Source organism: Lactuca serriola, chromosome 6, assembly GCF_051521515.1.
Source record: "Lactuca serriola cultivar US96UC23 chromosome 6, Lser_US96UC23_V15, whole genome shotgun sequence".
Taxonomy (NCBI): Eukaryota; Viridiplantae; Streptophyta; class Magnoliopsida; order Asterales; family Asteraceae; genus Lactuca; species Lactuca serriola.
Window position 1 is genome coordinate 55,922,690 of NC_136413.1, and position 72,089 is coordinate 55,994,778.

At 37.6% G+C, this 72,089-nt stretch overlaps 3 protein-coding genes and 1 pseudogene across 3 annotated transcripts; 1 reads left to right on the forward strand and 3 right to left on the reverse strand.

Moving 5' to 3' along the window:
- The first annotated feature begins 5,245 nt into the window (after nt 1–5,245).
- On the forward strand, nt 5,246–8,916 carry LOC145058495 (poly ADP-ribose polymerase 3). Its single transcript, XM_079006392.1, has 12 exons — nt 5,246–5,609; nt 5,699–5,894; nt 5,980–6,093; nt 6,188–6,315; nt 6,386–6,560; nt 6,643–7,219; nt 7,293–7,456; nt 7,553–7,762; nt 7,842–7,944; nt 8,038–8,120; nt 8,203–8,529; nt 8,623–8,916. Exons 1-12 carry the CDS (start codon nt 5,302–5,304, stop codon nt 8,716–8,718), a joined length of 2,481 nt encoding a protein of 826 aa, XP_078862518.1. The 5' UTR covers nt 5,246–5,301; the 3' UTR covers nt 8,719–8,916.
- A 94-nt stretch (nt 8,917–9,010) lies between these two features.
- Nucleotides 9,011–10,254, reverse strand: LOC145058496 (beta-1,6-galactosyltransferase GALT29A pseudogene; annotated as a pseudogene).
- Nucleotides 10,255–26,788: 16,534 nt separating this feature from the next.
- Nucleotides 26,789–29,159, reverse strand: LOC145058807 (S-adenosyl-L-methionine-dependent methyltransferases superfamily protein). Its single transcript, XM_079006697.1, has 5 exons — nt 28,830–29,159; nt 28,628–28,734; nt 28,071–28,521; nt 27,791–27,912; nt 26,789–27,306 (listed from the first exon to the last, which is right to left on the reverse strand). Exons 1-5 carry the CDS (start codon nt 29,070–29,072, stop codon nt 27,108–27,110), a joined length of 1,122 nt encoding a protein of 373 aa, XP_078862823.1. The 5' UTR covers nt 29,073–29,159; the 3' UTR covers nt 26,789–27,107.
- Nucleotides 29,160–31,941: 2,782 nt separating this feature from the next.
- On the reverse strand, nt 31,942–34,897 carry LOC145058498 (Tetratricopeptide repeat (TPR)-like superfamily protein). Its single transcript, XM_079006394.1, has one exon. The coding sequence runs from the start codon at nt 34,776–34,778 to the stop codon at nt 32,169–32,171; it is 2,610 nt and encodes an 869-aa protein (XP_078862520.1). The 5' UTR covers nt 34,779–34,897; the 3' UTR covers nt 31,942–32,168.
- Between the last annotated feature and the right edge of the window lie 37,192 nt (nt 34,898–72,089).

The window sequence follows — 72,089 nt, forward strand, 5'->3', positions numbered from 1 at the left end:
TGCGATTTTCCTTCAGCCGCCATTGATGAAGAAGTGCTCGCCGTCACCTGCTTGGTTGAGCCAGGCCGCCGCAGCATCTTAGCCCACCGATGTCGCCGACCCAAGACAATCGTCGACATTTCAGCCGAAGTAGGACCGTCGAAGACCGAGAACGGAGTGTTGTCGTCGTATCCGCCATTCCCAGCGACGACGGTGGCCCTTGTGCCGTCAGTGAAGATGAACGGACACTCTCCTTCGTAGTTGCGCTGCTGATTCCTCCTCATCCTTCATTTCAGCGCTAGACCTTAGTCATGTCCCGCCGTCCGCCGCCGTCACGTCGATTGTTGCCTCCGACCAGCGCCTATCGCTGAGATGGTGGTTTTCGGTTGCGCCACTATTTCAGAATGGTTCATTTCGTGAGTTGTGGGTGTCTTTCAGTGTGTATGTGCGTTGTTCGAGTGGGGAACAAGAGGACCGCTGCCACCATCGTGAGGCGGTGGCTGTTATCGCGAAAGTCGCCGCTGTGCTGCCTTTTTAGTGTGGCTGCCGCCTTGTACCACCGCCGACCACCACTAGGGTGGTTGTGTGTGTGTTAGTTAGTTAGTGTGTGTGTATAAAGCATTGTAATTGTAATTTCCAAAAGATTAATGAAAAGATATGGAAAACCACCACCTTAGGGTGGTGGCCAACGCCGTGTGTCGCCATTTACCACCACTACCCGAGGTGGTAGTGGGTGGTGCCCCACAAGCAAAACCCTAATGGGCTTAGAGGTTAATTTTGGGCCTATTGGGCCACGTTTGGGTGAGGAACCCTAATTAGGGTTTAGAAAACACTAATTGTGAGTAATTGGGCCCACTTGTGGGCCATTGGGATTGGATTGTGAATTAAGCCCAAACTATTCTAGGCCATTTATCTAGTAGAGTAAAGGACTTAATGGACTAAGTCCTTAATGGGCTAATTAAGAAAATCCTAATATTTGAGAAATTATTAGGACACACACGAGAATTATTTAATAAGTGAATATTAAATAATAATCATTGGCAGAAATTAATCTAAGCAATAATGGACTTAATGGATTAAGTCTCTAGTGTGTTAGTGGGTTAAGTAAGAAACACTTAACCCTAGTTATCATTTGATGTGAAACCCTAATTTCACTTGGGCTTTGTGTTGGGCCATCCGAGAATAATCAAATGGACTAGAGTAATTAGTTGGGCTTTAGGGTGAGGCCCATATAAAGGATTGGGCCCAATTTGGAAAATTGGGCCATAGATGGACCATAGTTGGGGTTTAGATGGTTGTATGATGTTGGGCCCTAGAATGATACATGTTAGACTGGACTGATCAATTGGGCCTTAAGGGAAGTCCATGTAGAGGTTTGGGCCCAATTTGGAAAATTGAGCCATATGTTGGGCTTTGATCCCTAGTTGACTTTGGGCCTATGGATTGGGCCTTGGGCTTGGGTAAGCCAAGCTAGGGGTAATGTAGTAATTATCCAAAGCATGTATATTTAGTTATGTGTTAGAACCCAATTATGAATTGGGTGTTATTTGGTGTTGACAGTTCGGGAATCTATCAGCCAACAGCTGGGGTGGAGTCTGTGGGACTTCAGCAGTGTGGGATTGTGTCTACGGGACTTCAGCAGTGTGAGGTGAGTTTCCTTCCAGTAGGAACAGGTCTACGGCCACAATGTTGGCCCGTTTAGTTAGCAGTAGTTCCGGACTTCGGTCCGACACAGTAGTTCAGTGTGCTTTGTGTCTCTGTGATTCAAGCATGTTTATGTGTTATATGTTCCGGACTTCAGTCCGATGCAGTATGCAGTATATGTGTTTATACTTGTTGATGTGTTAGAACCCAATTATGAATTGGGTGTTATTTGGTGTTGACAGTTCGGGAATCTGTCAGCCAACAGCTGGGGTGGAGTCTGTGGGACTTCAGCAGTGTGGGATTGTGTCTACGGGACTTCAGCAGTGTGAGGTGAGTTTCCTTCCAGTAGGAACAGGTCTACGGCCACAATGTCGGCCCGTTTAGTTAGCAGTAGTTCCGGATTTCGGTCCGACGCAGTAGTTTAGTGTGCTTTGTGTCTTTGTGATTCAAGCATGTTTATGTGTTATATGTTCCGGACTTCAGTCCGATGCAGTATGCAGTATATGTGTTTATACTTGTTGATATGTGTTTATGTTATGCTATGATCAGTCAGTTCCGGACCTCGGTCCGATGCAGGGGACAAGGTCCCAGTTAGTCCCGGCTTCGGCCCGATGCAGTTTCCAGACCTCGATCCGATGCAGGGGAAAAGGTCCCAGTTAGTCCGGGCTTCGGCCCGATGCAGTTTCCGGACTTTGGTCCGATGCAGGGGACATGGTCCCAGTTAGTCCGGGCTTCGGCCCGATGTATTTTCCGGACCTCGGTCCGATGCAGGGGACAAGGTCCCAGTTAGTCCGGGCTTCGGCCCGATGCAGTTTCCGGACTTTGGTCCGATGCAGGGGACATGGTCCCAGTTAGTCCGGGCTTCGGCCCTATGCAGTTTCCGGACTTTGGTCTGATGCAGGGGACATGGTCCCAGTTAGTCCGGGCTTCGGCCCGATGCATTTTCCGGACCTCGGTCCGATGCAGGGGACAAGGTCCCAGTTAGTCAGGGCTTCGGCCCGATGCAGTTTCCGGACTTGGGTCTGATGCAGTGTGTAAGGCCCAGTATGTGTTTACATGTTATTGTATGGTATGTGGTAGTTTGGGGGAGCTCACTAAGCTTCGTGCTTACGGTTTTCAGTTTTTGGTTTCAGGTACTCAGTTTTCAAAAGAGGAGTTCGGGAAGATTGCAGTGCACACACCATTTGTTCAGCCTGGGATGTTTATACTCTGATATACTTGACAGTTGTTATGATATTTTGAGATACATTGCTTATCATTTTTATATGAGGTTTATCGACTATGGTTTTTATTATTAAATTAAACGAAATTTTCAGACTGCGTTTTTGGGATGTTTCATATCAATTAACATGCATATCAACTAATGTCAATACAAAAGGAACATATATAATGTTAATTTCTTGAACTTAGACAATAACTGATAGCACTATAATCTTGGGGTTTTTTGCTATGTATACATGTAAATTGTAAAACCTTAAAAACAGGGGAGATTACATCAACTGGGAGAGAAGATCAATTTTAGTATTTCAGTATTAATTTCGGTTTCACATTGGAGTTTGACATTATGAATTCAGGTAACGGCCGTTTTCAACTACATAGGATTTTGATTTAGATCATATGATTAACATTAGTTTCTTCATATGATGCAGTTCAGCACACGCAAACATTTAAGGAAGCTACAAATAATTAGACATACATGCATTAAATAAGGTTTTTGATCTACTTTTGTTTGGTGTGTTCTTTATTTACTTGTATTATAAGTTTTTGATTCTTTTTTTTTCTTTTAACTAAGCAATTATAATATTGCAATTTGACTTTTTTTTTTTTTTTTAAACTTACACATTGTAGCCTTGTATTATGGTTTTTTTTTAACTAACCAATAATAATATTGCATGAGCAGTAAGGGACTAATCTTGCTAATTTAGATTGAAATATGATAGTTTATATATAACTATGTTTCTAAATTTTTTAAAATTATTTTATTACGCTTATATATAACTCCTTAAAATTATAAGCATAAAAATATAAAACTTCATATCATTCAGTTCAATGGTTCAGATATAATGTAAATTAGAGGTTGCATACGCATCGAACTTTTTATGTACAGTAAGAAAGAAATAATTATAATAGGATTATGGTGATTATAAAAAAGTAAAAAAGCTTTTGGAAAAAATGAATCAAAAAGAAAATAATAATAATACAAGTTGCATCATAGACTTAAAAATACATCCATGCAAATTATATTATAAATTAGAAAATATTCGTATCTCACTTAATATATTTTTTTTTTATTTTTTAATCTCTTTTAAAGGTTTTTTAAGATGATGGCATTTTCTTTTTCATAATTAGTAAAAGAACACTTTATAAAATTTACAGTAATTTCTTGGTTTTATAATTAAATAAGTCCATCTATTTAACCATTTTCATCTTTTTTTACATGTCCATCAATTTTGAAATTACATTGTAATTTCATTACTTCAAGAGAGGATGCTTAAATCAACAAAACCGAGTAAATCATCTATAATAAGTTTTATTTGAGCAATTTGAGAGTTTAGACCATTTTTTTCATAAAAAGTTTGCTACTCTTTTTGAGGTTACAATAGGATGCTTAAGGTCACGGTGCATTTTGCATTAAACCTTTTTTTTTATCTATATTCAATAAATAACAATGTAAAAAAAATTAATTATGTATTATTGCATTTTTGTGTAAATTGTTGGAAAAAGATAATTTACTTCATCTTTTCTTATTACAGCAATGTATTGTTTAATATACTCAATTATAACATCATACTTGTGTCTCTACAAATGCCTTTTAATGCTCTGGGGTTGTTGTGATGATTACTTCCTAATTTCCTGTCAATTTCATTGTTAAAGTGTTGGTTGGTACTATGTATTTAACAGTTGGTTCCTAAAGTGTGTTGCATCGTTTTAGAAGTTTTAGATTCTCAAGTTATTCATTCATGACTTCCTTAAAACTCAAATTGAATCATATTTTTTTTCTCATTAAAAGACATTATATAATTGACAAGAAATGTCAACGTATTTTGTTGATTTATTGATCATAGCATCGCGCTTTTATTTCTTCCTGATGTAACATTGTATTTTAAAAATTACTAAATTATAACATGTCATCCAAATAGATTTGAATATTGTTGCTTTTTTTTTTATTGCAAACCACTTGTTATGCATTAATTTTTTCATTTTAATTTGTCAATCCGTATATCATATAGGTTTTAGCCTAATAAAATCTTTATAAACTTAAGTTACAAGTTTCTAAGGAAACGAAAACAATCGGTGAAAAACAATTAAAATAAAAAAATAAAAAAATTACATGAAAATTAAAGGATATATATATCCTCTTGCAATATTCGATGATGTCGAGAAGGAGTAATGGCAATAACGTCGACTAGAGACTTCGCTTTAATTACCCTCGCTAATGGATTTACCCAAAAACTCAATATCCACTTTTAATAGTAAAAAACAAAACAAAGAGAGAGTAAAAACGGCGGAGACGTGTCACTACAGAAATACAGATGTCAACACAGGGAGAAGGCACATACAGCCTACGTGTCATCACCTCTTTTCTCCACCTCCAAAAAGAACACAATAAATTTAACCCCGCCATTGTTGCTTCAAATCTTATGTTCTTCAAGGAAATCACCATACTCACACACTACCATGAAGGTTGATACAAGATCACAGAATCATCCTCCAGGAGACGAAGAGAAAATCATGACCAGAAAGCAGAAAGCGGAGAAGCAAGAACACGAGCAATCACCAAACAAGAAACCAAAATCAGAGGATAACAACAACAACAACAACAATGGAAATAAGTCGAATAACAAATCTCTAACAGACATTGTCGCTGAGTTTGATAACTTCTGCAAAACCACAAGTCAACATCTCTCGATTAAGCAGATGCGTGAGATCCTCGAAGCTAACAACGCCAATAGTTCAGGCTCAGATGATGCTGTTGTGCCTAGATGGTAAGTTCTAATTTCTCATAGGCATAAACACAAACACTTGGCATGCATTGAGATTTTCATTGTGTATTTGTGTATCTTCACCTCTTCAGTCAAGATATGATGTTCTACGGAGTGTTAAAGGAGTGTCCTATCTGCGGTGGAACACTGCATCACGATGGTCATAATTACATCTGCGAAGGATCATACAGTGAGTGGTCGACATGTACGTATAGCACCAATGACCCTCCCAGAATCGAAGAGCCTATCAAATACCCTGATTTTGTGCAGGATTCCCCCATTTCTGATGTAATTCTCTCTATCTCAGGTTCCTTGATTCTGTTTATGTGTTTTTTTGCTATGAGATCCAAACGATTACATTATTTTTGTATAGTTACTGATGGAGCATCGAGACCCAAAGGGGAAACTGAAGAGGGATATACAGTCAAAAGATAAGCCTTTTGCAGGAATGATCATATCTCTCTCTGGTCGACTCTCTCGCACACATGTATGTAATACATTCTTCTAGTTCTCGCCATTATTGTTCTTCGAGTTTTACAACTTCTACATCCTTTTCTCACTGTTTTCATCGTCTTCTGAAGCAATATTGGAAGACTAAGATCGAAAAACATGGAGGAAAAGTCGCAAATCATGTCATCGGAGTGACGTGTGTAGTCGTGTCATCTTCTGAACGAGATCGAGGAGGATCGTCGAAAGTTGCAGAAGCATTGTTAGTGTGTCTTATCTTATTTCTTTCTCCCTCTCTCATCGGATCTAAAATATTCGAATAAATGAAACAGAGAACGAGGTATAGCAGTGGTACGTGAAGCATGGCTGAACGATAGCATCGAGAAAGACGAACCACAGCCACTGGACGCTTACGACGTCGTTAGCGATCTCGCAGTTGACGGAAAAGAGATCCAATGGGACATGCAGGATCGAAGTCAAGAAGCTCTAGAATCTCTAAACGCCGAAGTAAACGATTCTGATTCTTCATCTTCTTTCCATAACTTCCGTTACCTAGCTTCAATCATCTCTGTTATCCAACTTCTCGCAGATCAAGATGTATGGAAAGAGAGGCGTACACAAGGATAGCAGATTAGACAAAGATGGAGGTGTGATCTTCGAGAAAGACGGAATCATATACAACTGTGCGCTTTCTGTAAGCGATAGAGGAAGAAGAATCAACGAGATCTGCGTGATGCAACTGATAATGGTCCCGGAGAATCGGATCCATTTGTATTACAGAAGAGGGAAAGTCGGAGCAGATCCAAGAGCAGATGAAAGAGTAGAAGAGAAGAAGAACGTCGATGAAGCAATCAAAGAGTTTGCTGAAATTTTCGAGGAGTTAACTGGTAATGAATTTGAGCCATGGGAACGAGAGAAGAAGATTCAGAAAAAGCCGCGAAAGTTTTACCCGATTGACATCGACGATGGTTATGACGTCAGATATGGAGGTCTAGGGTTGCGTCAACTTGGAGCAGCTGCAGCTCACTGCAAGCTTGATCCGTTTGTCGCTAATTTCATGAAAGTGCTTTGTGGTCAAGAGATTTACAGGTATGCGTTAATGGAGATGGGAATTGATGCACCTGATCTTCCTGTCGCCATGCTCACTGATTTCCATATAAAAAAATGTAAGTTTTCACTTTTTCAATTTTAAGTTTTCAATTACTATTCATATTCTGTTAAATAACTCCCTTTTTTCAGGTGAAGAAACTTTACTTGAATTTGTTGAGAAGCTATTCAAGACTATAGAAGGGGAAGAAGACAAACCTAGCGCTGTGTGGTCAGACTTCAGTCAACGATGGTTTACACTGTTGCACTCTACACGACCTTTTATCTTTAGAGATCATCAAGATCTTGCAGACCATGTAAGCAAAATTTAAAATTAAAAAATCCGTCGTTATTTATAGATTCATTCAGTTCTTAATCTGTAAAGTTATGGACTTATTATGGTTATTGTGTAGGGTGCATCTGTGCTTGAAACTGTGAGGGATATAAATGTGGCTTCACGAATTATAGAAGATATGAGTGGATCCACCATTGATGACCCTTTGTTTGATCGATACAAGAAACTCGGTTGCTCAATTTCACCTTTGGAAAAGGAATCAGATGACTACAATATGATTCTTAAATACGTTGAAAAAACCTACGAGCCAGTGAAAGTTGGGGAGATTGTAAGATCCCATTTTCTATATATTCTCTAATGATTGATCCAACGGTTGTAAATTTGTAATCTAATCTAGTAATTTTCAGAGCTATGGGATATCTGTTGAGAATGTGTTTCAAGTGGAAGTAGGTGCAGGACCTTCTTATGATGATATCAAAAAACTCCCAAATAAAGTTCTTCTATGGTGTGGTAAGCAAGAGACTTTCAAATTTCAAATCATTAAAGGGTATTATCGTAATTCTTTAAAGTTATGATCATGATCTTATGGTGTGGTAACTTTAGGGACACGAAGTTCGAATCTATTGAGGCACTTGCATAAAGGATTCTTGCCAGCTGTATGCACACTCCCGGTTTCTGGATACATGGTACGGAACTATACTATTCTGTTTTTTGTTTTGTACTATGTTGTTTTTGTTTGGTACCATGTTGATGTCCTATGGTGTACAGTTTGGTAGGGCGATTGTGTGTTCTGATGCGGCTGCAGAAGCTGCAAGGTATGGGTATACAGCTGTGGATAGGCCAGAAGGGTTTCTAGTTTTGGCTGTGGCTTCTTTGGGGAAGGAAATTACAGAAATAACCTCGGTGCCTGAAGATACGGAGTCTTTAGAGAAGAAAAAAGCAGGAGTGAAGGGTTTAGGAAGGAAGAAAACCAATGAAAAAGAGCATTTTGTTTGGAAGGATGATATCATGGTGCCATGTGGCAGTTTAGTTGAATCCGAGTATAAAGATAGTCCTCTCGAGTATAATGAGTATGCTGTTTATGATCCTAAACAGGTAATAAACTAATAACTGATGACTGGGTTTTAATAGTATGTAATTTTCATCAAGGGTAAAATGGTCATTTGTTCTTTGGTTTTGGGTTTGCAGGTGATGATAAGGTTTTTGGTTGGAGTGAAGTTTGAAGAACAAGATGTTGTGTATGAAGAAGTTGATCCAGCTGATGCTGATGCTCCTGTTGAGTAAAGATGGTTGATGTGGGTAAAGGGGTTTTTTGGTCTTTTCTAGAAGTATAGGAACTTTAGGGGTAGTATGGTCTATTTTGATGTAAAAATCATTGATGTCATTTTGCAATATGTTTGGGCATCATGTAGTAGTACTATACTATCGGCTATATATGTGTTATGTACTTGGTTCTATGAATATATATCTACTCATTGTATATATTTTGGTTTTTACTTCATTTCAATGACTAGAAGTAATTTAATGTCTACATATGTTTATCTCTCTAACAATTAAAATGCTTCATATAGAAATCTAAGAAAAGAAGAGTGGGAATTGGGAATTGAGTAACGTGTGTAAAAGAAGCTCCAATGAGTCGATGACAATGTGTCATCTGTGAATAGTTACAGGAGGGAACTTGAACTTATCTGAAACGAAAGGGATGGCTACAGGGTTGTTGACTAGATCTTCATACAGATCATATTCTGCTTCGTAATCGTGTAAACTAAGTTCTTTTTTCTGATTTGTATGATAATGATGTTTGGCTGAATCTGATTTACCGAATCCGTAGATACTAACTTTGTCGCAGATCCCCAAAGCAAGCATGATGGCTTGCATACCGGAGGAATAATGGAACTCGGATCCTCCATGAACGGAGCTCCATGTCTCCAATGGCTTCCCGATTTGTTTCAAGTACCTTTTGATTGAATAATACTTGATGATTCTTGCACATAGAACGTCAAGCTTTGGATCTGTGATTATCAATGGCGATTTGTGAGATGAATTACAAAGAGCGTAATCGAGAAAATGGACTGGCTGCGACATGTACATCATTATAGGAACTTTCTCGCCGTATGGATGACAAAAACAACCTCCTCTACGTGAACATAAATGGAGAATGTTGCTGTTCATGAATGAGAGACTGGTTTTTGAGCCAACAAATCGTTCATAGCCACCGATTCTAGCATTGTTCAATCGGATCACAAACTCATGGCTATCGATTTCTCCGCCTAGATTACGCTTGAGCAAAATCCCACTGTTACCGACCACCGCGCACGTCCTGTACTTCCGCCTGGATCCCAAACCTCCGGTCATGTTTACAGTCTTCAACACATTGACTATCTCGAACATGACATCAGGATCAAACCGACGGTGGCGCCACCAATCCCGCAAATACCGTCGGAATTTCAACCACAGAGTGTAGAACTCCGGCGACCTGAGATCCATAGGGCCACGCCTAACGGACCTAGAACCAGTATCCAACCGATACCTACCCGCCGACAGAAACGATCGCTGGCGATTGAAGTTATCGCTTCGGAAATCCATGTCCACCAGCTGCTCGACGTTTTGTCTGAGTGACTTCTCAGCTAAATCAACCGCAGCAAACGACAACAAAGCTGAATTAAACACTGAGGGAGCCTTCTCTGTAGCTTCGGTATCGCTAATACTAAGAATGTCTCCAAAAGCGCCGGATACAATGATCCGAAAACACAGAGTTGCAGCGGCGGCAGCAAAGACGAGCAGAACGCTGAACAATGGACGCACTGATCGCTTCATCATCGTTACCTTTATGTAGGTGTGGTCAAAGGCGTTCGTAAACAGATCGAGATCGGAAGAATCTAATCGCCGGCGTCATAGCTTGTAGAGAATGGATTTCAAGTAGATTAAACTTCGTCGATTCTTCTTCATTGATCTTCAATAGGCTTGATGAATTGAGTGATGTTGAAATGCGGATGGGATGTTGAAGGTACGTTATCGGTTGAATCTAGTTGGCATGTGAGTGTATGTGTTTGTGATTGAGATGGGTGATTATTAAATTTCAATCTTTCTTTGGGGAGGTGGATTTCCAAAGAGAAAGTGGGTTAGATATCATGGGAAGGTCCGCTTCCATTTGAATGGTATTATACTATGTTTAGATAGTTTATTAATTTTAAACAAAACTACAAAAATAGTTATTGTGATATTATTATTTTTTGGATTTTGTTTTAAATCTTAGATTCCTGGTTTTAAAAACACTAAATTACGCATCTATATTTTTTTAATGTTTTTTTCTATTCATGTTAATTTTTTACTAATAATAAATCTCTCTCTCTCTTATGAAAATACGCACATTCACCCGTATAGATGCGTACGACCAAAGATTTATCGAGAAATATCACACCTCATCTTTGGAGATTTCAATGAAATACACACAACCCAAGTTTAATTATGTATCAAATTAATATTACCACAATTAACAAAGATGATAGCCATTATGCTATTGTGGGTTTTCTGTTTCTAAGAGAGACTGTCCCTTCACAACCATTGATTGAAGCATTGAAACTTAATCTCATTCAAAATTTGGTACTTGAAGTTGATGCTAAAACCCATATGACTTAAAACTCATCCATCTTCTTCATCTGGATTAATTCATTTAATAGAAAATCCTCATCGATTTATTATAAATAATAAACATGAAATCTAAATTTAAGGAAGGTGGCGATTCGAATGACCCTCTTGAAATCGAGATTCACAACCCCGAACTTTTATATGTACGAGCAAGGGAGCTTTCCCTGTCTACGTCTCATGAGGAGTTTTAGCAACCTTATTTGTTGGAACAAAAATCACGATACGAGCGGTTGTCTCTAAGGCATACCCTGAAGTTCGACTCATCATGGAACGAACAATATCTAATAAGGTTTGATTACGCATTTCAGCCACACCATTGAGTTGTGGTGTTCTGGGAGGAGTCAATTGTGAAACAATTCTGCATTCATAAACATAGTCGTAGAACTTAATACTAAGATACTCACCATCTTTGTCAGATTTGAGCGTCTTTATCTTCCTGTCCACTTGATTCTCGACTTAGTGTTTAAACTTTTTGAACTTTTCAAATGTTTCTGATTTATGTTTGAATAATTAGATATAATCATATCTGTTATAATCATCTGTAAATGTCACATAATATTGATTAGTATCCCTTGTAACAAATATGAATGTCTACATACATCCATATTGATGAGGTCTAGTAATTCCTCACCTCTTTCACATATTTCAGTGAAAGGTGATTTTATCATCTTGCCCAACAGAAATATTCGCATTCATCATATGTTCTTAGATCAAATGATTCCAACACTTCATCCTTTTAGAGTTAGGCGATGTGTTTCTTGTTTATGTGTCCAAGACGACAATGCCACAAACATTCCTTGTCCACACCATTAGACGAATCAATATGAAACACACTATTGCTTAGGTTATTAACACAAGTCACAGTTTCATACACATCATTACAAGGTAAAGCTTTAAACATAAAAAACACCATTATGATAAGCAAAAATGGATCCAATATCATTATCAATGAATATCTAAAACATTGTCTGAACAAAGCATGAAATGAAATAATGTTTTGTGTCATATCTAACATATTACATTAATTCAACAAATTAACCTAACAACACTATCGGGCATAAGTTCATAAGTCCAATCTTGGTAACAGGTGAAAATCACTTATTCCCCATGACTAGGTTCAAGTTTTCATGCTCAATTTCCTCACTTTCTCTTAGCCCTTATAAATCAGAACAAATGTGGAAACCACATTTTGTGTCAAGGACCCAAGAATAAGAAAGTTGTGTGTTATTAACTTGAATAGTGTAAATACCTGAAGATGATGCCTTGATCTTTCTATCTTTCAAGTCTTGCAAGTATTTGGGGAAACTTCTTCTCCAATGACCCTTTTCGTCACAATGGAAGCAAGTGGTCTCCTTAGGATCACTTATCACATGGACATCAAAGTTAGGCTTCGTCTTGGACCCATGATTGGACCCTCCAGCATGGGCCTTCCCTTTCCAGTTGGATTGGGAATGAGACTTCCTCTTTTTCCCTTTACCAGATCCTATGGTCAGGACAGGAGCACTTTTTGCAGAAGAAGCATGCTTTTTCTTCATCCCTGACTCAGTTGTTTGCAACAAGTTGTTCAAATGATAAGTTAGAACTATATGCCATGAATTGGTCATCTCAGAAATCAATAAGATTGATGCATACCTTTAAGGACTAGCTCCCCATGTTAAGAGAGAGGTGCGTGTATATCAACCCAACACCTACGAGGAAGCCAAATATTTAACCTTCATCCTCAAGGAGACTTTAATCCAAAACTCAAAAAGGATCAAGAAGAAGTCCAAAGAACTCAAAAACAAATGGGAAGGAACCATTAATGAAAAATCTAGTCAGCCCTTGTGGAAGGAAAGAGAGGAAAGGAATCCTGGAGAAAGAACACCCACTCCACCAAGGGGATACATGTGAAGACTCCCCTTGTGCAATAGTTGTGGACTTCATCATCTATGCAATTTTGCGGAATTTAGGTGTAACAATTTTCAGTAGACTAAGACACATTGTGAGTGCTTGTAGGAGTCAACCATGGCAGTAAAAGGAAATACCAGAAGTGAGGAAGTTAGAATAAGAAGTTTAGGGAAAAAGTCCCATAAGAAATCTATTGATGTAATGCTTAAAAAAGGATTGGAAACCCTTCAAAATTATATATATATATATATACACGTATATATATATATACACACACACACATATATATATATATATACATATATATATACATATATATACATATATATATATATATATATATACATATATATTTATACTCTCCACAATTGTCGAGACAACTTCTATTCTCAACGCTCTTGGCCTTTTTCTCTCAACATTGACTTTTCGACTAAAAGCATCAGCAACAACATTAGCTTTACCGGGATGGTAAAGTATCTCACAGTTGTAGTCCTTGAGTAACTCTAGCCAGCGTCGTTGCCTCATATTTAACTCTTTCTGATTAAAGAGATATTGGAGACTCTTATGATCAGTGAAAAGTTTACACTTCGTGCCATAGAGGTAATGCCTCCATATTTTCAGAGCGAAAACTACGGCTGCCAACTCCAAATCGTGAGTAGGGTAGTTCTTTTCATGCTCCTTCAACTGTCGAGACGCATATGCGATCACCTTTTCTCTTTGGGTCAAGACACAACCTAATCCAACACCAGACACATCGCTATAGACAGTGAAGTCTTCAACTCCATCGGGTAGAGATAAAATCGGTGCCTCGCATAGCTTCTTCTTTAGCTTCTCGAATGCTTCTTTATGCTTATCACTCCAAGCATAAGTAGCTCCTTTGTGGGTCAAAGTTGTTAATGGGCTAGCGATCGAAGAAAAACCTTGGATAAACCTCCGGTAATATCCGGCTAATCCTAAAAAGCTTCGGATCTCCGTGGGACTTTTTGGTTGTTCCCACTTCATTACAACCTCAATCTTTGTTGGATCGACCATTATCCCTTCCTGGTTGACCACGTGACCCAAGAATTGGACTTCACGAATCCAAAAATCACATTTGGAGAACTTTGCATACAACTTCTCCTTCTTCAAGACTTCTAACACTTCTCGCAAGTGTCTTCCATGCTCCTCTTGGCTTTTCGAGTAAATCAGAATGTCATCTATGAACACTATCACAGATTTATCAAGGAACGGATTACAAACCCTATTCATCAAATCCATGAACGTTGCTGGAGCATTGGTTAGTCCAAATGACATAACCAAGAACTCGTAGTGTCCATATCTAGTTCTAAATGCAGTCTTCTCGATATCTTGCTCTCTTACTTTTAGCTGATGATATCCTGACCTTAGATTGATCTTCGAGAAATAGATCGAACCTTGCAATTGATCAAATAGGTCATCAATCCTCGACAATGGGTATCTATTCTTTATTGTTGCCTTGTTCAGCTTTCTGTAATCGATGCACATTCTCATACTTCCATCTTTCTTCTTCACGAATAACATCGGAGCTCCCCAGGGTGATGAACTAGGTCTAATGAAACCTTTGTCCAATAACTCTTGAAGTTGCATCATCAGCTCCTTCATCTCCGTCGGTGCTAATCGGTACGGTGCTTTTGCAATTGGCGTGGTTCCTGGTAACAAGTCAATACGGAATTCTACTTGTCGATCAGGCGGTAATCCAGGAAGATCTTCGGGAAATACTTCCAGATAATCACACATCACTGGAATACTTTGCATCACCTTTTTTCCTTCTTAGCATCGATCACGAATGCTAAATATGATGTACATCCCTTGGTCAAACACTTTCTGGCTTTCATTAGAGAAATGATTCCAGAATTTACTCTGCGTTTGTCCGCATACACCATAAACTAATCTTTCCCAGGCGGGTTTATTTTAACTATCTTCTTCTTGCATAAAATTTCGGCATCATTGGCGCTAAGCCAATCCATTCCCAGAACGATGTCGAAACCATTAAGTTCGATAGGCAATAATTCCTCGTGAAACTTATTCCCATTAAGGTCGATTAAGATGTTTTTCATACGATGGCTAACAGGTACAAACTTGCCACTAGCAACTTCGACTAATAAGGATTATCTAGTCTATCAATAGGCAAAGCTAGTTTTCTACCAAACTCATGCGAAATAAAGGAGTAGTTGGCTCCAGAATCAAACAAAATTTGTGCAGGTAATTCGTTTACGAGAAAGGTACCTGAAGCGACATCAGTTTCATCTTTCGCAGCCTCAAGTGTCATCTAGAAGGCTCTCGCCTCCGACTTTGGTGGAATGTTGGGCTTAGCTGCCTCCTTCTTCTTCGGACAGTCTTTAAAAATTTGCCCCTCTTCATTACAACCAAAACACATCCTTTTGTTGTTCGGACACTCATTGGCAAAATGCCCAATTTTTCCGCACTTGTAGCAGGTTACATCCTCACTACATTTTCCAAAGTGCTTTTTCTTACACTTATCACACCACTTCGCTTCGCCTCCTTTTCCTCCACCAAAGTTTTTCGAATCAGATTTCGAAAATTTGCTTTTCTTATCGGAACCAGATGTTCCCTCAAACTTTCTCTTCTCACCAACCTCAACCTTGTCGGTGGTTCTCCCCTTAATCATGTTCTCAACAGACTTGGTAGCCCAGATAGCTTCCTCTAGAGTATGTGCCTGACGTACCGGCACCTCGTACGATTCTGTTGAAGCAAACGTCTCCTTTCATCCATCTGACGATACAACATCGTCTGAATCATCAATTGTACATCAGCCATTGTTATCGGCTCAGGTGATGCTGCTACGAGAGGTATTTGCTCAATCACTGGTGGTTGATTCCTGTTTTCATCAGCATTTCCAACTCCACTTCTTGTTCTCACCATTTTTTATCTACACACCGAATAAGGTGAAATTAGATCCTCATTCACGATAGATATTCAAATCATCCTTATCACTCCGAAACGTTTACATGTTAGTTCTAATATCGTAGATGTACGCTTAGAATCCTATACACATAAGGTTTCCAGATCCGGTCGGCAACAGACCATAGATCCGAACAAATAATATCATATATGGCAAAATATAACATTTAGCACATAAAAGCATTTTAGGCAATTTTCCTAAAATAAACTAGTGTTCGTGTCTAAAACATAATAGACACACATCTCAAAATTTCACTTAGCATTTTAAGTTTAAGTCTAGAAATCCTACAAATTCCTAGTTCGCTTAAACTAATGCTCTGATACCAACTGTGACATCCCCAAAATCTCGGCCAGAAAAGACCGGTTTCATTTATGCTTTTTAAACATTTTCAGAGTAAATCCTTTTGATTTGAAAGAGTTGCGGAATTTGTTCCCAAAAACAAAATATGATAAAATAATATCTACCAAAGCATTTCATAAAGAAATGTATTTTCATTATGTAATCAAAACTCGGGATGTCATGTTCCGATACAGACCATAAAGCATAAACGATAACATTACAAGTCATTCAACAAATATATACATATACAGACTTGTAAACAAAATAACTTGATGGTTCATCCATCCTATGCCCTTGCGCCACTACCTGTCATACAAATAAATTGAGTGGGTCAGGCTTGAGAGCCTGGTGAGCATATAGGGTTTTCAACCCACAATAAATAATTATATTTAATTTCCACCAACCAACAATAACCCAATTACTCATTCCCGTTATTCTCACTTTACGTCCCTAAGACAACTAACATAAGGGACCTAGTCTAAGAATATTTCATCGGGGCGACAACACATGCTTCGGGGGTTCCTCAGCAATATAAGTCAAATAAGGCAACCATGAGGGGGATGGAGTACAGCAAATGAACACCCAGGTTCATTAACACCTACAGGTGGCGAACCTGCTAGCGTTCCACATGACTGTCTAGAAAAGTCTGTGGCCGTCATCTAAACTCCGCTAGATGACTGAATCAAAAACAACATCGAGGCCCCTCATCTGTTTATCACACAACTATCTACCCATGTTCTACCCGACATATTAGTAAATAAAAATATATATTTTTATACATAGTTTAAAACCTGTATAGCATTCTCATTCAATACATATTCCACATAACAGATGAGGCACACCCACATAACACGTATTTCATAGAGAATAAATCAGATCTATGAGATAGAAGAAAGTGAATATACATTCACACATATAACAACAAAATATACACATAACACGTATTTTATATAAAATACTTCATAATTATGCGTTATAAGAAGGTAACTACACACTCACTTGATCAGAAGATGATCAGACAGCACTACGGCTTGTAGAAGTAGTATTCTTCGGCAGATCTGGAAGATCTCCACAAAAATCGAACTCCTCGTGGGCAGAGCTTCGGCTCGGGAATCGCACTTCTCGGGATCTCGGGAGCGTAAAACTTCCTTCTTAACTTGGATATGAGATCCGGGGTGTCGGGATGGCTTCGGGGGTTTACACGCAGAGCTTCGGCACGAAAAAGAGAAGAAATGAGCAAGAATGCCCGGAACCCTCGCATCCTATTTATAGGAGGCTGAGGCCTCGCAGTACACTGGGCGTACAGCCTTACGCGGGGCGTACGCCTCCGAAATCGTCACTGCATGCGTCATCCGAAGAACTCGAGTGCGAGGTGTGTCATGCTTCGCTGTACGCTGGGCGTACTTCGGATAAGTCCGGTGACTCCTCTTCGGATAATATCGGACATAATAAATAAATTTAAATATTAATTATTTAATAAACTTTGAAAATTCATATCTTCGTCATACGAACTCCGTTTTCGACGTTCATTATATCCACGCGTAGGTGAGACTACGCTCTACAACTTTCGTTTAGACTCCGTCGGCTAATTTTTGACTTTATTTTTTTTATTATTTATTTTTAGTAGTCCCGGACAGGAAAACTTTGTTATAAATTCATAACTTCTTCGTCCGACGTCCGTTCTCGCCTAACTTTTCATCGTTTCGCTACTAACAACGAGATCTTCGATTCTCGTTTAGATTGTTTCGGCTATAAACCGATCGATCTCAAATCGAGTATTTCGGGCTGCATACCGCTAAGTCGAAACTTCAGAAATTCATAACTTCTATATATATTCGGAAACCTCGTTTCGGCCACTACAACTTTATGCAAAGATATCAGGCTTATCTCATACTTTAATTTTGACACTTAATTTATTCTTAATTCATTAAATTATAATAATTAAGTAAATAAACACATAATTCACATCATTCACATAATACTCAAATATTTCATCATTAATACTTCAAAAGAGTTACAAGGGTTAACCTAAACTATTACATCAACGAAAATGTCTAGCCTGGAAACGCGGGCGTTACATTATATGGCCTCCACTCCAACCTTCATCACCTCCAAACCCTGTTTACGAAACCCTAATCGACTTTTGAGTGCTCTTGAGCTATTTTGTGCCATTTTGTGATTTGAAGCTTGGAGAATGAAGGAAAGGCTTGGAGATTCAAGAAAAAGACAGTAGATCCAAAGCTTGGGTTGCATTTCCAGCTTGTTTGAGGTATAAAGCTTAAACCTTGGCTTTCCATCACGTAGATCTTCTTTAGAGCTTGTATATTGTCATTTTTGGGCCATTTCCAAGTCACTTTCGAGATTTGAGTGCATATTATAGTGATGACTTCAGGGAACATTTGAGCTCAGAAAGCTTGAAGTTGCCACCTATATTAATCTATGGCCTTATCCCATGCATTATAACTCCTTTATGGCTTAGTTTGGTTCTAGCTTCATAACGCCCATGCATGCACACAAAGTTTGTAACTTTATGTGTTATATCGACCTTAGGAGGTCAGATCTATGCTTTGGATGCAATAAGCCTGACTGAAATCGTCTGGATAGAATTGGACTTTGGGGGACTCGATGAGTCTTTCTTAGGACTCGGTGATTCAGGTCAGGTTTCCCCAACCTTTTCTGTTTCTGAATAATCTGGCTGAGTCTAGAAGAGGACTCAACAATATGGATGTAATTATGGACTTGAAGATCAAAGAAATCGATGAGTTCAAGGATGAACTCGGCGAGTTGAAAGCAAATGTCCTGACTGTTATGAAGAAGAACTCGGTGAGTCAAGAGCTAAACGTCCCAACTGATATGAAGCAGGAACCGACGAGTTCAAGGAGGAACTCGGCGAGTCATGAGGAAAAGGTCCTGATTCTGTATGAAGGAGAACTCGGCGAGTTAGGAGAAAAAGTCCCGACTATGTGGGAGGGAATTCAACGAGTTCTTGAATGACTCGATGAGTAGGATCGAAGTTCCAGAATTTTGTGGAATATCGAACTCGACGATTTGGTAGACCAACTCGGCGAGTTGAGTCAGCCAGATGTTGACTTTGACCAGGGTGTTGACCTTGAATTTGACTTTGACCTGAGTTGACCCTTGAAAGGGTTATGAGTATAAAAGGGTAATTAAGGAAGATTGTTATGTGTAGGAGCTTGAGAGGAGTTGATCCTAGCACCGAGGACAGTTCAGCTACTACACGATATAGAGGTGACTTACCTTCCAGTAGAAGTAAGTATAAGGCCATAATGTTGGCCCACTAGTAGGAGTGATTGTGGATGATTGTCTTCGTTATAATTGTCTGGTTTGCCACTATCTGTATGTTTTATGTGTTAGTATGATATGATGTTATATGATAGTGGTAGTAAGGGGAATAGTCCCCATATCCGGTCGATAGGGCCAAGAGGTAGGTCACGCACCCCAGTATGCCTCACAGTATGATTATGTTATGTTTTTATGTGGTAGTAGTAGGGGTGAAATAGTCCCCGTAACCGGTTTGAGATAAACCGGAGGGGTAGGTCGGACACCCCGGTATGTCTGACAAGGGTAGGTTAGGCACCCCGGTATGCCTAACAAGGGTAGTTTGAGCACCCCGGTATGCTCAGCAGAGTAGGTCAGACACCCAGATATGCCTGACAGTATGTTTATATTATGATATGTGGTATGATGGGGAACTCACTAAGCTTTGTGCTTATAATTTTCAGTTTTGTTTTCAGGTACCTCTTCATCGAAGGGGAAGAAGCCGACATGGTAGCAGCGCATCACAAACACACATGATTTCCGCATTATGAGATTCTTGGGATTGTACTCTGACATTATTACTATTGTATAATATGGTTGAGACATGTGATCTATGGTTTTTATGAAATGAGATAACTTGATGATGTTTTTCTGTAAATTGTTTTATGAATCGTTATATCAAAAATGGAATTTTTGGTCTTGAAAAATGGGATGTTAAAATATATATATATATACTTTTGAGTACAAGTAAGAATAGTCAGATAAACATAGAAATCCTTCTAGAAATTCATGTCAATATTAAAGTAAAAGGTTTAGGTTTCCTAATGGTGTAAAATAAGGATAAATCAAACAGACTATTAAAAGACTAATATTGGATTTTAAAGTTAAAGAATTAGAAGTAGAAAACACACAAAGGAAAGATGATTAGGAACGAGAGATCACAAAAATAAGAAATTAGTCTCCCCTAATAAGAACACCCTAAGGGCTTAATTTCTGGATGAAATTCCTAAAACAGGGGGAGAATGTGACAACTAGGAAATTTTTGTCAACAACCATCACTAGAGATTAACATCGATAAATAATAACAATAGATTTTTTCATATTTCGTAAAAATATAATCAGATATGTTATGATTTATAAGTAAGAAAAAGGTTAATAAGGTCGAAAATGAGTGACCAATGTGTTATATCGCTAATAATAATGGTCAGTGTATTTGGATGGTACACAACAAAGTTACCCCAAAGATGTAAACGTTGTGAAACTCTGAATCCGATTGGCTCGGAGTTATGATTTTGTAAAAAGTAAAAATCAATCACGTTATTAATGTAATCAACGTCAAAATAATATAAAGAAATCAGTTGTGTTTTGGCTAACGTGATTAAAAGGAAAATTGTAGTATTCCGAGAGGTAAGAACTTAGAAAAGAAAAAGGTCAAGAAAGGAGTCCGTCTAAAGAAGATACAATTTTTGGAAAAATATAAAATACAAGTTGAAAGTAAATGTTAAAATTTTACAATGCAACCTTAAGAAAAGTTGTAGTACTAGTAGACAGTTATACAAAGATATAAAGAGGGTAAGAAACAAGATTCATATAAGGATAATATGATTTTTTATAGAAAATTAAGTGTTGCATGCCAAGTGCACGTCATGCCCGACGCGCACGTTTGACACCCGGATTCGTCAAGATTGGAGAGATGTGTACCATCATAAGAGTGACATGTGGCAAGCCTTGGATGGAGCCACGAGTCAAGTGCACGACACACATAAAGTGCGTCGGGCACATATGTGCTATAATTAGAGATGCTCATCTTCTGAATTCTCCACACCCAAAAATCTCTCTCTTTCTCTTGATCTATCTTAAAAATCCTTTCAATGGCGCAAAGGAAATACTCTCCCAAAAATCTCTCTTTCTGAAATCTCTCTCTTTCTCTCCCAAAAATCTCTCTTTCTGAAATCGAAAGGAAATACTTGGCCTCGCTACTAGGGTAAGTTCACGACCCCATTTTACTATTTTCAAAGTTTTAGGGGGTGGGGGAATAAATGCTTATCATACTGCTATATATCTATATATATATATATATATATATATATATATATATATATATATAAAGCATGAAACCTTAAGATAATGTAACCATAACCATAGATACTCTACTTAGTTATAAGCTATGAGATTATACCTAAGAGTTATGATGTCTGATACTCTAGGAAAAGATTTTACCTAAATGTTATACAGCCCAATTTCCAATGATAACATAGTACCTAGAAGTAATGTTATAATATAGTACCTAGAAGTAATGTTGGTCAATTCTTCACACCCAAAAATCTATCTCTTTGTCTTGATATATCTTAAAAATCCTTTCAATGGCGCGAAGGAAATACTCTTTCTGAAATCTCTCTTTCTCTCCCAAAAATCTCTCTCTTTCTTTCACAAAAATCTCTCTTTTTGAAATCGAAAGGAAATACTTGACCTCGCTACTAGGGTAAGTTCACGACCCCATTTTACTATTTTCAAAGTTTTAGAGGAGGGGGGAATACATGCTTATCGTACTGCTTTATATATATATATATATATATATATATATATATATATATATATATATATATATATATATATATATAAGTCATGAAACTTTAAGATAATGTAACCATAACCATAGATACTCTACTTAGTTGTAAGTTATGAGATTATACCTAAGAGTTATGATGCCCGATACTCTAGGAAAAGATTTTACCTAGATGTTATACTGGCCAGTTTCCAAGTATAACATAGTATCTATAAGTAATGTTGGTCAATTTTTAGGGATATACATTGTACCTAGTCGTTACTTTGCTCAAATATCATGTTTTCAAATCAACCATAATTAGGGTGTGTGTGTGTATATATATATATATACACACACACACACACACAAAGACAAATATAATTATGAGTTCTATAGACCATAATTATCAAATATAAATTAAAGAAACTATATAGTGATAATTATAAGAGTTATTAAATAAAAAGGTTAAAGAAAACATAAAAAAAACCTAAGGTTAAATGTGTTAGTGAGTTTTATTATTCATCCAATATCTTTGATTAAATTCGGCTATCCCGAACCTATAATCATTTAGTGAGAGCTAGAAAGTTGTGTACAGATCTATACAAGGCTAACACCCCCACCTGTGATTGCTAGCTACAATCCTGGATAACTTTCTTTATATAAAGGTATTATTATTCGACGTCCAGTGAAGCGTTGTGCTGGAAAATTATTAGTCCACATCGTAGATTATGGGGGCTCATGGTAATGCAAAACGAAAATCGTAAGTGGTCAACTACCTAGATGGACGCCTTCGAGTAGTTGAAAATTATAATTAGGATCAATAAAACATCCTAAAATATATTATAATAAATTAGGATCGATAAGATAACCTATAAAGTGTTTAAGTTAGGATTAGGTAAAACATCCTAAAGAGAAAAGAAGAAAATATAGAATATAAAACTTCATAACATACGAAAGATTTATAAGTTTCAAGATAAAAAGAAACATTGGAAGCTACAATATAATAAACTTAGGAAACAAGGAATGTAAGAAAGATGAACATAGTCATTACAAAGATTCCTAAAAGTTTTCAAAATGATTTTATTAGGTATTTATTTAAACTTGTGATCTCACCAACATCAAGTTGATGTTTTGAAAATCATATGTATTTCTAGGAATAAGAAGAAATCAACGCAAGGAAGGACAAGCAGCTGGAAGATATATAGGTTTCTTTTATTTATCACATGTCATAGACATCATTATTAATAAAAGGTATTTATAGTTTGTGCCCTATGATTTGGATAATCTATGTATCCGACGGCACCCCTCGGCGCTTCCGCCGACGACCGGGGGAGGTGTGACAACATGCCTCACATCATCAACTTCGCAATTGAGAGCATTATCTCTCTACGTATGTTGTCTCATAGCCCATGCAGATCACCATTTATTTCATCCCTAATATGGATATTCTATGGTTGGGCTCTATTTGAGCCATTCTCTTCGTTGTGACGATGATCATTGAAAGACCAGCTATGTCGGGGAGAAGACACAGACGACATTTTGACATGATTAGGGTAGAAAATCTTGTGAGGAACTAGGGTAACAAAGCATGTGGGTATGATCATTTTAGGGCACAAAGTGTTATTTTATAGGGAGGTGGCAAATGAACAGTCGGATGTGTGGGGGTTAAGACCGCAGAATCAAATAGACATTGTTTGCTCCAAATCAACGTTGGTGTGGCTTTAAGTGTTGATGTGTCACTATTAACCGGCTAAAATAAGTTGGGTGACTAAAAATACGAGTCAATAAGAAGTTTATTCCTTCATAAATTGAGTTAATGTGTCTTTTCCCTTTTTCTTAATATTTGGATGAAAATAGGTTGCATTTTTCTAAAGTCAAAAAGTCCTAATAAGATTCTCATAAAATATAAAGGCTTTAATGCACTAAAAAATAATATAATAATTTTTTAAGAATTAGATAAAAAGCGTCGGAGCCGGATGGCTTCACTTTCAACTTTATTAAGCACTTCCGACATTTGATGCAAGACGATGGTATGCGTATCATTAAACATTTTGAAGAGTTTTGATATCTTTCTCGTGGAAGTAATTCTTCTCTCATTTCGTTGCTGCCCAAAGGGAATGATCATTTATCTCTTAACGAGTTTTGACCTATTAGTCTCATTGGTTGCATTTATAAGATTCTTACTAAAGTTCTTGCATCTAGAATCAAGCGTGTCATTGGGTCGGTCGTTGATGAGGTTCAAACGTCGTTTATCGGAGGCCGCAACATACTGGATGGTCCCATGATAATCAATGAAGTTTGTAATCAGTCAAAAAAGACTAAAAATAATCTATTATTCTTTAAAGTAGATTTCAACAAAGCTTTTGATTCCTTAAATTGGAATTATTTGGATTCGGTTATGATGTACATTGGTTTTGGGGCCAAATGGTTGTTTTGAATTCGGGGGGCCTCTCTTCTTCGCGGGCCTCGGTGCTTATCAACAAATCTACAACAAAAGAATTCTCTATCTCTAAAAGAGCCAGACAAGGAGATCCTCTTTCTCCCTTTTGTTTATCTTAGCGATGGAAGGTTTAAAAATGGTCATGAAATCTGCTTGCCAAAAATCTCTATTCTAAAGTGTTTCGATTCCAAATAATTGGCCATCTATTTCTCATCTTTTATATGCTGATGACATGTTTTTTTAGGGAAGTGGATGAATTCTAATTTCATCAATTTGGCTCGAATCCTGAGATGATGTCATGCTTCTTCAGGTCTTAAGTTGAATTTTCATAAGCCGCGGGTGTATGGCATTGGTGTCTCGAATAAAGAGGTGGCGAGATGTGCTCGTATTTTGGGGTACGATACGGAATCTTTACATTTTAAATATTTGGGGGTCCAGGTAGAAGCTAACATGTCCTTAAAAAAAAGAACTGTCAGTCTGTCATCAAGAAAATGCAAAGTAGGCTCTCCATTTGGAAAGCTCGAAATTTGTCGTTTGGTGGTAGATTGACTTTAGTCAAATTGGTTCTTGGTAATCTTCATTATTTTTCCATCTTTAAAGCTCCAAATTCGGTTATTGATTTTCTTGAGAAAATTAGAAAGCGGTTTATATAGGGAGGTATCGATGACGAAAATAAAATTAATTGGGTAGCATGGAAAGTTCTGTTAGGCCCCAAAGATAAAGGTGGGCTTGGAGTTGGCTCCATCTCGTCTCTTAACATGGCTCCATGGGGGGCTTTGAAGGGGGAAGTGGGCAGCTGCACAGGGCCAATTTTTTTCATTATATATTTTTATTTAAAAATTAAAAATTATAATAAAGATAGGGGCCTTTTTCTTTTTGTTCGTCCTGAGTCTTTAAGAATATTTAATTTTTGGCTCTCTTGGTTAAATGGTTATGTAGATTCAAAATGAAGTATTCCAAATGAAGTATTCCAATGTTTGGTGTAAGGTTGTGAGCAAGATCCATAACTGTTACAGAAAACCACTTCACTCCCTTGGTAAAAAAAAACTTTGTCTGGTACTTGGTTTAAAATTATCAATGTGGTTTGTGATTTACAAGATATGGGAATCGAGTGGTCTTCTTTATTTGATATCAAAGTTAATTCGGGTTCTAATACGTCATTCTGGTTGGAGAACCGGAGTGGTGAAGGAGTTTTTGCCTCTCGTTTCCCTAATATCTTCGAGTTCGGTAAAAGGAAGTCTTGTTTCATTAACGAAAGGGTGGGGCCTAATAAGTTTTCTTGGGTTTGGAAAGAATCCCCCGACAACCTTCAGGAGAGGAGAGGCTGGAACTTGATTCTCTTCGCAGGATAATTTATCAGATTCTAATTTCTACTGGTCATGACAAGTGGTTTTTTAAACTCTCTTCCGATGAGATTTTTTATGTTAGCGACCTCGGGGCTCTCATTGATTCGGTATTAACTGTTCCTGTTTCAAATCCTACTATTTGGTTTCATTTAGATCCTCTGAAACTGATTGATTGGATTCATGTGGCGTGCTTGTATGGATTGGAATCCGACTGCTATGACTCTGTCGCATCGTGGCATTGCTCAGCCTTCTTCGCTTTGTCATTTATGTTCTAATGGTTCGGATGAGACTAACCCTTCCGAGCAAGGTGCCCTTTTTCTAAGGAAGCGTTGGAGTGGGTGTTAAAATAGTGCGATATTCCACTTATTCATTTTCGTCGGTGGTCAATTTCATGACGTTTGCTGGGAACCGGGGAAATTGCCCCAAAAAAGGAAAATTTTACTGACTATTTTTTACGGGTTTTTGTGGTGTGTTTGGAAAGTGAGAAACAACAAACTATTCAACAAAATTCATGTTATGACGATAAAAACAACGGATAATGTTATTACTTTAGTGCATATTTGGGTTAAAAATAAAAGGAATTTTGGTGATTACAAGTGGACGGATAGGTATTGTTCGTCTTTCAACATTTTGTAATTGGCTGTGTTGTTTTTGTTTTCTTTTTGCTATGCCTTGTTCTTTATAGGCCGGTTTTATAAAATTCCGTTCCAAAAAGGAAAGATAAAAATACATTTAAATCTTTTCTAAGGTTTGCCCATTATAATTTAAAAAAATAAAAATTGAAACACAAATAAACGTCAAATACAATGTTGTTAAAATGTCAAAATTGCTCGTCTTGCAAGAAACACATCTCAAAAGTCAAATGGGCCGGTTTCAACTAGAAATAGGCTCCATCTTCAATAAAGCGAAAGGTGTATTACACGTAGCCATAAAGATTCAACTTTGACTCCATGGTCAAACATGGTAATTATCATCATCAAAATTCAAAATTACATAACATTCTTACAATTAAATAAACTCAACCATGGTGTCGAAGTTCCTGACAAATAGCAACTCAACAAATGAATATTACTTTAACTTTGTCACAATATCCTAATCATTAATCATACGATAAATGCCAAACTTTGACCTCAAAAATCAAAGTCTATGTTTTTGATGGATCTATTAATGTTTTAACAAATCCACCATGTTAATCAAGTACATAACATCTAAAGAATCCAAAGAAACCATCTTTTTAATCATCAATCACTATGAAACCCCAACAATATAAGCATTCCATGAATCTTTTTGTTGAAAACTTGTAACTTCTTCATATTTGACATCTTTACCCCCACCAAATCCTTCAATACTTTTGATGTTCTCACTATCTGGCATTTGACGGATCCAAAAATGAATAGACCTAAATCCGGCTTCTTCCATACAATCTTTAATCTCCGGTAACGACCACCTGATATATATGTCAGACTATTAGTCAAATGTCTAAAATACCCTCATCAATGATCAAAAGTCATCAAGCTTTTGTGACGACTGCCGAAGGACAAAATGGTAATCTTGTAACAAAACCTTTGCTTGAAAGGAAATCTTGTTTTTTTTTTTACTTGGGAAAGTTTATTAAATGAGAAAATCACAAAAATAACATAAAGAATGAGCATTTAACAAAATGCCTTTTTGGTGTTTTACACAAATGCCCACATGTGAAATCACTTTTACACAAATCAGCAAAATGACTATTTGACTTTTTGTGGTGGGACCATTAAAAAAGACATTTTGCGTGATTTCACAGTGGGCCCATGTGAGGAGTCTGTAAAAGACTAAAAGGTCAAAAAGATGTCATTTTGTTAAAAAAAACGCCATACACATGGTCATTTTAGTGATTTTTCTATAAATAAACGGTAGCGTTTTTATAAATTGCATAAAGTAACGATCTTTACAATCTCCAGCTGTACGAAAAAGCATGACGAAGCTTCTTCTTTTGATGCTTTTGCAGAGTAAAATGGAGACTTATCCGTGTTTTCCTTTGAATAATATCAAACCCAGCTTGCTCCCAAGTATACTGAAAACATATTAATATTAATCTATGCAAAATAACCAAAAAACGACATGAAAGTAAGATGAAATTATCAAGAATTATAGTTTTGGTACAAAAAACATGTAACAACTGAAAAATATCAAATAGTTGATGAAATATATGTAATTAATTAAAGAAATTACCGTAAAATTTGGGAATTTTCTTTGCATCCTAAGTTCACATTCGGATGATGTGCCTCCATAAAGATCCATCACAAAAATTCCACCTTTTTTAGACAAACAACTAAGGGCATTTTTGAAATAAGAAACCAATTCTTGACGACTATGGAGGCAGCAACAACTGTAGTTGAAAGCACATACAATGTCCCTAGGTGGAAGTTTTTCAGAATTAGCCACAGATTCAATCCCATTTTCATCATCTTCAAGTGTTACATTATGCATCGTGTTTTGAAAACTGGATTTCACTACTTTAGCTTCGTGAGGTTGCAACACATTCCCATGGTAAAGAACGATTCTTGAGGACAAATCAGCTCCGACTTTGTTCACATTGTTCTCCATACACCAATCAAGAGCCTCCACGTCCAAATCCAAACCTACGGCTGTTCTTCTTGAATCACTCCGAAGCCATTCTGTACTGTAATTCAATTCATCGAAAGATTAGGGTTTTTTTTATCTATTTAACAAAAAATGCAATCAAACTTGAACCATAGATTCATTCATTCACAGATTCATCGAAGTACCTGAGAAGAGCAGTGCCGCAGAAGTCTTCTTGAAGATGGAGGGGTGCCCTGCCACCAACGTATGTCAAAAAGAACTTCTGGAGATAACTAATGTCTCCTTTAGGCGACTGTAACAAAAATTGAAGAACACTCAATGAATTCCCCCATTAAAATCAAGTAAAATGCTGATGAAATTGAGGGTTTTGTTTAAGGCTATTTGTACCTGTACTGATTGTTGATATAGTGAGAACTTCGAAGGGAGGCTATTGTCGTCATCTGGTGATGGGTTTTGGTCGTTTTTGTCGTCTGATTCTGATTCTTCGTCGGAGAGAGTGAGATTAGGATCGGATTGAGAAGAAGGGGCTGCATTATTTGAGGGGTAAGTTTGTTGTTCGTCGTCTTCGAGGTAGTAAGATGCGGACCTCTGAATACGTTGGTTTTTTTGCTTCTTCCCAGTCTTCCCCATTTTCGGGTTTCTTCTTGCAGGGGATTTCAGTAGGCGGCTGTGAAATTGGATTACGATTACTGTTCTTTTGTTTTTGCACTTTTTAATTTTCCCCCTTTCATTTGTGTGGTATTTTCGGTTGTTACCTGAAATAGAAGGAAAGTGATCAATTTCATTTCTCTATAATTCTTTTCTTTAATAAAACTTGAAAACGTCAATTTCTTTTACTTTCTTCTCATTTCAATTCATTTACGTTCTTTTCTCTCCTTAAGTTGAACTCGGAAACGGGGTCTAAGGGCTCAAGGAAGTGAAGAGGAACTAGAGGGTTGTTGATGTGGTGACTAAGTCGTCTTGAATTGTAATGGGTACAATGGACCTGTACCGACGAGAACAAAATTTGTTAGATTCAATAGACAAACTGGCAGGATGCACGATATCTATCCACCATAACGTCTTATTCCCAAGTTCGACTTAAAGAGAGACATTGATGGATATAGTGAGAAAATGAGAGATGTCAAAAAAAAAATTGTGTTCTCGAATTTCATTAATAGAAGGAAAATGAAGGGAATGAAAGTATTTTGGAGACATATTTTCCATCCAAAATTTCCTCTAAATTTGGAAGGATTTAGGAAGAAAGTGAGAGGAAGGAAAATCCTGAAGTTTTTTTTTTTTTTTTATTCCTCTTAACTTGGGAATACATAAACTTAAGACTTTCCTTTCATTTCCATGAACTCGAGAACACAAAATAAATAAATTTTCCTTCCCTTCCCTTTCTTTCTGACAATATTTTCCTAACCTTTCTTTTATTGAATTTACAAAAAAAGTTGTAAACAAGTCGTTAGGGTTAACTTCAAAAGTTACCTAAAGGCTTTTCGGTTTAAGTCACAAGTTTTATTTTCCAACTAAAACATGCAACTTTTTCAATTTCTTTCATATTTCTCGATTAACCAGTTTATGGGTCAACCACCGTGTAAATAAGCAAAATAGAAAATTTGAGAAAGTTGTAGGTTTTTTTTTTTATAAATATACAATTTTAATTTAAACCGAAAAATCATTAAACATATGAGTCTTCTAAAAATCCAAGGAGTGAGCATTTGAACCCGATTTCATGAGACGAACTAGTGGTACCAATATCGTATCCTATATATGTCGTACGATAGAGAAAACATTTATATAAGAATTTAATAAATCACTAATACAATGAATTTTATAATCAAACAAAAATACAGACAAAAACCAACAAAAATCAGTTAAAACGGTGTATTCGTGTATTTTTTGAAACGAAAACATATTTTATTTTACAATAATCAATATTTTATAAAAAAAAAATCACTTTAGATGTTTAAAATTGCTAATCCATTCGATCTTTTTAAGTCATGGTACTTTGTATATACAATTTCAAGAGCTTGAACAACTTCTTTTCACTAAAGCAACCATAACCTCAACAAAGTTTGTTTTTGTTTCCACGCCAAGAAGTCAAAAAATCTGGAAAAATAATAATAGAATCAAAAATAGGCATGCTATTCTAAAAACTATTGACCTAACTACAATAATGGAATAAATTTATGTCTATTGCTGCTTCTAGAAGTCCATATATTCAAAATAAGCATAAGTTAAATAGAAAATTATATGCCTCTTGATTCAAATCGCATAAAGAGAGCATAAAAGTTTAGAAAGAAACTCTACAAGATTAGAAATTTAATCTGAAGCTACCAAAAAAAGTCATAATCAAACCTAAAGCAACAGAAAAGAAATTGATTTTCACTCTTTCTACTGTAACCGTCCTCCAACAACCAACGAATAGTCTAACTCCTTAAACAAACAAAAACATTGAAACAAATCAGAAATTGGAATGAGAAAAAAATAGAATATGAGAGATCAGAATTCAGAAATCTAACTCACCCAACCCCAATCTAGAATTGAATGTCTCAAGCTTCTTCAAATTTTCTTTTCGTGGCTTGTGTTTCAAAAATAAGAACAAAAAGAAAATCAAACTCCAAAATTAGTCATAAATTATAATGAGAAGTAGAGAAATTCGGTGTTTCAGGAGTTGGAATCTGAAAAGAAAACAGAATAAGAGAGATGAGAATCCAGTACCCAAACCCAATTTAGAATCCAGTATCCAAGCCCAATTTAGAAATCAAAAACCTCATAATTCTTTAGATTTTCTGTGACGCTATGCTTCAAAAATCATAATGCAAGGAATGCGATTACGTGAAGTACAGAATGAGAAGCAAAGAATCGAAATAGAGAAATCTTAAATTAGAATGAGAAATAAAGAAACTTGATGTAGTAGCCACTAGGTTTAAGAGAGAAGTAGAATTTTTAGTGAGAAGGATCAGTGCCTCAGTCGTTTAAAGGCTTAAAGCTCCCCTCCTTGATCTTGATAATGTGTTTTTCTAGATGTCGATTGGCTTCTCAAGATGCTTAACCCATGTATTGGGCCGGCTCTTATTTTTGGCCGCAAACGGTTTTGGTTGGACTACACAGTTCGGTAATAGTTCGGTCCGGTCTCGGTATCTACCTCACCTTTAAGTTCAAACTAAACTTTTTTTTAAATCAAACTTCCGGTTCAACATTTTGTTCTTATTTTGGCCCCAAAAGGTTTCAGTACTACATGGTTCAATCCAATTCTAATACGAACACATATCTAACAAAACCCACAACTTTTCCAACTTTCTCAAACAAACAATAAACAACGGGTTCAAAAAATTCTTAGCAACATGCCATGTCACGTCCCAACTCGCATTACAAGTCGCAAACCCACATGAACTTTGTGTATGACCAATGCAACTTGCCACACGACTTTCTTAAGTCGCGTCGCCCAAGTAGCGTAACAAGTTGCTTAAAGCTATTGTCCGATTTTATTCACATAATTTCCATTTAAGACTAATTATCAATATAACCCATCATTATATCTTCAAATGATAAAATACAAAGCAAGTTTAGGTCTTACAAAAATGAGACTTTGTTTGGGTTTGGAAATCTAACCAAACCGAAACTATTAGGTCCAATAAAAAATTTACACTATGCTCTGATTCGATTGCTACAACCATCACATCAATTTTGTGTTTTGTTCTGTATGTTCTGAAAGTCTGAAAGTTTATGGAACGATAATCACCAATATTCTCCACAAGAGCATTCACCGTCTTTAAAATGATGAAACCGAATCGAATCCCTAACAATAATCTCCCTCTCTTCAATCTTTGATATAAACTTAAATACAGTATGACAATCACCACAAACTCTCAAATTCTTCATAATTTGCAACAAAACACCACGACCCGTTGCAATCAACCCAAACCCAACAGCCAATCTCTCACTATGCCCATTCAAAATCTCCTCTTTTCCCTCATCTTCAACATCATGAAGCACATAACTCATATCCGCTACATACCCTTCATCCCTCATCTTCAACCCTAATTCCCTCAATTTCCCATATATCAAATCTGATAAAGGATGCGACAAATCACCCGCTACAAACCAATACGTCTTGTTCTTAATCTCAATCCAACTGGATCCCGCTTCCTTCTTCACATTCCTCTCATCCATCAACTTCCTAACCTTCTCTCTCTCTTTCCAATCGCCACTTGTCGCATACAGATTGGATAACAACACGTAAGAAGCCGAATCCTGTGGCGATAATTCCATCAACTTATCTCCTGCAACTTTCCCCAATTCCAAATTCTTATGAACGCGACACGCTGCAAGAATCGAACGCCAAATCGTTGCTCCTGCAACAATCGGCATCTTATTTATGAAATTCATGGCTTTTTGTATAAAACCAGCTCGACTATATAAATCAACCATGCATGAATAATGTTCTAATGTTGCCTCAATTCTATGGTCAACCATCAGGTCAAAGTATTTTTCACCTTCGTTGACTAATCCTGCGTGTGTACATGCGGAAATTACACCGATAAATGTTATATCATCCATTTTTATATTTTCTTTCCACATTTCTTCGAATATTTCTAACGCTTTTTTTCCATATCCATGTTGTGCATACCCTGAAATCATCGAATTCCATGACACTAAATCTTTCTCCGATTGTTTTTCAAAAACTTTGTTTGCACTTTCGATGTTTCCTTTTTTTGCGTACATTGTAACAAGAGCACTGCTTACACATAACGCGATTTCATATCCTGATTTCAATACTCTCCCATGAAACTGTCTCCCATGTTCAATTGCTGCATTTGGAGTTGCACATGCGTTGAGGATACTGGAAAATGTGTATTCATTTGGTGTGATTTTGTTGTTTTGTAACTCAAGAAACACTCGTATAGCTTCATCAATGTCTCCTGATTGTGCATATCCTGATAAAATAGCTGACCATGTGACTATATCTTTTTCTTGAATGCTATCAAAGACTTTTATGGAATCATTCATGTTTCCTAGCTTTGTATAAGCATCTAAAAGAGCTGTTCCAACTGAAGTTGATGATTCATAATTTGTTTTTATAACTTCTGCATGAATTTGAGAAGGAGAAAGTATGGGGTGAGAAGTAAGGATAGTGGAATAGGTGAATTCATTAGCCCAAACATTTTGCTTTCTCATTTGTTGAAAGATATTCACAGCTTTTGTCATGTCCCCGTTTTTTATGTATCCACCAATCATAGCTGTCCATGTCACCACGTTCTTGATTCCACTCATTGAGTTGAATAGTTTCAATGTGTCATCCATTTCAGAGCTTTTTGTGTAGGAAACCATGAGTGCTGTTCTAAGATTGGGATCCGATTCCATTCCGTTTTTCCAAAGAATGGAATGGAGTTGTTTAGATAAACGTATTTCTTTGATGTTAGCACATACTTTTAGTATTGTAACAAAGATGGGTTGTGTCAGTTTTACCCCTGAAAGTCTCATTTTAAGGAAGAGATCAAGGGCAGGTAAATCTTGTAAGTTTTTAACAAGACCTGATATCATTCCATTCCATGAAACTGCATCTCTAACCTCCATATAATCAAATACTTCCCTTGCACATCTGATCATTCCTGATTTTGAATACATACTAATCAAAGAATTACACACATATGTGGTTTTTTCAAAGCCAAATTTGATAACCATGGTATGAACTTGCATCCCTTTCACAACTGCACCATTGTCAGCTAAAGCTCCAAGAACAGTAGCAAATGTGAATGGGTTAGGCTTGATTCCTTCAGTTTGCATTTGTAGAAAAAGGTCTATAGCTTGATCATGAAGCCCCTTTAGTGAATACCCTGTAAGCATTGAAGTCCAAGACACCACATTTCGGTCAGGCATTTCATCGAATACCTTCTCAGCCATTGAAATGGATTCGGTTTTTGTGTACATATCAATGAGGGAAGTGCCAACGCTAACATCCTCAACAAAACCGTTTTTAATACAATCACAATGTATTTGCTTGCCTATTATTTGATCGCAGAAGCTTCCGCATATTTTAAGAACACAAGAAAAGCTTGCCCCGTTAACTGGTAAACCCAAACGACGAATTCCTAAAAAGTGTTGGAGAGCTTGAGCGTTGTTGTTGGTTCGAGCATACTCGAAAAGCAGGTGGTTGTGATTAGAAGCATCGATATCTCTCCGGGGCATTCCGTCGAGCGGGTCGAGTGCATCACGGAAGACACCATGTTCGAAGAAATCATTATGAGCTTTGGGCTCGGTTGTAGAAGCAAAGCACTGTAGCGAACAGGATTGATAGTTGTAAGATGTTTGAAGCCTTCTAAAAGATTTGAGCTTCTGTAAATTCATAGTCTTGATTGAACTCAGGCAGCATCGAAGTTGGCTTGAAATTTTTATAACATGTCAAAGCGTTGACCATGAAGTGCTCGCGCTAACCATGTTTTTGTTTTAAAAACGTGAAATAAACATCTCATTTGGCTTCTAATTTGTAGTTTCTTACTAAGTTCATTAAACAAAAACCTAATAATTTAAGAAATCTTGCCAAAAATAAATAAAACCTACTAATTTAAGAAATCTTGCCAAAAATAACCAAATGACACGCTTTTCATACTGCTGACTCGTCTTTCATACTGCGGATTCATACTAAATGTCGAATAATAAGGAGTTTTTTGTAATTTTGTTTGAGTTCGTAATACCCTTTAAGGACAGATGATACATTCTGCAAACTTATCAAACCTATTAGTATAAATATCAAAATTATCAAACTTATTAGTATAAATATCAATAATTTGTTTTTTTGTCTCTAAATATAGATTTTTGTAGAATTTTGTTTGAAATTTCTTTTGTAATTTATTTATTTATCAATATGATAGATAAAAGTGTAAAAATACGATATCGATATATCTCTCGAATTGTTAACTTTTCTTTGTTGAAAACTAATCTTTCATATGAAGTTATCAAACAAGAGATAAATATTCGTTGTACGATTTCATCTTCTGTAAAACAAATTATGTAATAAAAGCAATGCTTACATTTTGCGTACACACACACACATATATATATATATATATATATATATATATATATATATATATATATATATATATATATATTTCAACCAATGTTTACATATTGCATATAAATTCTAAATAAAAATAATTAAAATAAATAAAATAAAAAAGAGCCTAAATTATAGTTGACAACTATGTCATCTTCTTCACCACAAGTATAAGTCTTAATACATCTTGTAAATATCTTCATGGGTAATTACTACCAAATCATAGGTAAGAAACCTAAATTTGTTTCTCTTGATTTGTTAACTTGTTTAAAAAAACCATAAATGGTAATACGAACCTTACAAGTCATTTGAAATTTAGAAGCTATTTGGAAATGAGTGGGAGTTTTGATGTTACCATTGGACCATTTTATAATGAAAAAAAAAAAAAGTTAAGAGTAAAAAAAGTAAAACCTAATAATAATAATAATAATAATAATAAATACTTCAAATGAATTCGTAGTACGAACCCTAAGTTCGTAGTACAAAATCTATGAATTTAATGTACAATCCGGACTGAAAACCTCTCTGACTTGGATAACAAATCCCTAGTGTGGAAAGCGAGTTCGTAGAGGACAATTGCGTACTTGTTAGTCATTATTGGAAGAGGTTATTTTTTGACAATCAGGTATGTCATTTGGTCATTTTGACACATCTCTTAATTTAAATATTATAATCAATTATTGACCATGAAGTCTTCCTTCTAGTCATCTTTTGTTTTAAAAAATATGAAGTTCCTCTTGTCCCCATTTGTGTTAGCAAAAATGAGAACATATCAACATACCATGACCTAATAATGGCGGTAGATTTATTTATTTATTTTTTTATTTTTTTATTTATTTATTTTTTTTTTTTTGATAAAAAAGGCAAAAAGATACACACTCCAAATACTATTTTGTGACAAGAGACACAATGGATTTGATTATTTTAGGTTGTGTTTGGCGCGCCACAGCTAGCTTATTTTTCGAGTTTTTTTTATGTTGTCGTGTTTGGTAAACCAAAAAGTAGCTTATAAGCTATCTTTTTGAAAAAACACTTAGACTAGCTTTTTAGAAGTTTTTTTAAAATTTTCTAAATACACCCCTTAATTAATTATAAAAACACATACTCATACATGTCCTTTTATGTAATTTTATATATTTCAGCTAGCTTTTCAGCTAGTTTTACCAAACGTTATTTTTTATCGGTTAGCTTTTCAGCTATTAGCTAGCTTTTTATTTAACAGCTAGCTTTTCAACTAACAGCTAACTTTTCAGGTAGTACGCCAAACATAGTCTTAGTCAATTTGTTGACTTTAATTTAAAATTCGTTTCTTAAACTACAATAATAAGCTTAAACTTTAAGATCTAGTTTTACTATTATCTTGAGGTTTCCAGTGTTACTATATTTTTAGGCAATGTCAGTCAAGTTTATAAAATGCATCTTTTGTTGATGGATTTGTATTTAATCGTTAAATAAATTTGGATAAAATGCCTTTACTTGATTTGTCTCATGAAATTTAAAAGAAATTATCTTTTTGATAAAGTCACTTGTAGTCATGTAAAATGCTTTTTAGACCTGAATTTTTCTTTTTGTTCAATTACATGTTTAATGTATAAATCAGAGCATGTCATATTATCTTACAATACTTTACTTGAATTTTAAAGATAAATGCACAATTTGGATTTTTGAAAAGTGTAATTTATCCCGGATATTTGTACCAAGTATTAGAATTTAATTGACCAAGGGTTTTATTTATTTATTTATTTATTTATTTTAATGGAACGGCTAAAATATTTAACCCAGCAGTCTATGGTAATTCATATTTTGCAAAAGATTAAACATAGGTTCTCATTGGTAAATTATCTAAATACAAGGAAAGAAAATAAAAAAAAAATTATCTGAATACAAGTGAATTTGTAAATCATTATCTGAATACATGGTATAGAAAATGAAAGTGATGAAAAATAATGAATATCTCCAGCTTCTCATTAAAAAGGTAAAAAAATAAAACATAAAAAATAAAAAAACTACACAAAAAAAAAAAAAAAAAAAAAAGCAAATGGGATTATCTATGGAAGGGATGCAAATCTCAAAGGATGCACCAAGCCTACAAAGTCATTTTCGTCCGTCACGTGACCAATGGCTTGAATTGGTCCCATACGCTTTTATGTGACATGAGATGAGCCTTTCTTTAGATGTCGAAGAGAATCTCGTAGAATATTTGTTCGTTCCTAAGAATCGTGTCAATAAGTAGCCTCGAAAACGGACCATACGACATGAGATGTAGTATAAGATTAGAACAAAGTCAAAGCATGTTGATCAACAGATACCCATGAGGAATAAGCCGGATTCGGGATGGTGGTTTCCCTGGAAATAATGGTGGTGGGCGGCGCAGGGATGGATCCATAAACATAAACTGTAAGTTTCTGATAAGCTAAAAGAGACAGCATCTTCTTGTTTCATAAGAGATAATTGATAGATGAGAGTTTAATTGTAAGCATGTGAAGGATGATGGAGAGGGGAGGATGGATCAATGGAGTCGCCAACCATGATGAACACGAAGAAGAAAGTACCATATTAGGGTTGTATTAGACCAAAATATATAAAAAGATTACAGCAACTTTCCTTATAGTACATGATATGTACAATCAATTTTTGGGATACTTTACAACCATTCCTATTAAAACCATTGCAAATTAAGGTGGCCAAATGATACGAAAAGTATATCTTTTTTATGAACTTTTGTTTTAATATATATAATAATAACATAGAGATATGCAATTCTTGATTTTGAAGACGTGTCTTGGATTATGCGTTCCACAAAAGATGTATAAAAATACAAGACAACAAAAGAATAAACAAAATCTTAGTTTCCCCTTATATCTCAAAACATCCATAGGACTCATAGCTAACAATAGCTAGAATGTGTTAGTAACTATGACAGCCTTCTAGTGTCCCAGTAAATGAGTTGTAGACCAAATAGATCATTATGGAATGTAAACAACGAGCTGGTGTATACACACTATTTAACCAAACAAATCATGCACTTTATGCTACTAAATAATTCACAACATAAATGTGGGCTCAAAAGTAGTTATAATTCCATATATTCGTGATAAAGTATTTTTTTTAAAGATGAAATAATGGCTAAAGGTTGTACCATATCATGCCAAAAGTGAAAATTAAGTTATCTTTAATTCTTGAAAATATTAGGAAATCCCAAGAATGCATTAGTGTAACTGAAGATATTGTATGCCTTAATTTGTTTTGGTAAAATAGAAGTTGCTCCTAGATAACCACTTAGAATGAACTACCGATTAAAAGTATATAAAAAGCTAAAAAATAATATTTAAATAGTTAATATCATAAAATACATTATATATTATACTAGTGTATTTAGTATAATACCTGTCGGATGATCAGTTTAACCAATATAAAAACAATAGATCAAATTTTATTTTTGTTTATAGCACCCTACTTTCATTTATTCTCATTATATCGTCATAATATGATAAATCTACCCAATTATATATATACATCAAATCTTTTGTTTTTTTTCCAAACTATGTTCTTGAAAATAAAAAATATTTTAAAATAGACAAAATTGCAAAAATGTTCCCTGTGGTATGCATTTTTTGGGGGTTTCAGTCAAAACCTCGATTTTTTTGGATTCATGGTCCTTTTGGCCTAGTTTGTACGCAAAATTGGTCCCTCGACTTAATTGCCATTAAGTTTTTGTTGTTAACCTCCTCATGTGCATCTCACATGAGGGTATATTTGTCTTTTCACTTCTAAATGACCATTTTTGCACCTTATATATATATATATATATATATATATATATATATATATATATATATATATATATATATATATAAAGTAATACCTTTTTATTTATTTTAATAATGAAAAAAATAAAAGATCTCTCTCTCTCTCTCTCTCCACCGTAAAAGCCCTTTCTTCTTTCATTCCTTCACAATGAATCTTTAATGGCTTCTTCCCCAGAACACTATGTAGATTCGAAGCTGAAAGATTTCCCCAAGTTGTCAATCTCTTATGGGTCACTAGCGAAGGACAGGTGGTGAGTGGTGACGGGAAAAAAAGGTACAGGAGGTGAGTAAGGGAAGGGAGACAAGTACCTGCATTTCACTAGTGTCCTCCGGTAACAAAATGTATTTTTCGGCATATAAACTTCTAGTTCAGATCAATATGGACTGATTGATCAAGATAGAAGAAATCATATAGGTAACCAATGTGTTTTCCAATATATGAAATCTCCTCCTCCGTCCACTATAAACTTCTAGTTCAGTCGAAACCCTAGTGATTTCAGTTTGGTCTATTAACCAAGCCAAATTCTCATCATCATCATCATCAAAACATGACATCTCAAAATATAAAAAGAAAAAAACTGAAAAAAGAGATCGATTTTGATGAAATTAAAATGATTCTAAGATCAACCTAAAATTTTCTACTACAAAAGAGCATGATTGTGATCTCGTTCGTAAGTAACAATCAACATGCTTGGATCATCCAATACTTTCTCGATATGTTTTCAAGTTGGGCATCCTCTCATACTACTACACTTGTAGTATCCTCTGTGGATTTGGGGGAAGAACTAGAAAAAATTAGAGATGAATTAATGGCATATTGCAATTCAAACTTTTTGATGGGTAATGAATTTTAAGCGTGAAAGGGTGAATTAAGAGAGTAATTTTACCTCGGATGTAGAGATCCTTTAATGGGTTTTTGGCCGTACCCTCTTCGTCCTCAGTTTTCTGAATCATATAACGAAATGACATTAAATTTGATGTCGATAGTAAGGAGATGAACGAGGGCGATTTGGGGATGAAAATCGATCTGGTGAGATCAATTCCCAATTGTGGGGAAGGTTGTGGAAGGAGAGAGAGAGAAAGAGAGAGAGAGAGAGAAAGATCTTTTATTTTTTTTCATTATTAAAATAAATAAAAAGGTATTACTTTTTAAAGGTGCAAAAATGGTCACTTAGAAGTGAAAAGATAAATATACCCTCATGTGAGATGCACGTGAGGAAGTTAACAACAAAAACTTAACGACAGTTAAATCGGGGGACCAATTTTGCGTACAAACTAGGTCAAAAGGACCATGAATCCAAAAAAGTCGAGGCTTGTACTGAGATCCCAAAAAAATGCATACCACAGGGACCATTTTTGCAATTTTGTCTTTAAAATAAATGATTTCCTAGTTTTGATTAAAATTTTATCATTTAATTTTTAATAATTTTTTACTGAAAACATAGAACCATGAATTCATTTTCAATTGGTCACACATTTTCAATTTGCTTTCTCACGCCCCATAATATTAAACAAAACGTAATTAATTTGATCTGTTTTCTTATTTATTCTAAAGATTGGGTATAATAAGAATATATTTATTTCATTCATTTATTTAAATAATAATAAGATATAGTTTCTAATAATATTTCATTCATTTATTTTCTTATTTAAATGTAATTAATTTTATTTGTGATTGTATGAAGTGGTTATCTAAAAATAAATTGATAAAAAATAAGAAGATATTTATTTCATCCACTTATTTTAAATAATAATAAGATAAAATATCTAATAGAAAAAACATCATAAATGGTCCCTATGGTTACCCAAAATCTGAAGTTTAGTCCCCGTGGTTTAAAAACCTCATAGATGGTCCTTGTGTTTTCAAAACTTTTGATGTTTGGTCTTTTTTGCTAACTCCGTTAAGTTTGTCCATTAACTAAAGGGTATTTTCGTCATTTCACCACCACAAGGACCATTTATGATGTTTTCTCGTATTTTAAAAAAAAAGAAAAAATTAAACATAATTAAATATATAAAAGCTCTCTCTCTCTCTCTCTCTCTCTCTCTCTCTCTCTCCAAGAATGTGGAAACTGGAAAGCCTTGAATCAACCATCATAGCCTACATTTTGTGATTGGCTTCTTACACACCACCTCCGACGAACGTCATATCTACCATCACCGACAACCACCTTCATACCCACTACCACTGGTGACCATTCTTACACACAAATATCGAATCAAGGTCCATTGTCTACATCTACAACACCAAATCTGACCCTGAAATGATAGATCTGCAACATCAAATTTAAGAGAAGAGGGAAGGATTGCGATTAATTAGATAAGGAGGACCAATCCTTGTGTGATTTGGGAAATATAGAAATAGATGAGAGATCAATCGATTTAGGAGAAAAGAGATTGAAGGGAGTTGTGATTTTTGCTGTCTGATTCGATTAAGAAAAAGTCGTAGAAAAGGGTAGCGGTTTCTTCTTGTCGGGACACGTATGAGACGTATGCATCTAAGAAGCATAGTTGATTGTGACCTCGTTTACGGATTGTGTTTTCTCTGGTGGCGGCAAAAGGGAAGTATGAATTGGAACCTTAAATTTGAATCAAACTGAAATCGGTTGTGTTTGTGTGAATGAAGAGAGGATAGAAGGGAAATAAAGTTTGATTCAGGTAAAGAGACGGAAAGGGGTAGGTCTTTCATGTTTTTTTGTGGTTCTTGATTTCATGTTCTTCTTTGTTTCTTCTATGTGTGTAACTTTGTAAACTTTGAAAACCATCAAAGTAGTGCCTAGGGCACTTATGTACAATGTGTAATCGTCTAAACGTTTCCCTGTGTTTCCCAAGTCTCCGATACAATCTATAATTGGGAACATGTGTAAATCTAAAATCAACATAAGGAAGAAAGGGAGAAAACATAAATTAAGGGAATAAAGAAGTAGAAAATACAATTTGTTTGAGGTCAAAGGTTGCTCGTTTGAGTTGATCGGAAAATAGGTTGTAGGGAAGAGATAGAGTCTTTGTTAGGGGATTTGTGGTGGTTTCAGGTGGAGGTGGGTCTTCTTCTTTGATGAACTCTGACATTTCATTTGGATAGAAACGATCTGCCATTTTATGATTGTTTATCTTATTGTCTATTCGAGAGAGAGAGAGAGAGAGAGAGATGTTGAGAGAGAGAGAGAGAGAGACCCATTGGATATTAAATTTAATTTTTTTTTCTTTTTAAAAAAAATAAAATAAATGAAAACCTCATAAAAGGTCCCTGGATAGTTAAATGACGGAAATACCCTTCATTTAACGGTAGAAAACTAATGGAGTTAGCAAAAAAGACCAAACATCAAAAGTTTTGAAAACACAGGGACCATCTATGAGGTTTTTAAACCGCGGGGACTAAACTTCAGATTTTTGGTAACCACAGGGACCATTTATGATGTTTTTTCTATCAAATAATAAGTGCCTTCAAAACAAAATTACATTATATTAAAAATGGGATTCAAAATTACATATGATATGGAAAAGGGTAAAATATTAAGGAATTTAAATTAAATATTGTAACTATATCCTAAATTAGATGTATAATCCCTATTCTAATAAATGAATAGTTTTAATGTCTTTTTGCCAAGTGTCACTCTAACACAACTCCTCATTAATATTATGTCATGTGTCATGTAAATATATTAGGCAATTCATTTCAAAATTCAAATTTACATTTTCTAATTATATGTTAAATTTGAAGTTATAATAACTTTAAAATTTTGATATATCTCTTAATTAATAATTTATTTAAAATAATTGATTAATAATTATAATTTTTTTATTATAAAGGTTTAATTAATTTTATAACCGTGATTTCCAAGTACTATAATATATCCTTCATAAATTAGGAAAATAAGAGTAAGTTGGTAATTTAACTTTTAGGTTAAATGAGAGGTGAATAAGACATGTAGCAAAAATTGATTCTTTTATTAGAATAGTGATATATTTTTTTCATATTAAACCTTAAATTATTATTTTTTCTAGAAAATAACTTTCATTTTTCATTTTTATTTTATTTTACCTTTTAGCAGTTTTTTTCTGAAAAACTCGTTAAATGTGAGGTTTTTCTTTTGTTTTATTTTGAAAAATAAAGTATTTTTAAGGATAAAATAACATGAAGATTTAATCTGGAAAAAAATCAATATATAAGGTTTTTTATTATATTCACCCATATTTAAATATATGACGAAAAAACCATAATAATTTAATTATAAATGTGAAAAGGGCTAGCAAATAGCTAAATAAAGAAGCCAAAAAAGTCTACAACAAACTTACAGGTTATATCAAGTTTGAACAAGTCAAAATCGGATTGCAACAATAATCATTCAAGTTAAATAAAATCTTATCTGTTGTGTTAATTAGTTAGCTAAAATGTTTTGAAAATAAAACAAAAGAACAAATGTTAAAATTAAGGACTTCGACAAACAGAAATACGATAATGAAGATGTGAATAATAATAATAATAATAACACAATGATTTAACATGTTTCGTTTGATCAAAGTAATTAAATGAACTAAAGATAAATTTTATTAGTAATTATGAAAACACACTTTCTGCATTATCGTTACAATCATGTATTACAATTACAATCACACTTGGAGATCAATTTACATAAACATTTGACCTAATTTTTTCTAAGATTGGGCTCATGGGCATATCGCATCACCAACATATTCAGGCTGACGATGTTATACTTGGTCCCCAAGTTAACATTTTGGGTAAAAATCAATAAACTAATTTTATAACCAAATTAATAAGTATGATGTGATGTTTTTAGGTACAAAGTTGACTATAAATTGTTGAAGATTTTGAAATGTGCTTAAGATCTATTGAAGATTTTGAAATATGCTTAAGATCTTTGATACGTCCAAGATCTTGGAAATAAGACAATAAAATTAAGATTTGCAATGTGATAATGATTGTGATTGTGATTGTTTGACTTATACCAGAGTGTAGATATGTGTATATTCTTAAAATGGGGGCAAAAGTGATACTTAAGGTGCAAACTCATTGAATAAAGTGATTAATCTTAAGATATTCTAAAAATGTCAAGATACCTCAAAATATCTTGAGGTTGTAATCGTCAAATAGTTGTGTAAGTAAATAAGTGATCAAGTGAGTATAGATATTGATAAAATAACAATAAGTAAATAAAATAAATGTGAGAACACAACAATATTTGATCCTTTATGATTTCCGGCATAAAACTTTGGGAGGTGGCAATGTCACACTGTCTTAGAACTTTAATTAAATAAAAATGAGTTATAGGTGCGAGTTACGAAAGATCTTTATGCTCAAGAGTCATTATATAATGATATTGCTAGATAATATATAATTTTAAAGGGTCACACTAACAACAACTTGATGCAAATAATATTTATAATAAATTGATTCTTGATAAGTAAATACAAATCTTGTAATTAATTGGAAATTATATATTTCATGAAAATAATAATTTTCAATGTTAAGTATCAAAATATATCATAAGGTATGATTTATTATTTCATGTACATCTTTTTGGATTTAAAATATTTTTTTTTCTTATATGAATTTATATGTCTTTATAAGTTATAAAAATTAGAAAAGTTTTTATAAAAAAAATTAGCTTTTTCTTTTTATAAAATATCCAAGGAGACCACAAAGGGAAAAGAAACATGCTTGCATTTATTTAGTCATAAACCCATGTTCTTACACTTGCAACATTTTGTTGCTAGAGGCATTGTGTCTTAAAGCATCAAAACTCAATGGGTAAGTACTTGGATTAAAATGATTAAAAGTATTGCATGTATCTCTTCTTTAACTAGCCAAAAACCACAAAATTTTGGGCTTCACATCTCTATATTCTCTCTACTTTTTGTCTATTAAAGTGTTAAGATCAAAGTAGGAAGTAATTGATACTTTACTTGAACTCTCTTTTAGAACAAAAGCTTTGCTTTATTCTTAAAGGCTTAAGAGTATTATTATTATAAGAAGGACTAGCATCCACGTTAAGTTGAAGAGTGTTCGTGTTTCTAACTAAGGTGGGGTTCTACTATACATTCTTCATCAACTTTCAACCTCCCAAGAGGACTAAAGTCTTTAAAGGTTGTATTCTTTTCTTAAAGGATTAAGAGTATTATTATTACAAGAAGGACTAGCATCCATGTTATGGTGAAGAGTGTTTGTGTTTTTAACTAAGGTGGGGTTCTACTATACAATCTTTATCAACTTTCAACCTCCTAAGAGGATCAAAGTCTTTAAAGGTTGTATTATTTTATTCCTATTGTTGTATTAATCTTTCCATGTTTACACAATGATCCTTGGTGGGTTAAACTAGTTTTAAGTTTATTCAACAACTTTAAAGCTTTCGTTGCGGTTTTGCCGTTTATAAAACCAGATTTTTTGAATAAAAACCCCACAAGTTGATCGTATAGCAAGTGTAATTATGCTCAAGAATGTTCAGAGAGAAGATGAGAGTTAGAGTGCCTGTCCCCGTGTTATGATCAACTACTCTTTAGAAATAAGGATCTTATAACTAATCCTCCTAAAATATTGGGGTGTTCCTTGATTCTTGCTTGACCAAGTTTTTAAGAGAGAATTCAACGTCTATTCTGGTTTGAACATGTGCCCTTTGACTTAGTCCATGCTCTTTTAGATAAGTCTTCATCCCTACTGTTGTGGGAAGAATTTTTATCATACCACTTTTAAAATCTTGAACTCATGCTAACATCCTAGGTAGCCCAAGATCTTGGACTTACTCAATATCTTGGGACTGCCTTTGTTTTCTTGGAATATATTATGCAAGTATCACACGATCGACTAGGAAAGAATAAGATCAGGTCAATAGCATGTGTTCAAAGCCTTATGAACATTGAAGACCATCGAGAAAACTGGATCAAGCATGGATCAAGGAAGATCCTTAGAATATTGGATTAGTTGTTATTATAGATATGTATAAAAGCCTAGATAATCAACATTCACACAAACAAAATTCTACTAGCACTTGTAATTTTATTTCAATTAATATAAGTCCTAAAGCAAATGATTTCATCACCTCTCGAGGTTTTATGTCGGAGATCCAAAATGATTAAGTGTTTTCGTATTATATCGTTGTGTTCTTGCACATGCTATTAGTTATTTAATGTTGTTTGATCAATTATAACATTTTCTCATATTTACTTGATTGTTTATCTGATTTAGTTGTTAAAACTATCAAAATATTATGTGGTGTCTTGGTATATTTTTTGAGTATCTTGAGATTTGTTATACGAATTTACTTATTAAACAACTTTAACACTATATTTGTCTTAAACACTTCAAATACACTTATTTGCACTTTAGAACATATCAATTTTATTAAACAATTTTCTAAATAGTATAGTTTTCTTCCTAAGATCTTGGGCACAATCAAGATCTTCGATATATTTCAAGATTTCGAGCACTTTAGTTTTACACATCTTATTTTATATATATATATATATATATATATATATATATATATATATGTGTGTGTGTGTGTGTGTGTGTACTAGGTGTGAGACCCATGTATTACATAAGTTTATTTAAAAAAATTAAATATGAAATTTTAACAATTTAAGAAGTTTGAATTTATAAGAAAAATGAGAAAAAATTTAAATTATTAAAATTAATGAGACTTTAATACATTGAATACATTACATACTAAGTGTATTACACGGATTTATTAAAAATAAAAATTTAATATCAATATATGTAACGCCCGTGTTTCTGGGCTTGCCATTTTTAGCAATGTAATAGTCTAGGTTAACCTTTGTAACCCAATTTGAAATAATAAAAATATATTATTTGTGAATTTGTGAATTATGTGAGTTATGTGTTTATTTGCTTAATTATGTGATATAATCGAATTAAGAATAAAATAAGCGTCAAAATTAAAGTGTGAGATAAGCCCGATATCTTTGCATAAAGTTGTAGTGGTTGAAACAAGGATTCCGGAGATATAAGGAATGCCAAAATCCGAGTTATAACGAAGAAGTTATGACCTGTCGAAGTTTCGCGACAGAACCGGCACGATGCCGAGTGACGTAAAATATGAATTTAAGATAGAGCGATATTTAGCCTTAGCGATCTAAACGAAAGTCGTAGATTTCGTTAAACCGAGAGCGTGCATAAAAGGAACGCCCAAATCTGACTTCGTATGAGGAAGTTATGATTTTCTGAAGTTTCGACGTGGCAGTATGCAGCCCGAATACTCGATTTGAGATCGAGCGGTTTTTAGCCGAAACAATCTAAATGAGAATCGAAGATCTCGTTGTTAGTAGCGAAACGATGAAAAGTTAGGCGAGAACGGACGTCAGACGAAGAAGTTATGATTTTATAACGAAGTTTTTCTGTCCGGGCCTTCTAAAAATAATTAATAAAAATAAAAGTCAAAGTTAGCCGATGGAGTCTAAACGAAAGTTGTAGAGCGTAGTCTCACCTTCGCGTGGATATAAAGAACGTCGAAAACGGAGTTCGTATGAAGGAGATATGAATTTTTGAAGTTTATTAAATATTTAATAATTATTTTTAATTTAACCTCCGATATTATCCGAAGAGGAGTCAGTCGGTCTATCCGAAGTACGCCCCGCGTACAGCGAAGGGCCACTCGAGTACTCCGGAGTCGTATGCAATGACGTAGAGGACCGATGACGTAAGCGCTGACGACCACTGAGGCGTACGCCCCGCGTACGTGCGAGGGTTCAGCAACTATAAAAGGGGATCCGAAGGCAGTCGGGTTTCATTCACAATTTCTTCCTTCTCTCTAGTCCTTTGCCTCGTTTTGCGTGCCGTTTGTACCCCGAAGCCCCGGTATTATTCCCGAGCCCCGAAGCAAGATCCGAAGCCCCGAGAATCCCGAAGAGCGTTATTCCCGAGCCGAAGCCCTGCCCGCGAGGAGCCCGATTTTTGTGAAGATCTTCCAGATCTACGGAGAGACGCTACTTCTATAAGCCGTAGTGCTGTCGGATAATCTTCTAATCAAGTGAGTGTGTAGTTATTTTCTTTCCAACGCAATATTATGAAGTATTTAATATAAAATATGTGCTACGTGTATATATTTTGTGGTTATATGTGTGAATGTATATTCTCTATGAAATACGTGTTATGTGTGTGTGCCTCATCTGTTATGTGGAATATGTATTGATTAAAGCATGTTATACAGGTTTTTAAACAATGTATAAAAATGTATATTTTTATCTACTAATATGTTGGGTAGAACATGGGTAGATAATTGGTGTGAAATAAACAGATGAGAGGCCTCGGTGTTATTGGTGTTATTCTAGTCATTCAGCAGAGTATGGATGACGACCACGGACTATTCTAGACTGTCCTGTGGAACACTAGCAGGCTCATTACCTGTAGGTGTTGTGAACGACGTGTTCACCGGTGTACTCTATCCCCCACATGGTTGCCTTTAGGATACTTATTGTTGAGGAAGCCCCTCTGCAGTAATGTCCGTCCCGATGAAAATCCTGAAATAAGTTCCTTATAATAGACGTTATTTTTAGGAACGTAAGGTGAGGATAACGGGAATGGGTAATCGGGTTTATTGTTGATTGTTGTAATTAAATATAATTATTGTGGGTTTGAAAACTCTATATGCTCACCAGGCTCCCAAGCCTGACCCACTCAGTTGATTTGTATTACAGGAAGTGGCGCAAGAGCTTAAGATGGGCGAATCATCAAGTTGTTTTTGTTTACAAGTCTGTATATGTATATATTTGTTGAACGACTTGTAATGTTATCGTTTATGCTTATGATCTATATTGGAACATGACATCCCGACTTTTGATTATGAAATGAAATCATATTTCCATACGAAATGTTTTGATAAATACCTATTTTATCATGTTTTGTTTTTGGGAACAAATTCCGCATCTCTTTTAAAATCAAACGGATTTACTCTGAAAATGTTTAAAAAGCATAAATGAAATCGGTCTTTTCTGGCCGAGATTTTGGGGATGTCACAATATATAAATATGAAATATTTTATAATGTAATACTTTACCTAACAGAATGTAATCTTCTGAAATTTTGCAAAAGAAATTAACTCGTTTGAAGTATTTATGAGAATTTATTACCAAATTAATAGAATGATTTTATTTCCTTATAAAACTCATTATAATTTTATGGAATTTATTTTAAGAAAATGGAATTGTCTAAAAAATGACAAGTGGAAAATAAAATTTCTAAAATTCTCACAAAATGACAAGTGTCAAAATGAAGGAGAAGATGACATATGGCAAAAAAAACCTTCATTTATTAAAGAGGAAGAGGATATAAACCATTTCAAATAAATATCTTACATATTAAATGTGGAATTTTAATTTAATAAAATGAAAAATACAATAAAATGACAAGTGAAAAATAGAAAATTCAAAAATTTTAGAAAATGTCATGTGTCCAAGTGAAGGAACTTAATTATCCTCTTTTATCCTCCAGAATATTCAATAACTTCTAAATTTCATTTAACTAATTAAATAATATTAATTAATTAACAAATCAAGTATCTATAATTCTCCTATGTTATTAATTATTTATGTCATTGCGTGTAACCCAAAAAGATCCTACTATTAATAGTAATATTACTAACTGTTCTAAATGTGTTGGGCCTATAGGCACCGATCTCCATCAAGATGTACATAAAATGAAAAAGAATAATACATATATATACATAACTTAGAGTTAGATTTGGGCGGCCCAAAAAAAATTCTGAGGCTGTGACAACCCGAATCTTTTCAGTCAACAAAAGTCAAATTTCCGTTTATTAAATTTCCAAATTTCGCGTTTTCCGTTAAGTTCATAAGGGTTAGAAAATCATTTAAATTATATAAATAAAATTTATATAAGTGTCAGAACCAAAAGCACTCGAAAGATCAAGTATTTCCTCGAAAAATCAGCAAAACTCGTCCAGTCATGCGTTTACGGCCGTAAACCCGTTTACCGTTGAGAACCCATTTCTGACTGCAAACCCGTCCGGTATAAAGGTTTTTCCCAGAGAGATTTTTCATTTCTCACCTTTTTCACCCAAAAACTCTCTCAAATTGCTCCCAAGAACCTCCCAAGAACATTCATATCTTCAAGATCAAACCTTCAAATCTTCAAGTTTTCCCCAAGAACACCAAGAACAGCCTTCATATCTTGGAGGGTTGCAAACCTATTTACAGCCGCAAACCTGTTCATAGCCGCAAACGTATTTCACAGCCGCAAACGTATTTCACAGCCGCAAACCCAGTTCACGGCCGCAAACCCTGGATCCCATCCGCAAACAGCCTTGGATCGTGAACCTTGGTTGAAAACCCCTTTTTCCCACTTCAAACATGTCACACCCTCGAACCAGATGGTGGAAACGTTCGAGGGCTCGTGTGACTATAAATTAAAATATCATCACAATGAATATACATGAAACATAACACAATCATCACCAAACATTACATAATACAACTGGTATTGTTCACATCAAGTACATTGTCTTAGGTTACATATTCCAAAACATTAATTGTACGATGATTGACATTACACAAAATAAATTCCTACACTTGAAGATTTCCCTACTTAACGGTTACCTGAGAATACAAGTTATTTTGAAAACAGTCAACATATATATTGTTGGTGAGTTCATAAGCATATTTGAATGAAAGATTTTGTATTGTTTGTAAAACCCAGAAAATCTGATATTTTCTGTATATAGTCTGTAAAATGATGTAATAGTCGAGTATAAATGCATGTGTGAATTTTGTTGTAAAATATGTATGAATAGGAAATCCAAAAAATTCTTTGCATTATTTCTGTTGTAAGTAGAAGGTAATTGAATAATAGTATTTCCCCAGAAAATCCGATATTTTATGATTATAAACGTGTTGTAGTCTCAAACCCTAAGACCATGTATTGATGTATTGTATGACTTGTATGGACGTGATTGATACTCTGATTTCCGTAATGTTATGATGATAATGATCTCTATATGAGTTGTTATAACCATGCTTGATAATAACTATTTCGCCTGTCTTGGCATTTCATAAATGCCGATTTGATAAAGAATGAGGTTGTCACCCTAGACTGACCTAGTCTAATTGTAGCGAACAACTCAAGTGTGGGGGAGTCACCCTCATATAGATCTATACACAATAGACATGTAATTGAGTTACTAAGGCCCAATAGACATGTAAAGAATGAATTGGGCCTAATAAACATGAAATTGTACCATGAAGGCCCAATAAGCATGTATAGTAGTTATTAGGCCCAATAAACATGTAATCATTATATTTTGTTTCTATTCGTTACGTCATTTTTATTTGAGTTTAAATATTTATCAAAAAGACATAAAATGCTTAATTTTTGTTATAATGGAAATTTTTGGTCCATTAAGTTGTAACTTTACAATTTGGGCTTATTTTCAACAAAATTGACTATTTAGGTCCCTTATGACCTACATTAAATATTTAAGGACTTATTTCACCTAAACTGACATTTTGGTCCTTTTTGATAAAAAAAACATTTTAGCCCACTAAATTATGAAACTTTGTATTTTCGGCCCAATTATAAAATAATTTACAACTTCGGTCCAAAAATACATTCATTGACATTTTCATCCCTTATTCCATAATAAATAACATTTCCAGCCCCTTATTTTTAAAAATTACATTTTCAGCCCTTATTTTATAAAATTTGCATTTTCCGCCCAAATTCCGTAAATTTTACATTTTTGACCCAATTTAGAAATAAGTGTCATTTTTAACCCTTAAACCGTAAGTTTTTCATTTTAGGCTCAAGTTTACATATAATGACATTTTTGGTCCACCAAATTCAATAATTTTTCACTTTGGGCCCAAGAAAGCCGTAAAGCCCATTTAAAGGCCCATTATGCGAAAATTTTCATTTATGGTCCCTTTAATATCAAAATAATATAAAAGTTCATTTTAGAAATATAATGACTCTTTTTGTCCTCATGAAAACCGTGTATGTGACAACCGTCCATTTTCGATCAAGTCAAAGTCAAATAAAGTCAACTAGTCAAACCGGTCACCTCAATTAACCATTGTATATTAGGGTTTACATCGTGTTTACTATTGTACAACACACTGTCTTTATGCAAAGTATCTCTTTGAGTCTTCACGTGTTGAGAAAATCTAAACCCTAATCAGGGTAAGCGATGGAACTACTCGATAAAACGTTATTTCATACCCCTCAGGGGCGTATAACATTCATAACGAAGCTTAACGAGGTTTACAAACCTTGCGTTACGAAGCTAAACATCCAAAAAGGTCACAAACAAAGTCTCTCTCAATCTCTCTTTATCAATCTCTCTCCCAAATCTCTCTCATAACCTCCCTCAACTCTTTATAATCATTTGGGGCATCCCGACCCTTAACGGAGCCAAAAACCACGCAAAACGGGAAGATTATTGGTGAAACAGCTCTTTAGAAGCGAAACCCTCTTAGAGGCGAAACCCTAAGAAGAGAAACCCTAAGAAGCCTCCTGGACCGAACCCTCTCGTAAGGACCGAACCTGCTTGGACCGAACTTGCAAGGACCGAAGCTCCTGGAGAACCTAACTCGCATGGACCGAACCTGAACGACCCTTCGCCTTCGCCTTTGCCTCGCTCCCTTCGCTTTCGGTTCCCTCTGACGGCTTCGCCTGCGAGATCTCTTGGCCGAACCTTCGCTCGGTTCTCATCAACAGCCGAACACTCCCTTCGGTTCTAAGCAACCAAAGACCGAACCTTCGGTCCTGAACTCAGAATTTCACAGATTTCGCTTTCTTTTCCCGATTTTCAATCATTTTCGCGTTTTAAGCCCGTTTTCATGATTTTAACGTGAGATTTTCACTCAAACTCATATTTTGACATATAAGACCCTAAATATTCATAACTTAAACACATTTTGAGGGAAATCTTTCTCTAAGAATAAAATCTATTGGATAAGATATTGAGGTGGAGTGTTGGCTTTTCCATAAATATATGACACAAGCAACCTCCCATACCCACTCCATGTCACTATTCCCACCTTGCTCCAGTCAATTCGAGATCTTCCCATACCTCCATCAAATCTATTTCATCAGTCCACTCTATAATCCCTCACTCTTCCATCTATAAAACCCCATTCTCTTCCTCCCAAGATACACTTTTACTTCCTCTTATATTCTCTCCAAGATTTCGAGATTCTCCGGGAAGTTTTGAACTTCTCATCCACTCTTGGTAAGTAACTTCCTTATGCACTTGATTATCTTACACTTCTTCACTCAAGTCATGGATTTCTCACACAAATATTGTCATATTTGTTACTAGATCTTCAAATCTTCAAGTTTCTCCCGAGTGTTCTTGACTTGGAAACTTCTTCTCTTCAACATCCATCCTAAGAAATCACTCAAGGTGATTTCATACCCCTACATTTTCATGTTTTCTTCAAGTTTTAGGGGGGGATTCAATTTAATACACCAAAAACTTAACTAAATTCAAACAGCAGCTTTCATCAGAAAAGTTGAGTCCTATTCACAGACTGTTTTGACCAACTTAGACTTAATATCTTTCAAAACTGTTTAATATGAAAATGGTTCATGTTCATACCTTTAAAATGACTACTTGCACATATCCATACGATTTTTCTACAATTTATGGCGATTTTTACAAAACTGCCTATCATTTCATAAACGAATTCGGACCAGTCTGTAAATATGAACATTTTCACACACGTTAAAGACTTCTAAAAATCATAATAAAAATTATGAATAAACTAGACACATTTTATAAACTCTCAGAGTTTACGAATTCAGTTTTTGACTTCGTATGATTTTTCTATTAATTTTCTAAAAAGTGCAGATAAGTTAAAGACTACTTACATAGCTTACAATATTAACAACACTTTGTAGTATGTTGAGCAAAGTGCATAACAATAAGTTTCTAATTGTTGGATGCATTTCTTGTTAGTTTATCATCATAAACAGAAATTAGTCATTCATGATAAGGATTTTCATTCATTTCGAACACATCCAATAAACTACAATAAGTATAGTTTATGGATTTTACAATACAAGCATACTACATGAAAAAGGATTTACTCTCAATACAGATGGGTTTTTCATATACAACATAATAAACTATAATAGTAATAGTTTATGGATTTCACATCACAAATTTATTACACAAAGGGTGATTTCACTTCCACCACGGAAAAGGTTTTATATTCAAACTATATGTAAACTAGTTAACATAAGTTGTGAGACAATTCTTCAATTGTACTCTTAAAGTACGGGTTAAAATTCCTGTTTAGTTATAACCAGAATCTCTTGTAGGGAGAGCGTGATAATTATGTATAGATCTATATTGGGATTGACACCCCACACCTTGTTGCTAGCTATAGCAGGACCTGCAGGTCTACGGGTGACAAAAGTCATAGGATCTTGACGTCTGAAAAACGTTGGAGCAGGTTAATTCTAGTTATAGTATGGTTATAACGACTCACATAGGGAGTTAACAATCTTTCAAGTTTACGGGAAAATTCTACTTTAAAAAGGGGTATTATCTATCTAAAACTGCATACTATCAGTTTTGGGATTAAGACTACACAACTTTGTATAAGGAAAATATTGGATTTTCTTTGGAAACACATTACCATTATAAACAAAATATAAGTACTAAATACGCACATGCTCTCGGCCTTGGGATTTAAGGCTACATAACTTTTTATAAGGAAAATAAAGGATATTTTCTTGAAGCATACGCTACCATTACAAACAAAGGTTTTCAAACTCTACATCCAAAAGCTTATGAACTCACCAACGTAATTGTTGACACTCTTTTAAAACTACTTGTATACTCAGGAAACCAGTGAAACATGAAATCAACAGCTTTTGAGGATGGGACGTTGAATCGTCAAACTTTTCATTTTTGTCATCATAGTGTAATTGAATTGAAACATGTAAACTCATACTATGGTGTAACTTTTTCAATTATATTTATGATGGTTGTATTTACTTTGAGCACTATTATACTCATTGTTGTGATACTATACATGAAGTCCTCCACCCCGGATGTTTCCGCCATCCTTGGTTCGGGGGTGTGACAGTGTATGTCATAAAAGTCTGAACATTTTTGTTTGTTTGACAAATATAGTCCTTAAACATGGTTTATTGTAGTTTTATTCATCAAGCATGCATGTTTAACATTTTCACCCTTAAAGAGTATTGTTTTGAGTATTTTAGTTAACAAACTCAATCATTTTTACTATAGTTTTCGAGATCTAGAATATTTAACCATGTTTTCACAACAAACACACACATAACATGCACAATACTTAGATCTATCACATAGTACTTGTATTCTCCCCCAAAAACATATGAAAACCGAAAACAAGGGGGGTATGAACTCACCTTTTTTTTTGTTCTCGGTTTGGTGAAGAAAAGAGTGAGGTTTTGGTCCTAGTAAGCTTCCCTTGAGTTGATCTCGAGTTCTATGAAGTTCTATAGTATGGATCATGAAATAATGTGGGTTAAGAAGAGATTTTGATGAATTCAAGAAGTTAACCCATAGATCTAAATAAGAACTTACCCAAGATGATAATCTTAGTGAAAAACCTTCTTGGAAATGCTCATAATCTAGAAAATTTTGAGAGGAATGGGAAGATGTTCTTGAGAGTATATTTGAGAGAGTTTGAAAGTATGTGTGTGTGTTTGGGTATGCTCTCAGCCGAGAGTATTATGAAGAGAGAGGAGGAGTGATTTTTGCATGGAGGATAATAAGCTTCGTAGATGTATGTGATTTCTAGATATATGTTAAGTAATTATGTGTTGTCATGAGCCTAATCCATCCTCCTTCCATTTCTTTTCTCTCTCTTTTTTTTTAATATCAAATAAGCATATATATATATATATATATATATATATATATATATATATATATATATGAGTGTGGGCCGAAAATAGGCTTGATAAGATGAAGGTGAAATGGTTTTGGGCCCAACTTTGGCTTTATTCGAATTTCATAGGCCCAATAATATTTTTCGGCCCATTGGGTCCTTAGGATGGTTTACGGCCCAATAAAAGTCCATTAGGTGGTTTAAGATACATTAGGGTAAATTGAATCATTTATGGACCAACAAGGCCCATTAGAGGTAAACCAATCCAATTTAGGCCCCTATGGCCCAAAATGTTAAGTTTTATGAATGTGGGTCCATTTAGAGCCCATTTAAGGGTTCTAAGCCCAAGGTAGTCGAATTGAAGGCTTATTGGCCCATTAGGCCCAATAAGGATGTAACATCCCAGAATTCAAGACTAAAAATTTTCTTTTAATAAAACATTACTTAAAGCAAAATCATCAATCCAAATATAACCAGAGTATTAATGTCCAAAACACATGTTCATTATCAGAGTAAAACATTCCCAGGCTGTCTAATCTATGGTGTGTGCCATGCGATCACCCCGAGCTCTTCCCTCCGCTACTGGAAGTACCTGAAACCAAAACTGAAAACCGTAAGCACGAAGCTTAGTGAGTTCGCCACCCTACCACATACCAAGCATAACCACATACTGCACATACTGGGCCACACCCGCTATCCTGGGCCTCGCCCGCTACCACGACCCCGCCGCTCCAGGCCCCGCCTAGCTTCGAGCCCCGCTCGGATATAGATTTGTTTCACTTAGGCATCGCCTGTCACAGGGCCTCGCCCACTAACATGTAATAGCACATAAACATATCACATCACATAACCTAAACACATACTAACGGATCTTGTCCTAAGGCCTCGCCCTTGTCCTGCTACTGATGAGTCATGAAACCCCTTCTATACTCCTGCTGATGGTGAGGTACGGGCCCAGCCCACCCTCACTCATTCCCTAACTTGGGCCTCGCCCCTGATCTGTTGCTACTGAGATGTGGAACACCATCCACACTATGCTATTGGTTAGATACGGGACCTCGCCCACACTCACCTCCCTACCAGGCACATACAAGTATCACACAGACAACAAGTATAAACTATCACATAAACCATTCCTTGGGCACCCGCCCTCTATCATTGGACCTCGTCCCGAATATCATACTAGCATACTGTGCATAGGGCTAACCCCCGAGTCTTTTACTCATAACTACATGGGCCGACATTGTGGCCGTAGACCCATTCATACAAAGGGAAACTCACCTGTACTATCTGAACTGGCTGATGAACCCACTAGCTGCTGCCCAGCAACTCTCTAAACTCCTGCTCCACTCGCTCCCCGAGCTACCAATATCAATGCAACATTGAGTCTAACTGACCCCCGAAAGACAACCAAGTCAACTCTGGTCAAAGTCAAAGTCCTGGTCAAAGTCAACCTTCCAGGTCAACCCTACTCGTCGAGTCACCCTATTGACTCGCCGAGTTCATATGTTCAGAGTCCTTCTATTCGCGACTCGACTCGCCGAGTCAGTCCATGACTCGCTAAGTCTACCAATTTCCGAGTCCTGACCTGTCCAACTCACCGAGTCTCCATTCGACTCACTGATTCGAGTCTCAACTCGAAGGGTTTGGGGTTTCGTGACCTGACTCACCGAGTCCAAGAACAGGCTCGCCGAATCCAAGACAACCTTCAACAGACTCACCGAGTTGTTCATCCAACTCGCCGAGTTCCTGCCCAACTTCATCTGACTCGACGAGCTGTTCATCCCACTCGTCGAGTTCCTCCAAATCTTCATGCTACTCGCCGAGTCCACTCAAAGGACTCGCCGAGTCCATTCAGATCTCCATACATGCAGAGGACTTTTGAGTCATGCATGAACTCCAAACTGTAGATCTACCCTTCCCAAGCCTATTCCTCACGTAAAGTTGCAAACTTTACGTGTAGGGAAGGAGATCTAGGCAAAATACACCATAAACTAGGGTTTAAGGCAAAGAGGCTCCATAATCAACTCAAGGGCAGATACTTTATGCTTCTCAAGACCATAATATGCTTAGATCCGAAGTAGCAACTTCAGATCTGGCTTCTAACTCAAAAGGGGTAGCTAATCATGGCTAAACGCCCCCAAAACTCACAACCATAATAAATCTAAAGGAGGGAAACGACTTAATACCTTCAATAACTCAGAAAGTTTCCCCAATCTTCAGATCTAAGGCCAATCCTTGAAGCTTCAATGATTCCCCTCTTTCTTCTTCCTTCAAATCACTCAAAATGGCTTGGAAACTTGAATGGGCAATAATGGGGCTTAGGGTTCGATGTTCTGGGTGAAAGAGGCAGTAAAGGAACCCTAGGGGAGAGAATGAGACGTTTAAATAGGCTCCAAGTCCCGAATTTAGGGTTTTCTTCGCACAAACCAGACTCGCCGAGTCCCCTTGGCCGACTCACCGAATCGGTCACTTACTCCTCGACCCAGATCCCGCTCGGACTCGCCGAGTTCCTCCTTTGACTCGCCGAGTCTCCCCTTAAAGTTAGGGTTTCTTTCCTTTCTTGGACTTCAAAACTTTGGGTGTTACAACTCTCCCCCACTTAAACTAAACTTTGTCCTCGAAGTTTGCTATGACCCATCGCCTGCGATCTGCCTCCAATATCCCACTAATTATTCCAACACCAGCTGCCTACCTTCGCTGGCCTTCCGCTCGGTCATTCCGACTAACACTAATCCTTGCGGATAATAGACTCAGGTCACCCTGACCCTGAACATCCTGGAAACACAACTTACTCACTGACAATCCTTCTGGTACTCACCGAGTACTGCACTGAACCTATAGGGGTTCACCCCTTCTTTCCTTGCACAAATTCCTTGCCTTCCCAAGGTAAAGCTCCATAACCAACTATTTCCTGTCACTGTGAAGGTACTATCCTTCACCAACTCCATCACCCCCGTTATTTCCAGTACGGGTCATCACCGCCAGTAACCACTGACACTCATCTCTGTCAAAACTTGGTGCCGAGCACCCCTCGATTCAACTAACTGAATTCCACCATACACTGCTTACCCGTAGTACTACTGACTGAAAATTCTGTTATTCCTTGTCTGCCTTCCGGATGAACTGAGACCACCCTGGTCCCTACCAACCTATCAATGTCTGGATTACCGGCTCCCACCGATAGCTAGTCCCAACACCACCACTAGTCGCTCCCAGTGACTTCCGAAGAAACTTCGACCACCTATAACTGCTCAATCTATTCTTCCATTCAGGCACTACAAACCTGAGATCCCCGATCCTCTAACTTGACACTAAGGTCCCTACCAGGTCCCACCTGCGCTGCTAAAACTCACGGGCCTTGCCCACGGGTCCCACCTGCCTCTATCCTTCTAGTCCCACTAGTCTAATCACTCTCGTTCGGGCCTCGCCCACGGGTCTCACCCAACCATACTACTGAGCAACCCTGCTCTCAGGTCTCATCTACACTGCTAATCTCATATGGGCCTCTCCCACGGGTCTCACCCAACTATATCCTGGAGCGGCCTCTCCCAAGGTCTCACCTCTCTAGGGCTATACAGGCAAACTCCCTATCATTCTCATCCACTACCCATTCCTGATCCCTATCTGATCACTAGGAGATAAGGTCCTCGCCCCAACTCCGCTAATGAAGCTACTAAGGAATGCTACGACTTACCCGTAGTCTTACATCACCATCCATTGCTGACTGCTAGGGAATGCTACGGCTGCCCCGTAGTCTTACAACACTTCCACCACCGACTGCTAGTGAATGCTACGGCTGCCCCGTAGTCTTACATCACTTTCTACCACTGACTGCTAGTGAATGCTACGGCTGCCCCGTAGTCTTACATCACTTCCTACCACTGATTGCTAATACGAAGGCACCCATGTGCCATTAGCTCTCAAGATCCTCATTCCGACTCCCTCGAGTCCTATGGGCGATCCACAACCTAAATTCCCAACCACGTACTAACCATTACCATCACACGCACTAGCTGATGGGGAGTTTCTCAAACTCCCAACCCTGAAATCCTCAATCCATCAAATGTTGAACTACTTATTTTCCTTCTCGGAGGTCGCACACTCATTCTGGGTCTGCGTGCTCCTACCTTTGCACACTCGGAGGATTCTCCCCCACTTCGATCCTGCTTACCCCTAGTTGCTCAATACTCAAAAAGAAATCCCAATCCTTGCTACCATTCCATAATTAATCTGCTAAGGAACCCAAGCTTACCATATTTAGGGATCTAACCAATCCATCTCTAACACTATACAACTCCAATCTAGCAAGACACACCAAGTCCCTCCCAAGCATGCTACATTTACTGCATCCTATGTAACCTTCTCCAATAGGGCACATCCCCTCACTACCATTCGAATATCCAAGGTATGCAGATGGCATATAAATCGATCACAATCAACCGCTCAAAAATAAAATACTCATACCGAGAATGATGCAGCACCATAACAATATAATCATGCACAAATAAAAGAACTGAAAACAGAAATCACATACCTGCAACGTCCGGTGCTGATCGCGCCTCCAAGGTAGTCATATGAAGAGCTTTGCCTCCCACCGCAGGCGCCTCTGCACGGACCTGACGGCCGTCTATGATCCTCAAAGTTGCAGGGGCAGGTGCCATCACCTGTCCTGCTGAAAACAAACTGGGGCACTGGGCCTTCTTGTGGCCCCGTTGATTGCAGTGAAAACATAACAAGTCTGATCCTTGTGAGGTGGTAACAGTACAATCCCTGCTGAAATGACCAGTCCAACCGTACTTGAAACAGCCAGACTCACCACCGCTACCACTCCTGCATGCGCCCCTGTGCGCCCTGCCACACTTCCCGCACCGACTGCGGTCCTGATAATCCCTCGATCTCGAATCCGATCCCTTGGGCCTTTTGCCCGAACCTGCAGCTACCTGAACCTCATCCGGCTTCCTCTTCCGGATCTGCTCCAAATCAATTTCCCTCTCTCTAGCCCGAGAAATCATATCTTCCAGCGTCTTACAGCTGGATCTGCTCACGAACTCCCTGATTTCATCCCTCAACATCTCATGGTATCGGGACTTCTTCATCTCCTCATCCGCGACGTACTGCGGTACAAGAAGAGCCCTCTCCCTGAACTTGGTGGTGATCTCCGCCACAGTCTCAGTGGTCTGCGTCAAATCCTGAAACTTCCGTGCCAACTGTTGCACCTCAATAATCGGCAAAAACTCCGCCCTGAACCTGGCCAAGAAATCGCTCCAAGTCATCGCGTCCAACGCGGCATCATCCCCCAAAGCATGACCAATCTCCTCCCACCAATCCCTCGCTCTATCCTTCATAAGACAGGAAGCGAGTCTGACCTTGTCCCCCTCAGGACACCGGCTCATACGGAATGCGTTGGCAACATCAGCCAACCATCTGCTGCTGGCGATGGGGTCCCCAGCCCCATGATAATCTGGTGCCCCGCAAGCCCTGAACTCTCGAAATGTCAAGGTACACGCTCCCATCAATGCCGTCATCTCAGTACGGAAGGCTCCCAACCTCTCATCCAAAATCTCCAATATACCCTCCTTGACCATGCCAAAGATCACAGGAGTCTGATCTAGAATAATGCGCATAACCTCGGCGGATATAAACTCCCTCATTCGCTCCTCGAGCTGCTCAGCCCCTGAAGCCGAGCCTGATCCCTCTCCGGTGCCTGATCCGCCCGCTGGTCTCTCTCTCAACGTCACCATGCTGAAAACATAATACATCCACTATCAGAATACTCATCACTGCTGTGAGACTAAACACACTCCCTACCAGGTTCCCGGTCTTGTCTCGGCCTTTCCCGAATCGAGTACGGATCCTCTGCTTTCAGTAGTATGGGCCCATACTACCTTCCACATCTATTCGTACTTTCCTCAGGAATTGCTTTGACTCCACCAGGTCCCTTACCCACTACTACTGCTCCCAGCACTATCTCATCCTAGGCTTGCCCTAGGGAAACCTCTGACTCAACTCAAACCAGTCCTCAGCTGCGGAAGGTCTCCTTGTGATGCCAATTAGCCATCACCTGGATACCATCACATGTGACGAGGCTCAGATAATCCTTCGAGTAAAAGACTCGTCCCTACAATGGTTGGGCTCAAACGAGAGTTGCGAAATAGGGCCAAATCCAGCACTCTGAGATTATTCAACCCTGATCACATGTGACGTGACGTATCCACCTAATGGCTAACTCCCACCACTCGGAATCCCATATTTCACAAAGAAAGCAGCATTTAGACAAGGGGAAAATCTAACCACAACATACTCAAGCAATCATATCCAAATAGCAAGAATATGAACTAGCATGCAACACAAACTCATAGACCCACACAAACTCTTAAACTCAGGCATAACCTAAACATGCTATCCTACTACTGTCTAATCAGCACTATCACGCAGCTCAAAACACATATAATAGGCACATAAGGCATCATCCCTAGATCCTTAGTCCTAATCTAGCATGCTGTTCTATCAACTGATAATCATAACATAAACTTGTATGGGTATTTTGGGGTACTTACTTGAGCTCGGTTGATTGCATGCACCACACCCTTTTTTTCTTTTCAAATTTCTTTTCTTTCTGAATTATTTTTGCTTTTCTAAAACTGTTTTCTTTCCCAAAACTCTCTTTTTACAAAACTGTCTTTTCATTTTGAAATCTTCTATACCAATTCCTCAGTTTGAGTTCAGACACACCCGAGAGCATGTCCGAATCCCTCAAACCAATGCTCTGATACCAACTTGTAACATACCAAAATTCAAGACTAAAAATTTTCTTTTAATAAAACATTACTTAAAGCAAAATCATTAATCCAAATATAACCAGAGTATTAATTTCCAAAACACATGTTCATTATCAGAGTAAAACATCCCAAGCTGTCTAATTTATGGTGTGTGCCATGCGATCACCCCGAGCTCTTCCCTCCGCTACCGGAAGTACCTGAAACCAAAATTGAAAACTGTAAGCACGAAGCTTAGTGAGTTCCTCATCCTACCACATACCAAGCATAACCACATACTGCACATACTGGGCCACGCCCGCTATTCTGGGCCTCGCCCCTACCTCGGGCCTCGCCCGCTACAACAGCCCCGCCGCTCCAAGCCCCACCTGGTGTAACGTCCCAAAATTCGAGACTAAAAATTTCTTTTAATAAAATATTACTTAAAATAAAATCATCATTTCAAAACATAAACAGAGTATTAGTTTTCAAAACACATGTTCATTATCAGAGTAAAGCATTCCCAGGATGACTAATCTATGGTGTGTGCCATGCGATCATCCCGAGCTCCATCGTCCACTACCGGAAGTACCTGAAACCAAAACTGAAAACCGTAAGCACGAAGCTTAGTGAGTTCCCCAGATACCACATACCATACAAACCATTCATAGCCAAGTACCATACGTAACTGACTTATCCATAATCAAGTAAGGTGTTATGTGCCAAACATAGTCTTGCCATTATGACATGGGCCGCGCGTGGTCTTCCTGGTCAAGCCTGGGCCGCTCCCTGGGTCTTACAGACATGTGCCAAGGGCTACCCCCTGGTATTACAGACATGTGCCAAGGGCCACCCCCTGGTCTTTTATTCAAGTATCACAAAGACAACCATACATACTACTCTACTTGGCTAAACAACATACATTATGCCAGAAGCCGCCTCCTGGCCTTTCATATATAATAGCATACAATGCGCCAGGATCCACCTCCTGGTCTTTCATACATACTGCCTAGGGCTAACCCCCGGGTCTTCCTATCATCCATAATATCATACAGTGTGCCAGGAGCCACCCCCTGGTCTTTCATGCATATTGCCTAGGGCTAACCCCCGGGTCTTCCTACCATACATAACAACATACTATGCGCCAGGAGCCACCCCTAGTCTTTCTTGCATATTCTAAATGGGCCGACATTGGTGCCTTAGACCCATACAAACAGTGAGGAGACTCACCTCGCACTGCTGAACTCTGTTGATAACCTCTGGCTGCTGACCGACAACTCTCTGAACTCCTGCTCCACTCGCTCCCCGAGCTACCAATGTCAAAGCAACACTGAGTCTAACCGACCCCCGAAAGACAACCAAGTCAACTCTGGTCAAAGTCAAATTCCTGGTCAAAGTCAACCTTCCAGGTCAACCCTACTCGCCGAGTCACCCTATTGACTCGCCGAGTTCATAAGAAGTCCAGAGTCCTTCCACTCGCCGAGTCAGTCCATGACTCGCCGAGTCTACCGATTTCCGAGTCCTGACCTGTCCAACTCACCAAGTCTCTAATCGACTCACTGATTCGAGTCTAAACTCGAAGGGTTTGGGGTTTCGCGACCTGACTCGCCGAGTCCAGGAACATACTCGCCGAGTCCAAGACAATCTTCATCCAACTGGCCGAGTTCATGCCCAACTTCATCCGACTCGACGAGCTGTTCATCCCACTCGTCGAGTTCCTCCTCATCTTCAAGCTACTCGCCGAGTCCACTCAAAGGACTCGTCGAGTCCATCCGGTCCTTCACACATGCATAGGACTTTTGAGTCATGCAGGGACTCAAATCCGTAGATCTACCCTTCCTAAGCCTATTCCTCACGTAAAGTTGCAAACTTTACGTGTAGAGAAGGAGATCTAAGCAAAATACACCATAAACTAGGGTTTAAGGCAAGAAGGCTCCATAATCAGCTCAAGGGAAGATACTTTATGGGACACTAGACCAAAACAAGCATGGATCTGAGGTAGCAACCTCAGATCTGGACTTCTAGCTCGAAATGGTTACTATCATGCTGAGAATGCCTAACACACACATAGATCTAGGTGCAAGGGAGTCCAAGGACTAGCTTATTACCTCCAAAAGCTCAGAAATGTCTTCCCAATCCCGGATCTACAGCCCCCTTTTTGCACTCTCAAGATTCTTCTTCTTTCTCCAAGCTTAATGCACTCTTCAAGGCAATAATTGGCTCAATCAATGGATATGACGGCTAGGGTTTGGTTTCCAGGGCTAAAGAGGCAGTAAGGAACCCTAGGAAGAAGATTAAGACGTTTATATAGGCTCCAAGTCCTGAATTTAGGGTTTTCCATGCACAGACAAGACTCGCCGAGTCACCTTGGCCGGCTCGCCGAGTCGGTCACTTACTTCTCGGCCCGGATCCCGCTCGGACTCGCCGAGTCGCCCCTAAAATTAGGGTTTTCTTTCCTTTCTTGGCCTTCAAAACTTTGGGTGTTACAACTCTCCCCCACTTAAACTAAACTTCGTCCTCGAAGTTTGCTATGGCCCACCGCCTGCGATCTGCCTCCAATAACTCACCAATTAATCCAACACCAGCTGCCTACCTTCGCTGGCCTCGCGCTCGGTCATTCCGACTAACACAAATCCTTGCGGATAATCATTTCGGGTCAACTCTAACCCTGATCATTCTGGAAACACATCTTACTCAGCTGACAACCTTCTGGTACTCTCCGAGTACCGCAACTGAACCCATAAGGATTCACCCCTTCTTTCCTCACACGATTCCCTTGCCTTCCCAAGGCGATGCCCAAAAACAACTATCTCCCCTGCCACTGTGAAGATCCTATCTTCACCAAATCCATTACTCCCGCTACTTCCAGTACGGGTCATTATCGCCAGTATCCACTGGGCATTCTTTCTACTATAATTGGTGTCGAGCACCCCACGACCAACTATCTGAATTTCACCATAGGCCGCTTGCCAGCACTGGTACTGGCTGGAATTTCTGCTATTCCTTATCTGCCTTCCGGATGAACTGAGACCACCCTGGTCCCTACCAATCTACCAATATCTGGATGACCAGCCTCCACCGGTCGCTATCCCAACTCAACTCCTAGTCGCTCCCAGCGACTTTCGAAGAAACTTCACCGATAACCGCTCAATCCACTCTGCTACTAAATCATACACCTGATACATTCGCTCTAACGAATAGGGACCGATGAATGCTACGGGCCACCCCGTAGTCTTTCAACACTTCTACGCTGCCAGCCAACCAAGGTTACGGGCCGCCCCGCAGTCTTGCTAAACCAGTGCTACGGGCCACACCGTAGCCTAACCCTACTCTCATACGATTGCTGCGGGCCGCACCACAGTCTTGCTAATCTAATGCTACGGGCCACACCGCAGTCTTACTAAACCAGTGCTACGGGCCACACCGTAGCCTAACCATACTCTCATACGATTGTTGCGGGCCGCACCGCAGTCTTGCTAATCTAATGCTACGGGCCACACCGCAGTCTTACTAATCTAATGCTACGGGCCACACCGCAGTCTTACTAAACCAGTGCTACGGGCCACACCGTAGCCTAACCATACTCTCATACGATTGATGCAGGCCGCACCGCAGTCTTGCTAATCTAATGCTACGGGCCACACCGCAGTCTTACTAATCTAATGCTACGGGCCACACCACAGTCTTACTAATCATCCTCACATACGATTGCTACGGACCACACCGCAGTCTTAATATACTTCTCTTACTATTTAGCCACTGGTGAATGCTACGGCCATCTGGTAGTCTGACAACACCTTACCACACCGACTAGCTGCTAGTGGATGCTACGACTAACCCATAGTCGATCATACAGCACAATCGAGTACCCCCAAGTGGTACTCATGTCCCAAATGGATCTCCCAACCGATTCCTATGTAATCCGCGACCAGAAAATTCGAGGATGAGGTCTCACAATTGACAAGTTTTCCCAACTTCCAATTTACACTATCCTCCAATCATACAATCACCTGAGCCGTCTTTCTTCCTAACAGGAGAGCGAAACTTATCCCAGTTTCAAAACCCCTTCTACTCCCATAACCTGATTGTTTCTCCCCCACTTAGCCTCAGCTAAGTCTTTACTGCCAGCGAAAACCCGAAGATTTCCATTCCTTCCTTCCTTACACGATAGGCATGATAACCACCATCGCCCTATCCCTGCTAGCGATCCATCTCTAGCCCACTCCAACTACCGTATGATTACCAAATACTAGATGAACACCGCCCGTATCCCTGATGCTAAAAAAATACTCTAAGCTCTGTCTACTGTCCTTACAGTCCGAATAATTGGGCATAGACTCCTTGGTGATAAGCCACTTTCCTTGATGCTTTCGAAAGCCATCACGAACGCCCAGATTAGAACCATCAAACCCTGATGATGGTGGCTGACCACTCCCTGAACCATTTTCAACCGTAACTGAGATGATACTGGACACCTCGAACCCGAAGTGAGAGATGACCTACGCTAGCTACTAATAGCTCCTAGTATGCAATTGGCATATGACAATTCCAAAATACAATCCAAATACAAGCAGAGAGACAAATCATACATAAAATCGCCTGAGTCCAAGGTAAAAACTTCCCTAATTCACATAGGAATGAAAATAGCCATAGATACGTACCTGCAACATTCCTTTCTATAATCCAGATCTTCCGCATCTATCACTGCATGACACTACCCTCTCGCCCATCCGTAATCCTCATAGTCGTTGGGGCAGGCGCACTCCCTGCTCCTCCCCTCATCGTCGGCAGTCGGTCCTCTTGTGGCCCACCTGATTGCAGTGAAAACATAATGGGCTTGCCCCCCGTGGGCAGTCCCTGCTGACGTGACCATCACTGCCACACTTGTAGCAGCCGGAACCCCTGGAACGACACACTCCCTCGTGCAGTTTCCCGCACGTGCTGCACTGACTTTGGCCCTGCCGACCCACTAATCGCTGATCTGAAGTCTTGGGTCTCTTCCCGGGACCCTCCAAAGTGAATGTCTGATCTGACTTCCTCTTCGCAATGTGCTCCAAATCGATCTCCCTTTCCCTAGCTCTGGCAATCATAGAGTCCAGGGTCGGGCATGCCGAGAAGCTGACATGCTCCCGAATCTCCGCTCTCAACATGTCATGATAGCGGGTCCTCTGCATCTCATCATCCCCTGCATACTGAGGAACTAATAGGGCCCTCTCCCGAAACTTGGCGGTAATCTCCGCCACCGACTCTGTCGTCTGTCTCATGTCTAGGAATTCTATGGCCAGCTGCTGAAGCTCCACTGCCGGCTAGGGTTTGGTATCAATCAATGGATATGACGGCTAGGGTTTGGTATCCAGGGCTAAAGAGGCAGTAAGGAACCCTAGGAAGAAGATTAAGACGTTTATATAGGCTCCAAGTCCCGAATTTAGGGTTTTCCACGCATAGACCAAACTCGCCGAGTCGGTCACTTACTCCTCGGCCCGGATCCCACTCGGACTCGCCGAGTTCCTCCTTGGACTCGCCGAGTTGCCCCTAAAATTAGGGTTTTCTTTCCTTTCTTGGCCTTCAAAACTTTGGGTGCTACACCTGGCTTCGAGCCCCGCTTGGATATAGATCTGTTTCACTTAGGCCTCGCCTGTCACAGGACCTCACCCACTAACATATAATAGCACATAAACATATCACATCACATAAGCTAAACACATACTAACGGATCTTTTCCTAAGGCCTCGCCTATCTCTGGGCCCCGCCCTTGTCCTGCTACTGATGAGTCATGGAACCTCGTCCATACTCCTGCTGATGGTGAGGTACGGGCCCAGCCCACCCTCACTCCTTCCCTAACTTGGGCCTCGCCCCTAATCTGTTGCTACTGAGATGTGGAACACCATCCACACTATGCTATTGGTGAGATACGGGACCTCGCCCACACTCACCTCCCTACCAGGCACATACAAGTATCACACAGACAACAAGTATAAACTATCACATAAACCATTCCTTGGGCACCCGCCCTCTATCATTGGACCTCGTCCCGAATATCATACTAGCATACTGTGCCTAGGGCTAACCCCCGGGTCTTCTACTCATAACTACATGGGCCGGAATTGTGGCCGTAGACCCATTCATACAAAGGGAAACTCACCTGCACTGGCTGAACTGGCTGATGAACCCACTAGCTGCTGCCCAACAACTCTCTTAACTCCTGCTCCACTCGCTCCCCGAGCTACCAATATCAATGCAACATTGAGTCTAACTGACCCCCGAAAGACAACCAAGTCAACTATGGTCAAAGTCAAAGTCCTGGTCAAAGTCAACCTTCCAGGTCAACCCTACTCGCCGAGTCACCCTATTGACTCGCCGAGTTCATATGTTTAGAGTCCTTCTATTCGCGACTCGACTCGCCGAGTCAGTCCACGACTCGCCGAGTCTACCAATTTCCGAGTCCTGACCTGTCCAACTCACCGAGTCTCCATTCGACTCACTGATTCGAGTCTCAACTCGAAGGGTTTGGGGTTTCATGACCTGACTCGCCGAGTCCAAGAACAGGTTCGCCGAATCCAAGACAACCTTCAACAGACTCGCCGAGTTGTTCATCCAACTCGCCGAGTTCCTGCCCAACTTCATCTAACTCGACGAGCTGTTCATCCCACTCGTCGAGTTCCTCCAAATCTTCATGCTACTCGCCGAGTCCACTCAAAGGACTCGCCGAGTCCATTCAGATCTCCATACATGCAGAGGACTTTTGAGTCATGCATGAACTCCAAACTGTAGATCTACCCTTCCCAAGTCTATTCCTCACGTAAAGTTGCAAACTTTACGTGTAAGGAAGGAGATCTAGGCAAAATACACCATAAACTAGGGTTTAAGGCAAAGAGGCTCCATAATCAACTCAAGGGCAAATACTTTATGCTTCTCAAGACCATAATATGCTTAGATCTGAAGTAGCAACTTCAGATCTGGCTTCTAACTCAAAAGGGGTAGCTAATCATGGGTAAAAGCCCCCAAAACTCACAACCATAATAAATCTAAAGGAGGGAAACGACTTAATACCTTCAATAACTCAGAAAGTTTCCACAATCTTCAGATCTAAGGCCAATCCTTGAAGCTTCAATGATTCCCCTCTTTCTTCTTCCTTCAAATCACTTAAAAATGGATTGGAAGCTTGAATGGGAAACAATGGGGCTTAGGGTTCGATGTTCTGTGTGAAAGAGGCAGTAAAGGAACCCTAGGGGAGAGAATGAGACGTTTAAATAGGCTCCAAGTCCCGAATTTAGGGTTTTCCTCGCACAGACCAGACTCGCCGAGTCCCCTTGTCCGACTCGACGAGTCGGTCACTTACTCCTCGACCTGAATCCCGCTCGGACTCGCTGAGTTCCTCCTTGGACCCGCCGAGTCTCCCCTTAAAGTTAGAGTTTTCTTTCCTTTCTTGGCCTTCAAAACTTTGGGTGTTACAAAGGAAATCCTAGTCCATAGTGAACTTGAACCGAGATTTTTAGGGTTCTCAACTCCCAATTGACTTTCTGAAATGTTTTGTATAGAGTTTTGAACTTTACTGGGTGAACCTTGATTGAATTTGTGTTATCATAGATAGCGTTTACATGAGCATAGAGTTTCCTAGCTAAATTGTCAGTTGTGACAAAACAAGTCTCGATAACATTCCTAACCAAAAAACAAGTGTTTTCTATCACTATAATTAATGGTTTCGCTAATTAAAATACAATTATTGTGTTAATTATCGTTAGGATACCGTTAATTCCGCGTACTCCAACTCGAGGGTCATCTTTTCGGTTTTGTTGTCAAGCACGTGCACATAATCAACTGTGGATTCATACCCCTACGCTTTTACTATTTTTAACGTTTTTAAGGGGGGATATAGGCCAAACGCATGGAAAATTTTGTGTTCTTATACAAAGGATTTCAGTAGAATTAAAAACTTATGCAATTGATACAACCAATAGATCACTACATTTTTATAAAATATTTAGATATTTTATCCCTTTTGTAACATGTTGAGCATAAGGGAAGTTTTCAACTTACAACCATAATTGTAAAGTTTTCAGAACAATACGTGAATCGAATACATAACATACATGCAAACTATAATAGGTATAGTTTGGGATTTAACACGCAGTTTTATCAATTCTAGAGCTTATACATTAACAAATATATAAACTATGATATATGTAGTTTATGGCATACGATACTATTTGCTGAACACAAGAGTACAACACTAAATAATTATTTAAGTATAATTATTTTTACTCTACAAGTATACATATCGTTTCAAGTACAAGAGAACACTACAACACTACACGTAAACTAGTTAATACAGGGTTGTGAGGCACTACTTCAATTGTAACCTTAGGGGTGCGGACTAAATCCTACCACAGTCTAACCAGAGTCTCCTGGATGGAGAGCGTGAGATTTGTGAATAGATCTATCCGGGACTGATAATCCTACACCTAAATTGCTAGCTACAGTTAGGCAGGCATGCCTGGAGTGTCAAATATCATACCATTCCGACGCCTGAAGAATGTCACAGAGGTCATATCAAGCATGGTTATACCAAACTCACAACAATATAAACTAACCATTGGTTTACGGGATTTCATTATTCATTAGTTTTATTTTAAGTAAAAAAAACTACTATACATACTGGTGGTAACCAGGGTTTTCATATAGAACATACTATACATACTGGTGGTAGCCAGGATTTTCATACAAGGGTTTTTCATACAAAACAACGCTATACAATACAGCTGGTGGTAACCAGGCGTACAAACTAACATTTTCATATACTACTACAGAATACGACAACAAACATACATTTTAGAAAATATTGGATTTTCTTGAGAAACACACAAACATTTTTACAAATTCAATGGCAGGTTTTCATTACAAAAACATTCTTATGAACTCACAAACTTAAATGTTGATACACTTTCAAAATCGCTTGTATTCTCAGGGAATCAGTAGATAGGTACTCCCACGAGCTTTTGAGAAGACGGAGCATACAGAGTCACGTCTTTTACTCTTTTGTTATACTTTTGCTGTATACAAACTATGTATCAAACATATGTAATTACCTTATATATTCAATGTAATGGTTGTGTTTACTTTGATTACTATGATGCAATTGTTGTGATACTGTACATGACGTCCT

Excerpts from the sequence above, each read along its gene's own strand:
- LOC145058807 (XM_079006697.1), bottom strand. The coding sequence starts at position 29,072 with ATGGGGAAGACTGGGAAGAAGCAAAAAAACCAACGTATTCAGAGGTCC. Across the intron at positions 28,735-28,829 it reads TATATCAACAATCAGTACAG|TCGCCTAAAGGAGACATTAG; the intron begins GTACAAATAGCC and ends TTTTTGTTACAG. Across the intron at positions 28,522-28,627 it reads TGCGGCACTGCTCTTCTCAG|TACAGAATGGCTTCGGAGTG; the intron begins GTACTTCGATGA and ends ATTGAATTACAG.
- LOC145058495 (XM_079006392.1), top strand. The coding sequence starts at position 5,302 with ATGAAGGTTGATACAAGATCACAGAATCATCCTCCAGGAGACGAAGAG. Across the intron at positions 7,457-7,552 it reads ATCAAGATCTTGCAGACCAT|GGTGCATCTGTGCTTGAAAC; the intron begins GTAAGCAAAATT and ends GTTATTGTGTAG. Across the intron at positions 7,945-8,037 it reads TAAAGTTCTTCTATGGTGTG|GGACACGAAGTTCGAATCTA; the intron begins GTAAGCAAGAGA and ends TGGTAACTTTAG.
- LOC145058498 (XM_079006394.1), bottom strand. The coding sequence starts at position 34,778 with ATGAATTTACAGAAGCTCAAATCTTTTAGAAGGCTTCAAACATCTTAC.